This window comes from Talpa europaea (assembly GCF_964194135.1).
Source record: "Talpa europaea genome assembly, chromosome: 6".
Taxonomy (NCBI): domain Eukaryota; kingdom Metazoa; phylum Chordata; class Mammalia; order Eulipotyphla; family Talpidae; genus Talpa; species Talpa europaea.
In genome coordinates, this window is record NC_140072.1 from 61,587,337 (window position 1) to 61,659,425 (window position 72,089).

The 72,089-nt window shown below is 39.5% G+C and overlaps 1 protein-coding gene across 2 annotated transcripts; it reads right to left on the reverse strand.

Moving 5' to 3' along the window:
- Positions 1-8,086: 8,086 nt before the first annotated feature.
- Positions 8,087-43,013, reverse strand: ACTR2 (actin related protein 2; the record flags this gene model as incomplete). Of its 2 annotated transcripts, XM_084235478.1 has the most annotated exons (10): positions 42,888-43,013; positions 35,102-35,212; positions 32,770-32,784; positions 29,372-29,587; positions 26,012-26,084; positions 21,563-21,699; positions 18,282-18,431; positions 15,391-15,536; positions 11,301-11,433; positions 8,087-8,257 (listed from the first exon to the last, which is right to left on the reverse strand). In XM_084235478.1, the coding sequence occupies exons 1-10, from the start codon at positions 42,933-42,935 to the stop codon at positions 8,087-8,089; spliced, it is 1,200 nt and encodes a 399-aa protein (XP_084091604.1). In that variant the 5' UTR covers positions 42,936-43,013. The 2 variants fall into 2 exon arrangements, with proteins under 2 accessions (XP_084091604.1, XP_084091603.1); XM_084235477.1 differs by lacking the exon at positions 32,770-32,784.
- Between the last annotated feature and the right edge of the window lie 29,076 nt (positions 43,014-72,089).

A 72,089-nucleotide genomic window follows, 5' to 3' on the forward strand; every position in this document is an offset into this window, starting at 1 on the left:
TTTATAGCCGTCATTAAAATTAATGTAACTACTGGTCATTATGAACAACTAAACACCTCAAGTCTTCTGAAGTATGACTGTAGGGTAAGGAAAAATGTCAGGCTTTTCTGCCATCAGGATAGATGATGGATCCTTGCGGTCCTGAATGCATGCCTGATGGCGGGCACCTGGAATATAGGGTGGGGCATAGGTAGATGGGATTCACCTGGACTAAGACTGTGCTTTTTAAGGGCAGTGTCACGGGGACACCAGCAGCAGCAGATGCCGAGAGAGAAGCAAGAGAAGCAGAAGCTGAGAGAAGGCCTGAGAGCCCATACAGTGAAGACCTGCTGGGGGTTGGGAGGCTGGCCGGCCTCCCAGCGCCCCAGCACCCCTGCCTGCTGTGTACCTGGTAACCCCAATAAAAGACCTGCAAAAAACCACTGAGGACTGTGACTTCTCCTTTACCTGGTCTGCTGGATCAGAAAACCTGCACTGTGCCCATGTCTGCCTCTACAATGACCATGTGTTTGCAGCTAACCATACTGTCAGAGATAGTGCTTAAAAATTAAAATGCTGGAAAATATTTGTGAAAGAGAAAACTGAAGGTGAAGCTTTCACAGTGTAAACAGTAGGTATGAGATACGCGCAAACACATAGCTAAACCCAACCAAACAGAAAACAAATGCCTCCAGCATCAACTACACAATCTGACTAGCGAGAACTGTAAATCTTACCTGTATGGGCTGCAGAATTCAGTTTAAAAGATAGTCACTTCCTACTAAGAGGATCCATCAAATGCCTAGAATGGGTTCCGGCGCTGAAAACTACCCACATAGCTACCTGCAGTTCCTTAAGTTTCTCATTCATGTACTTATCAACAGCTGGTTCCTTTTATTCCTTCAGTACTTACCTACACCTGGTTACATAATTTTAATATATAGTAGCAGCCTACTGCCCTCCCCTTCCAATCTCTGGATGAAATCATCCTTGCCTAAAAGAGCAAAAGCAGCAGCAAGCTTTTCTTTCTTTAGCTATCAACTACAGTAACTCCACAAAAACTTCCAAATTTTGGAATCAAATAAGTTTATACTTTGAAAAAAAAACACAACAAAACAGAACTTGAATTCTAGATAGGTGGCTGCCAAACTGCATTCAAGTTTGTTTACAAGTCAATTGCATGGAACTTGAAACATATTTCTTCTCCAGAAGTAAAGTTACATGGGGTGGGGGGCAGCTTCCTTGGCCAGAATACTATTCTTTAACCTGAGTGGCTGAGCTGTAGCAGTAGGGGGACTAGCTTTTTATCAGAGAGCTGGGAACCATGCAAGCCAGAAGTGAAAAAGACTCTCTAAAAACAATTTTGAAACACACAGTATTCTTTGATTATTTCTCTTCTAGTACCCAATTCCTATACACATGGGATCCCTAAGATCCCTAGTAACTTTACATTTCCTCCCGAGTCTGCCTGATCGCAACAACTCGTTCCTAACTTACAAACCCGCCCTTCACTTAATCACCTCAGCTGCTAAGCTTTACCACAGGAGGCAGTTTGAGCCACTGGAGTTCCCTTGAATTCACACAATGCATAACACAGACTGATGTTTTAGCCTTCCCAGAGGAATTTGTTTTGAGTAAAGGATATTAACACCCACCTGAATTGAGGATTAGTCTTGGGGTGGGGTGGAGCTCACCACAGTGGCCAACCAACCTCCCAGAGTTGATTTCCAGGATTTGTTTCCATCTCAATTCTGACCCTGTTTGCTAAAAGCTCTTTAAGTTTTTTGAAGAGGCAAGGGCACACAGGTATGCACCTGGGGGACTGGATCATACTTTGGGGTATACTGTTAGCTTGCTATAGCAGGGGTGAGTACTTTGTTGGACTGGTCATAAGGACAGCTGGCAAACAGGTAAATCCCCTGAAGCCCTCGGGAGTTCAATTTAGTAGGTTCACGTGGTGCTCAGTGACCTGCACTTTTAAGTACTTCCAGTGATTCTGGCTTCATACTGAGATAGTGAGGGGCAAATAATTTGTTCAAAATACAGGTGATTATATTCTGGCTACATAATTTCCTATAGTATACTTAATTTTAGGTTCCACCTAAAGCACTAAGTAAAAACTAGTAAGAAAAACAGCTTTAATTGATCATCAAGAGACTTCGAATCATATCTAGTCATCATATTTTTTTAAAGATTTACTTATTTATGCACACAAGAGCTGGAGTACAGGCCAGAGATGTGTGTGTGTGTGGGGGGGGGAGGGTGAGAGGACTCACCAGAGTCAGAGTGGGGAACAGAACAGACACACTGACAAACACACTGCTGAGGGGAGCAGTGAGCGAGACAGGAGAAAGGAGAGGCCTGCTGCGCCATGTGGGTTGCTCTCTGGCCGGCCGGAGATCGAACTCTTGCTGCAGAGGCTGCAGAATGCGTCATAGTGCGGTGCTTAACCCCTTGAGCCACCAGCGAGGCCCCCATCATATTCCTTTTCAACAGTTCTTAAACTAATGGCAGCAGCTTTCAAATAGAGATGTCACATACACAACACACAAAGTAGATTGAAGGTTTCAAATCAATGGGCCAAATGGGTATTAGCCACTTTTTCTGTTCATTGAATTTGTAGCTAGCCTCCATTGTTGTATCTTTAGGGGTTATAGGTTTAAACTTCTACAAATGGATATTCTCACACCATACCCACTACCATCGCCCCAATAATCATTTACCATGTTCCACTGGGTCCCTTCCCATCTTCATTCGTCCACCCTGCCTCTCTGGTTGCCTAAATTTTAGCCTGATGTTGAGAATTTATTCTTAGTTTGAGTTTGACTGACCCTTTATGCTTCTCTATATCCCACGTGTAAATGAGGCCATCAGATATCTTTCCCTTCTGACTTACTTCGCCTAACATTATCCTCTCCAGTTCCATCCATGTTGCTGCAAATGGCAAAAGCTCATCCTCTTTTTTTTTAATTGACTTTAAAAAAAAAAGATTTATTTATCTGTATAAGAACCGGGGTACAGGCCAGATGCGCGGGAGGGTAAGAGGATTCACCAGAGACAGAGTGGGGAACAGAACAGGCAGACTGACAAAATACACTGCTGAGGAGAGCAGCGGGTGCGACAGGAGGTCTGCCGCACCATGTGGGACCCTTGCTGGCCAGCCGGGATAGAACCTGTGCTGCAGAGGCTGCGGACAGCTTCACAGAACTTCACTCAACTGCCTGCGCCACCAGGGGAGGCCCAAAAGCTCATCCTCTTTTATAGTGTAGTCTTCTATTGTATACATATATTCACATTTTTCTAATCCATTCCTGCCTTTGAGCACGCAAGCTGTTTCCATAACTTAGCTATTATAAATATTTATTTTTGACAATTGAACTGCAGTTAAAGTTCAAATATTTTACTCCTAACACTATGTTGGCATGAAATATGAATATGTAACAGTACAAATAATTCTCAAGAAATCAGATGTTTCCTAATTACTTTTCTATGTATAAAATTCTTATTTTTTTAAAAGGTTTATTTATTTACGCATGTAAGAGCTGGGGTGTAGGCCAGAGGTGTGGGGGGTGAGAAGATTCACCAGAGACAGAGTGGCGAGCAGAACAGGCAGACTAAAATACACTGAGGAGAGAAGCTGCATGCTGCAGTGGCTGCTGACGGCTTGACAGTACTGAGACTTAACACTTGTACCACCAGGGAGGCCCTAAAGATTCTTAGTCATTTTCAAACCCCAAGGAAGAACAAAGCAGCTCCCTAGAGGTTTTTTTAACCAATCATTTAAAAAAAAAACAAAAAAAAAACAGCATTCATTAGGCAAAAACTCAAGGTTATTGACATAGGAGACTGTCAGAATCTACCTGGGGCTTAAAAAGCATATTATTCCCAGGGCATACCTGGTGGCGCAAAGGGTTAAGATGCAACCTATGAAGCTATCTGCAGCCACTGTAGCAGGAGTTTGGTCCCCGGTCAGGGATCTACCCTCATGGTGCAGCAAACCTCTCCTGACTTACCCGTCGCTCCCCTCAGCAGTGTACTTCACCCAATCCACCTGTTCTGTTCCCCACTCTCTTGTGAATCCTCTTACCCGCCCCCCCCCCCACATCCTTGGCCTGTACCCCAGTGCTTGTATGCATAAATAAATCTTTGGGGGAAAAAAAAAAAAAAACACAATCTACTTTGGAAAGGTAATTAAAAAAAAAAAAAAAAAAGCATATCATTCCTGAGACTGGTTTCGCACTTTCCAAAACCAAACCTTTCAATTAGTTTGGGCATGCAGTTAAAATATTCTCCAACTTATTTCAAGGAAAATTATTTGCAGAGAGGTTTCTAGTCTTTCCACTGTCCTCTCTAGTGGGTGAGAAAAAGTGAATATAAGAAACAGGACAGGACTCTATTCTGCCAAAGGGAAGAGAGAAATAATTTGGATTCCATCCCCACTCATATAAATCTGCATATAACAGATATTTATAATAGGCACAAGAATCCTTTTTTGTCACTGCCATAGCCTAGATGATTTTAACAAAAGTAACTATAATCTAAAAGTTTCTCCATAACTTCAGACGTTAATCAATGCAGAGCAAGATGCTTTTTAAATTTTCATATGAAAATCACTGGAATTTATATAACTTCTATGCAATCAATGGTCAAAGTCAGTACATTGGCTTTACATTGAGTATTCACACTTGCAAATGTTTTCTCAGTCCTTTCTCTCACTTACCTCTGATGTCTCATTTTTTTCTTTTCAATTTGAATTTTCCTTTGAACTTGAGCTGCAGGAAAAAAAGTGACCCTACAAATATTTCAAGTACTGTCGTGGGTAGTTGGACAATCAGTCTGAGGCTAGATAGCATGTTAAATATTGAGCTAAAATCAACCCTTCAGTTTCTGATTTACTTATGTTGAAGAGCCTCTTTGAAAATTCCTAAATTAGTACAGATAGAGATTCAGTTGTACAGTGGCCTCAGTTTGTGGGTGGAGGGAAAAAATGAAGCTCACAAGATACTCATTCCATCAACATTGACACCAGAAGCAGAGTCCAGCATTTTCTTCCCGTGTAACATATGGAGAGAGCCGTCACATTATTCTTCTAAGACTAGATGACAGTACTGGAGGAAAACCTCAAGTGCTGGGGGGACTCTGGCTGTAAAGGGAGCAGTGAGGTTCAAACATATAAGAGTCGATGAAGGAGGAAAACCAAAAATACTCTTGTCAATTCCTCAGCCCCCCATTCTCAAAGGCTAGTATAAAATCAAGGGCCAGTTTAATAAACTTTATCCTTTAGCTGTTTTATAAAAAATAGTACGCCAAAAAGTCTGCAGGTGAGCCAAAATACTCCTGAAAAGAGGCATGTTACATACAGGTCTATCTAGAATTCCTAATACTCTGAAAGCTACCATCCTAAGTCTTTTGGCAAACAAAACAGTCTGTTCAAGGCAAAAAATCTCTAGCGAATCTGTAATTTGCTCTTATTTCTATTTTTTTTCTTTTGTGTTTAAAGGCATACCAGAAGTACAGGTTTCTTAGTCAAACAATTGAATACTGAACTGAACTTGGCCTACCAACTACCATAAAGTTGTCAATCCATCTTTAGTTGGCTACAATTAAAACATGAATAAAAATAAGAAAGCAAAACTGTTAAGTAAAAGACAAAATCCAAATTTACTTTGAAAATTCTGATTTTATTTTCTGAATCAAAAGAAGTATGTTAAATTTAGAATGTTTAACTTTTCCATTATCTTTCAAAATACTTTCCAGATATTGTTGAGTGCTCAGAACTATGCAAGTTAACATCCAATACCACATTTTAAAGAAAAAAAGGTTTAAATGGAGGACCTTCTCAAGGCATTGGCAATTCTGATTTAAAAAGAAGAGAATCTTAATCATCACTGGAAGTTTAAGTGACAGTTGGTTTTCAAGAGCTAAAAACCAGATCTCATTTAAAACAGAAAAATTTTTAATTTCTCAGGGATTCATATCTGACAACTTCGATTAAGTAATACTTCCCCACCCCAACATTATTAAATGCATTATTTAATCTTGAAATAGGAAAATTATAAAATGGAATTTTAAAGTTATGCTATATATAGATATCTATATATCTCAATACACCATGTTTGCTAGCAGATTATGAGATTAAAAACAAATTCTACATTCATGGGACAAATGACAAATGTTCTTTCATTGTTTTATTTAAAGAGTCTGACTACATTCTTTCTTTGTTTCTTCCCTCATATATTAAAAATCATGACCAAAGACCTGGAGTCAATCCATCTACCTGAAAGGAATAGGTAGTAGGTCCATGTGTGTCCTTTAACAAGTCTAGTGCTCAAATGGTGGGGGGATTTATAAGAACATGATTTAGACACTTTAGAATTCTCAGGTGACTCTGACATCCATGTTCCTAAAGCCTATGAGACGTCTTAATAGGCTATTCATGTGTACTGAAGCATGTCCAGCATGCAGGTAAATTTATTGGTTCAAATTGAGGTGAAACAGACAAAAGAAAAACCCAACTTAATATGAACAGAAGCTGTATAATTAAAATTAACCTTCGGCTGCTGCTTAGATTTTTAAGTTTTCTCACAATTTCTCCAATTTTAGTCACCCTCAAAAGGAAGCTGCTTTTTTCAAAGCCATCAGTAAAGAATATTTTGAAATGAAGAGAAAATATTTTTCCCCAGAATCCGCGTTTTGTACAGAATCTGCAATTGTACTTTCGTACAATTTCATAGTGCTTTATTTTTCAAATTTAGCAAGAACTCACGTCTGAGCACTATTTGATAATTTCTCAGATACCATGCAATACCAGCAGGATTCATAAATATGATCTTCTGACACAGGGAGGAAAGTCTGCTAACATTTACAAAATGCCAACAACTCTTTTTCAAGCATAAGATGGCTGAGATTTAGTAGGTGTTATGATCAATTTTTGGGTACAAATACAAATTTAAATCTTGATTTCTTGCCAACATTTTAAAGTCAAGTTTTACTCCATTTTCAGGTTTCAAAAAAAAACTAACAGAAATTACCTAACTGGCAACAAGTCCCATATTTCAATATTATTTTTAAACCAACAATTATAACCTACTGCCAGTAATTATTCTATGTATTTACTTGTTTTTATTAAATAAGTACTGGCCAGTATATAAAAGAATCATTTGCAAGAATAGTACTTGGCACTGGGTTACCTTAATGCTTCTGATATAAATGGAAGCACTTAGAAAATACCAGCTCTTAAGCATTTTTTTAATCTGTAATTTGAATATCCAAAAGCATTTTGTAAATGTTACTTCTCCATTGATAGAGTCTAGGGAGTCTAGTCCCAGCTAGCCTGGTTGATTTAAAAAAAAACAAATAAAACCCTAAGTCACATGATAATAGAATACTACACTTGCTTTTTATACCATATGGAAAAAGTTCCAGGCAGACCGTAAGTAAAAGAAAATCTGCCAAATCAAAGTACTGTAAATAAAGTTCATCTTATGTACCCCAGAGCTTTTAGAAAAGCTCACAAATGAAAAAAATCAAAACCAAAAGACCACCCCCCTCCCCACACAAAAACCCACCCACAACACTTTAGTTCTGAGCCTAACATTGCCCTAAAATGTTAATATGAGAAGCTTTAAGGTACTTAAAAAGCTGTAGCAGTAACTGCTGAAAATGCCACACTACAGTAAAGGGCTCGCCCACCCATCCCTTATACCCTCACCCCAATAATATGTAAAAGCTTCTGTTAAGGTTTTTTTCCTTATGCTAGTAAAGGCATACCACCTAGTGTGCTAAAGACTAAAACTAGCAGCATTAGAGAAGTAAAGTGAAAATATGAAGCCTACAGGAACGATCTAAATGCCTATTTAGAAGAAACAACGCAGCAGACAGGACCCTTTGCCTTCTCATCCCGTTTGCAGGGAAGTGATTGAATTACCCACTTACCCACGTTAACGAAAATTTAACAAAGCTTCCCTAAGACACCAGAAAAAAACCTGACCTTTCCAGTCAAAGGGCATAAAGAAGTCGCCTCCATGTTCAGGAGTTAAATGAGTTCAAAGATTGGCAATAAAGGAAAAAAAAAAGCACAGAGGTGTGATGAGACAAGCCTGGGAATTTATCGAACAGTCACACCAAGTTTCTCTAGCACACGGACACCCTTTTCTTGGTATTCTTGCCGGGTCATCCAAAAGTTGTCTTTGTCTTTCATGATATCGGCCAGAACTGCACCACCCAGGAATACCATGTGCTTTCTGCGGGGTGGGTCTTCAATGCGGATCTTAAATTTCTAAAGGGAAAAGAGGAGATAATAAAATGTTACAATGTGCAGAGGACTTTCGGGTGCCATGACTTTTTCATATATTCTCTTGTTGAGTTCTCACAAAAGTCCTGTGGTGTAAGCAAGACAGCCACCTTTGGTATCTGAGCTACAAGGACATTTTGTCATTTTGCACAAAGCTCAGAGCTAGAGCACGCATTCATCACAGTGTGATCAGAACAGTTCTGATTCACATCTGTTGCTCCATCATTAACAGCAGCCTCTGTCACTCTCAAAAGTGTCCTGATCTGAATGATAAATTTCCTGATCTCTCTACTGAGCGCCTGAGAACCAGAGGCCTGACAAATAGCAGGTGCTGTCAATCAAGCATTTGGATAAGAAGACTTTTACAATTCTTCAAGGTCTAACACTGCTGTGATTCCGGGTCTGTGCAACGGAGGAAGGTTAAGCTCTTTTCTTAGAAGCAAAACTCACTTCCTTGTTGTCTCATAGTCAAAAGAAATATTCTCAAAATAAGTCCAAATATGGTCAAAATAAATCATGGAGATATTAGAAAGAATGAACACAGTAAGCAAAATAAAATTAGAGAGTCCATAACCACTATTAATTCTCTAATAAGGGTACACCTCAATCTGTACGGTCAGTCAACTGAAAGAGAAACACTATGTGGCATAGTTTTATTTAGTGCCACAAATCCTGGAAAAAAAACTCAGTAACCTTGTCATTCTAAATTATTTGTCTTTATGTCACATAATAAACTATAGGGATCTGACAAAATGACATAGAAACATGCCAATTTTCTTATTACTCAATTCTCAGGTTATTCTACTATTTTAGTTACTCTAGTTACTTTTTTGCTCTTAGGCAAACCAGCAACTTTTGTAAAGGGCCAAACAAAATACTTGAGGATATGTAGGTGTCTCTAGCAACCACTTGATACATGGTGTAACTAGAAGACAGTCCCAGACAACAGGTGACATTATATAAAGAAAAATGGCCTGACTATGTTCTAATAAAACTTTGCAAAAACAGCCAATTTTTGGCACAGGGATGTAGTTTGCCCGGCTCTAAGGGAAGCCTGGCTGGTCCCTGAAGACACTGCTGCTCCTGCAGCTTTCTTAACTGGCTGCCATTTTCCCTCTCTCTAAAAGTACCTTCCTCATCTGGGGGTCTGGAGACAGAAATCTTGTTCCTCACTGCTGCTTTTTTCTCCCTCTTTCCGAAACTCCACAGCACCTCTGAAACTCATGCTATCAGACCATACCACCTAGAACTCCTCCTTGCTCAAGTCAGCTCTGATTTCCAAGTTACTTCATCTCATACAAAAGAGTACTAATGCTCCCTACTATTTCCTGATATTATCCTCAGATACTGTCCGCTCCCTCTCATGCCTCTTGGTAAGACATCAACTCAGATATTATTTTTTTACTTTAACCTCACCCCTCAAGCAACTGAATAAAACACCAGAGAAACTAAACATCCTGCTTTAATATAGCACTTACCTCAACCGAACCCCTTAATGCTGCTCAGCAATCCACACATTTCTCTCTTCCACTCTCCAGGACAAATCATTTGATGCCGTCTCCTCTATTTTAAGCGTCTAGCACCCCCACCCTGTTCTCAGAGCCTCAGGGGTCTTTCTATACCATCTTTGCTTTCCCCCTCCCCCCCATCAAGTTACCACATCCGATGATTCTTTAAAAACAAGTAAGATTCTGTAATTTCTTTGCTCAAAACCCTCTCAAGACCTTACATTTCACTTGGAGCAAAGTCAAACTCATTCCTGTGGCTAAATAAGACCTGTGTCCCTAATACCTCTGCCACCTCACCTCCTGGCTTCCTTTGCTCCAGTCAGCCAGCCACACCTGTATTCTTGTAACTACACAGGTCTGTTGTGTTTGCAGTTTCTGCCTTTCAGAAAATTCTTCCCCAGTTACCTGACTCACTTTCTCCTTCAATCCCTCACTTCTGCTCAAGTTACCTCATTAGAGAGGCTTTATCAGCTCACACTTTCTTTACTTTTCATCATAATGCTTATTACTACTGACATATTATTTATAGACTAAAACAGGGATTTTGTTTTGTTCATCACTGTTGTGTCCCTAGTCCTACAGCACTATCTGATACCCAAGAGTGCCAAAAATATTTGCTGAATAAATAAATGACTAAGCTATATGTGTAATTGAATAAAGTGAGACAAATGAGAGAGGTACTTAAGACAACACTGCTTTTCATTTTCCTAATTTGTTAAATGTATTAGGTCCATTCAATTTAAGTCACATATATAAGCTGTAACATTACTGTCTATAATACATAGAGTCCTCTGTAGTTTGAAAATTCATTATCTAACAGTTGGTCTAAGTCAGAGATACAAAACTGAGATTAACTCAAAAGTAAATGATTCTTGGTTGAGTTCACAGTAAAAAAATCACTGCCAAAGATCTACCAGCTACTCTAACTTTTCTTTATACCCTATACACCCATAACTACCAATGAAAGTCTGTTTAAAGAGCTATGGTAGTTGATGGGGAATGCAAACAACTGGAGACATGATGTTTTACATCTGACTGGGGAGTTAAGATAATTTAAGAAAGAGCCAAAAAACTACTTAAATTTAGAAATATGAGATAGTTCAAGAACTGCCCCAAAGTCTAGTTGGAAAGCCAACAAGCTTAAAATACCCCAAGTGGGCATCTATCTCTGCATGGTATAGAAGGTTCTTCCAGGTACTCAGAGGCACACTGAATTCAGGTTGTTAGAGATGAACCAGACCTGCTGACCCTGGAACTAGCTGCCTCCACCTACTGAATACAGAGCCAACCAGGCATTACAATCATCCTGGGACAGCGCTTACCTTGAACCATTTACTCCTTCCTAGCTCTTCAAGGATGTGTTTTTTTTTTTTTTTTTTTTTTTTTTTTTTTTTTTTTTTTTTTGCTACACTAGGCATTTATTTAGGAAGACTTCTTGCTCCCTCTGGTGGTAGTCAAGATTCATAAACTACCTTGCAGGGTTTTTAAAGTATGGTTACAGTTGAATTATTGTTACTTACAGAAAGTTTTTCCACATCTCCCTTTAAAACTCGTTCTAAATAAAGTTGTTTGAGTTCTCGTTCCAACCTTGATGGCAGACCAGGATACATAGTAGACCCTCCAGAAAGCACAATGTGCTTATAGAATTCAGATCTAAAAAAAACATAATAGGTATTCATGAGGTTTCAGATTAGGAAAAGTGTATCTCAGAGGTACTTAACTATTACTTGTGTCAATCTGACCAGCTGCTGGCAGAAGTAAAGAAAATTCAGTATGTAATCAGAGGACTGAATGTTATTACAATGTTAGATAACAAATCCTCTTTTCATATAAAAGTATTATAATTCAATGAAAGTACTTTTAAAGCACATGACACTTTCTTGCAAATGTAACCGATTGTTTTACCAACAACCAAGTTTTTTTTTTTTAAATAGTGTCACTTTTTTTTTTTTTTTTAAGATTTATTATTTATACAAGCACTGGGTACAGTCAGAAGTGCGGGAGGGTGAGAGAATTCACCAGAGCCAGAGCAGGGAGCAGAGCAGGCAGAAGGACCGAAGTACATGGCTGAGGGTAGCAGCGAGCGGCAGGAAAGGTCTGCGTGCCATGTGGGACCCTCCTCTGGTGACCGGGGAGCAGCCGGGGATCGAACCGGCGCTGCAGAGGCTGTGGGCAGCCTTGCAACCCAGCACTCAACCACTGCACCACCGGGGAGGCCCCAACAACCAAGTTTTTACATAACAAACCTCCAATACTTGTAATGAGTTACCACAGGGCTTCCTGAAAGCTACTGAGATGTGGATGTTTAATCAACCATATTCTACTTTGATTTGAGATCCTGCTTTTAATTTTCCATTTGCCTTTTGTAATTTTCCTCTTGTTCCTTTACCTTGAGCTGCCCACTGTTATTTTTGGTTAGATGTTTGCTCCTTATAGCAGACCTTTCTTTCTTAACATGCTGATAGCTATGATACTCAAATCTAAAATAATTGCGTATGTAGTAAAGTAATGAAATCTAAGTCTGAGGAACTCTTCTCATAGTATAGTTCAGAAGCTGAGTCACATCCATTTTTGGTCTTATTCAAGCTGCCTTCCAGACTTTCACAGACTTCCAGGTTCCAATGGCTCGGGCTACTGTAAATCTTGCTTCCAGAAAAGCAGTATTTCTGTATTTAATTGCAGAAGTTTGCATGAGTATAGCAAAAGCCAAGTAGTTCAAGTATGATTACATAAGCTATGTACCCATGGGCATTTATATATATGCTTTCAATACGCAGGCTACACAAAGCAAAATCTGAACTGTACTATTTTCAATGCCTGCTCTGTAGAGAGGGTACTGAACTTCAGTGCTTTAGGAATGCCAAACCTTTAATAACCACTAAAGGGCATGGACTTTTAAATGCACTTTTGCTATTAATGATTAGTAAACCAAGGGACAAAGCATCTACCTTATCCCTACTGTAAGATTCTACCACAAAGACCAGATTAGATTTTGTCAACTTCCATTAGATTTATAGATTGTGATAAGCCAACTGCTATTTTTAAAAATTTCCATTATTATCTCAGCCATTCCACCAAAATTAGTGGGTGTTTAATTCAGGGTTAAACAAATAAGTAAGCAAACACTGCTTTACAAAAAGCTTCTGAGTGAATTCCTCAATAACCTGTATATAGAGGAGGGCGTTCTAAGATTCAAATTCTAGGGGCAACAAAAGAAAAGATTATGTAGCTTTTTATAGAACTAAATAAAAACAAATTTTTGTAGGGCCAAAAACATGTTAGAGACAAATGACAAAACAGGAGACAATGACTGCACAGATTATCACAGAAAGTTAAAGAATTTTCAGAAACTGCAGGGAAAAAAATGACAAAACTTCTATAGAATGAGGAAAAACCAATAACAGCTCACTAAAAATAAACAAAATGGACTGAAACATAAAAAAATATGATCAACTTAACTCTTAAGGCAAATGCAAATTACAACTATAAGAAGGTATCTTTTTTCACTCTTCATCACACTGGCATGAAATTACAAACAGTGAGATATTCACCTGACTGAGAACAAGCTGTGGGGACACCTAGACTGCTGGTGGAAATGTGGGTACAACTTCCACAGAGGGGAATTTAGCCATAACCAAACTACATGCACTCACCCTTGGGCCCAACAATTTCCCCTTCAGAAGCTTTTTTCAAAATACAGATGGCCAACAATATAAAAATACAGTGTGCATAAGGTTATTAATCACAGCATTTCTTTTCAGCATAAATACTGGAATCTACCTAAATAACCTAACATAAAAGATTTGTTAAATAAACTATGCTATGTACTAACAATGGAGTCCTATGCAACTGTAAAAAAGTACAAAGAAAATCCCCAGGAAATGACCAAAGATTGTTTAGGCTACATAAAATGAAAATAGCAAAGTACAAAGTATTTATACTATGCTGTTTTTTGTGTAAAAGGAAATAAACAAAGCAAGGAGAAACCTGAAACCAAGAGACCATTTACCTATAGGAGGGAAACAAGGAGCAGGGAGAGTATCATCACTGGTAAGTATACTCTCTTGACTAAACTGTTTATACTTACTTGACTGTACTGTTAATGTTTGCCTATTCAGAAAACAAAATGAAAAGTGAGCTTGGATTATTCTCTGCCACAAAACAAAATGTGCTCAGAAAAAGATGGGGATATGTCAGAGAACAAGAGCCAAGAATTGAGTGTCCATTGAAAGGACTCTCAATGGCCAAATCAGGAACAATTCAAGCATCAAAATACATAAATAGAGTAATAAATTATAATCCACTGAATAAAACTGAGTCCATACTAATAATAGACAAGCAAACAAAACAAGGGAGGAGGGAAAGCACTTTCAATGCTAGAATGCTGATTAGTAAGCATAGAAGGAATAACAATTATAAAATCAATTTTTGTGACTATCACAATAAAAATGGATTTAGTCAAGAATCATCAATAGATGGTAAAAGGGGGGAGGCAGTTTGATGATTTACATAGTTTCAGAGTATTTTCCTATAAGTTACTTATAAACTAGGAAAAGTAGAAAAATTACACAGTATAGAAAAGTAAAATGCTCTAAGAGCTTGACACTAAAATCAGCAGTATGACATCACCTCTGGACGTGATACCTGAGGAAACATTACTTAGGGACTAGCCTAGCCGAAAATGCATAACCTGCATCGAATCATTAAAAAAACATTCAGAGCCTCCCTGGTGGTGCAGCAGGTTGAGCATCCCACTGTGAAGCTAGCTGTCTACAGCCGGCCAGGGAGAAACCCACATGGCAGGACAGACCTTTTCTGTCTCACCCACTGCTCTCTTCAGCAGTGTATTTCAGTCAGTCTGCCTGTTCTGTTCTCCACTCTGTCTCTGGTGACTCCTCTCACCCTCCTGTGCCTCTGACCTGTACCCCAGTTCTTGTATAAATAAATAAATCTTAAAAAAAAAAAATTCAAACCCAAATGAAAGACAAGAATTGTAAAAGACAAAAGATGACTAAGAGAGTTATACATTGTATGATCTTTTACTGGGGGTGAGAAAAACTGTATAGAGGACATCTTTGGGAGACTGAGTGGACAAAACTGAAATATGGATGGTAGATTCAAGTATATCAGTAATCAATTTCCTGAACTCAAATAGCTACTCTATGGGTACAGAGTATCTTCATTCTCAGGAAATACAAACTATTAAGGAGTAGAGAGGACTAACGCATTCAACCAATTCTCAAATAATTCAAGGGGGGTTAAAAAAAAAAAAGTATGATAAAGCAAGCAGGCAGAATGTTAAATTGAGAAACTGCATAATGAGTATACAGAAGTGCTCTATTACTCCATAATCTTCCTTTCAGTTTTAAATTATTTTCAAATGAAATTCTGGAAGGGGCTTCTGAGACAGTGATATATGGTGTTCAATATCCAGTGTCACCCTATCAAAAAATTATTTTGGCATGGGTGGTTCAGTGGTAGAATTTTTGCCTGCCAAAATTATTTTGCCTTATCAATTCAAAAACAAGATTAGATAATAAACAACTTGGTCACTCCATTTATACTCCATCTATTTAAGAGAGATAAATTTGAAAACACAATTTCTTCTACCTTGTGTCAATGTCAGCCGCCTGTATTGTGTTAAAAAGCAGCTCAGCCACACCCACTCCCTCCACGTTGATCAAATGAGGCTGAAATAGAGCTTCTGGTGCTTCGAATCTCTCCCCACCAACTTTGATAATGCGGCCATCTGGGAGCTAGAAACCAAGAATAACCAGGTATTAGAAAATTTTTACAATTTGCTAGTGTTCTTTAGGACTTGAGTACTTTTAAACACATCTGTTCTATAACCAAAATCACTATCAGTAATATAGATCTCCTAAAATATACTTAAAAAAAAAAACCCCGTAAAATAAAATACATTTAGATAATTGTTCTTGTTACCTCACACTATTCTGCTTAAAATTGGTATACCAAGACCCTAAATATCAGGAATTTCTAAAAGTCACCAGTGAATGAGAGCGTGATGTTCCACTGGTATGTACAGCAAAACATTAACAAACAACAGTGATCAAACACTGCATTTGGATTTTGGTGGTGTCAATGCTACTCATCTTGGGGCCTCCCTGGTGGCGTAAGGGTTAAGACACAACACTATGAAGCTATCTGCGGCACATGTTTGATCCCCGGCCAAGGAAGTGGCCCACATGGTGCAGCAGTCCTCTCCTGTCTCGCCTGCTGCTCCCCTCAGCAGTGTATTTCAGTCAAGCTGCCTGTCCTGTTCCCCACCCTTTCATCGCCCCCCATACCTCTGGCCTATATCCCAGTTCTTGTATGCATAAATCTTTAAAAAAAGTTGTTCATCTTATCATTTTATGACTATTTTATCACATAGCATATAAACATATTAAATATTTAAATAATTTCTTTCCCCAAATATTTTGTGAAATTTTATTATTTTGCCATCAAAACACTTTATCATCTGTACTATTTCTGTCAAATTAATCCAAAAAATTTTATGACCAGAAAAGCTTAAGGAGGCAATTCTGTTGTAGCCTAATTAGTAGGTCTTACTACATTTTATACAATGGATAAATAGAATTTTAATTAAAGGAAGAATCAAACTGATCATGCATCATTACAACATGATCTTGTGCAGAACACTCTTATGTCACATCATGCTTATATTTAATTAAATGAGAAATGTTAAATAGAAAGTTAAACTGTCTTAAACTACCTCACAATTTCATTGGACTGACCTAAGTAACAAGCACACCTGTATATGCTGGCACATAGATGTTGATATGAGATATCAGAGTTAGTTTTATATTAACGTTTAAAGTTACATAATTAACAATACTTATATTTAGATTCCAATCCTGACTTTCCAATACAACAAAGTGCTACAAAGCAAGTTCTTTGAAATGTTAACTCTGTTTTACTGTAACTGTCTACAGATGTATGTAAAGCAATCACATTTGTTGAAAACGCCAGTTTTTTAAATAAATGGTATCAAATCTCTAACATAAATAAATAAAAGGATACCTATTAAAACAGTTACCCTTAAAAAACAGACAAAAGTCACCAGGTGAGTTTAAAAAACCTCACAAAATCACCTAAAACACAGGAAAAACTTCAAAAGATAGATGGTTATTAGCAAAACCTCTTTAGACCAGTCTCTCTGATGTTGGGGTTTCTCTCATTGCTTTGGCCACTGGCCAGGAGGGGTTCAAGGTTTTTACCAGCCTTGAGGAACTGTTAAGTCTGTATGGCTCCCATTTCTTTTTCTTTTTTGGTTCCGACTTCTTCATACCAAATCTTACTCTATCTTTTGTCTGAACTGGTACCTCTTTACTTACTAATCAGTATACTGTTTTTAATTTATACATATTTTTGTAAGCTACCTCAAGTTCTTTAAAAGGAAATAAATAAAAAATGTCTTACATTTCTAGTTCCCTCACCTTTTGCCTAATGCCATTTTCTACTAAATAAATCAAGTAGACAGAAAACTGAAAATCAAGAGACATTGTAGAGAAGGCTTTGGGAAAGAATCTTCAGGCAAACAAGGAGATCATTAACTTACTAAATAGATCTTATTAACTATTTGGATCAATAACTTCAAAAAATTAGACAAAAGAATTTATAATAATTAGTATTTTTAAATGACCTTTACACATATTTGTGAATATGCAGCGCTTATATGGATCAACTGGTCTAAATATACTTGCTTTTATTGCTGTTTATTTCATTTTAGTAATAACTAGATCAAAGATGAGATATGGAAGTACTTTATATTGAAATGAATATAATAGACTTAAGAAAGCAATACATTAAAATCCAAGTAGAATCATCTCTCCTAGTGTAAGTTATAATTAGATTCTAAGTCTTACTAGCATTAATTGTAAGGTCAAGTTAGCATTTGTTTTGAACATCATATTAAAAAAACATAAAGTCAGGGAAAGACTGCCACCTACTGAATTATTAAAACAATACTCCAGGATACCCCACGTATATTTCCTAGAACATTAGTCCTATCAAATACTGAAGAGTCCCAGTCTTTTAGGTAGAAAAAGAGGTATACAACATTCTCACAGTCAGGTACACTCTGAGAAGTCCTGCAGAAGCAAAACTGAGTCTCTAAGAGTTGTAACCATTATTTTAATTTTTGTGAAGTATCTATTAACATCTCAAAGAAACAACTCTCTATAAAACACATATTGAAAAGCACTATTCTAGATACTAGAATATAAAAATAATGTCTCTTATCTAATTATGTCCTAAAGTAGAGAAGCTACTTTATGATTTTTGCCCTATATTACATGATATGGTCCTAAAATAATTAAATAGAATCTTAATAGAGAAAGACATCAATGGTCACACATACACATATCACAACAACCTAAAAGCAAAATAATGAACTCCAAGAAAATCTCCTTAAGTAGACACCAATCATATTGAGTCTACTTTAAAAGCATATATATTTTATTTCTGGAAATACTTACTGTGTAAGATTCAACTAATACTGTGGTTTCTAAGGCCAGTTTCTGCTCTTGCTCAATATTATAACCAACATAACACAGTTTTTCTTTAATCATGCGAACTGTTTCAAAATCAGCAGAATGGTTGAAGGCGTATCCCCGCAACAGAAGCAGCTAATACCAAGGGGAAAAAAAAAAAAAAACAGTGAGTTCACCGTAACTTTTTTTTTAAGATTTATTTATTTATACAAGAAGCGGGGTACAGTCAGAAGTGCGGGAGGGTGAGAGAATTCAGCAGAGCCAGAGCGGGGAGCAGAACTGGCAAACTGACGAAACACACTGCTGAGGGGAGCAGCGGGTGGCAGGAGAGGTCTGCCTGCCATGTGGACCCTTGCCGGTGGCCGGGGATCGAACCGGTGCTGCAGAGGCTGCGGGCAGCTTCGGAGCCCAGGGCTCACCGTAACTCTTAATGGGTTAAAGTCTGCATAAGTTATTGCTCATTATATGTGTCACATCATAACAAATGCAATGGAAATAAGACCCTAAGTTCTTACTGAATATTTAAGAAATGAGGATATTAGTTACCATAAAAGGATTTATATTTCAGTTTCACAGAAAGTGACAGAATTAAGTTCCTAAATAATAAATGAATAACAAAGCTAAAAAAACCAAAACACACAAAACAAGCTATTTTTAGAAGCACTACCTGAGTATTAATGTCTAGATAGTGTTGATTATCAAAGTCTATTAATAAAGTTCTCATCACAGCAGGAAAAAAGTTACAACTGAGTAATGATACATGTGATCTTTTCATAGTATATACAAATATTACATCATAATGTGGTATATCACAACGTTGTATGTCAATTTTAGGTTTTTAAAAATCTATTAATATTATTTTAGTACTGAATTCCTATAATTGGCAATTTGCTTAATCAATGCCATATTCAGGAAATACCCCTAGGTCTTAGAAAAAGTTTTACCCCTAGCTTCTTTCTTTCTTTTTTTTTTTTAAAGATTTTATTTATTTATTTATACAAGCACTGGGTATAGTCAGAAGCGTGGGAGGGTGAGAGAATTCACCAGAGCTAGAGCAGAGAGCAGAGCAGGCAGAAGGACCGAAGTACACTGCTGAGGGGAGCAGCGGGCGGCAGGAGAGGTCTGCGCGCCATGCGGGACCCTCCTCCGGTGGCCGGGGATCGAACCAGTGCTGCAGAGGCTGCGGGCAGCTTTGCAACCCAGCACTCAACCGCTCGCCACCAGTGAAGCCCTACCCCTAGTTTCTAATATTATGCTGACACATATTAGATGGGAAATACCATTTGTTCGATAAGTCAACCCCTCTGACAGAAACAAAATAAAAATATAATAAATACAATAGGACTTTCATATGAAAACTTAAAAATGAGTCCCCTAAACTTTGTTTATGTGCAAAAGAAGACCTGTGGAAACTCCTTTCCTGGCTATCCTCAGACAGAATTTTGGCTTAGAATGAAAATAAAATTTTCATTAACTTAATCTTACTATTACTCTAAATGAGACTAAAAGAACCCAATGTCAAGGTGAAGACTTAATGCAACCCAATTTATTGCACAGCTGTTACCCTAGAATTGTTTTTCAATAGCTTCACCACTGACATTTTTGACCCTGTAACTTTTTCTTGTGGGAGAGGCCCTGTTCAGTATGGGATGTTCAGTAGCATTCCCACCAAAAAAGTCTCAGACACTGATGTCCTCTGGGGGGCAGCACTGTCTCTGATTGGGAGCCAAAGACCTGGACAGACTACATTAATTACAGGACTCTGGTACAGACAATATTCTAAACATTTTTTGTATTAAAGAAATACACATGACTCCAAGTAGTGGCCTTAAAAGCTTTCTTCAGCAACTTTCTAAAGAAAATTATAACTAATTAAAAATCCAGAAGTAAACTTTAAAATAGTAAATGTTAGGGATAGAAAATTCTCTCACACTCCCCCAGAGAACAGCTGCATTTCTGCACTGACATTGCAGCTGGGACTGTCCTTTGTTTCAAGGACTAGATGAGACCTAGCAGGTATGCAAGGGGTAGTTCCAATCAGTCCATAGCAAAAAGCATGAAAAGGTATGCATAATTGAGAAGGATCCCTTGCCACCCAGAAAGGAAAAAACCCTACTGCTTTGATGGCCTTAGTACAGCTCTCTAGCTTTTCTGAGACTGCCTTCCTGTGCAGTGTACTTTTGCTTCCTAATAAACTCTGTTGTTGGGCCTCCCTGGTGGCGCAGGTGGTTGAGCACAGCACTGTGACGCTGTCAGCAGCCTCTGCAGTTTGGGTTTGATCCTGACCGGCCAGGGAGCTACCCACATGGCACCGCAGACCTCTCCTGTCTTGCACACTGCTTCCCTCAGCAGTGTATTTCAGTCAGTCTGCCTGTTCTGTTCTGCACTCTGTCTCTGGTGAATGCTCTCACCCTCCTGCACATCTGGCCTGTACCCATCTAGAGAGGCACCAAAGACCCTCAGGTGTCTTGGTCCCCAACATAAACACTAAAAATGGATATATTCCATGAAAACTACTAGAAATTAGTTTGGCACTAGGCCCTTTTTTAAATTGATTATCATTAATTCTCTCACTCCATTTTATGCAAAAGGATAAAATAAGGCAATGCAATCAAGAGTATAGCTTTTTTTTTTTTTAAAAAAAAACAGGTTAGTTCTTTCTCTCACCATGTTATTTTTTTTTTTTTTAAGATTTATTTATTTATACAATAACCAGGGTACAGGCCAGATGCACGGGAGGGTGAGAGGATTCACCAGAGACAGAGCAGGGAACAGAACAGGCAGACTGACGAAGTACACTGCTGAGGGGAGCAGAGGGCACGGCAGGAGAGGTCTGCCACACCATGTGGGATTCTCGCTGGCAGGCCAGGATTGAACACACACTGCAGAGGCTGCAGACATCTTCACAGTGCAGTGCTCAACCGCCTGTGCCACCAGGGAGGCCCAAGAATATAGCTTATTAACATATACCTGCTCAAAGAAAAGTTTTATAGCAGAAAAGGCTGCCAAAATTATTCAAGGAAGTTTTAGGGTCTCTTCCATCTTTAAAACATCTCTCTAACCTATTTCTCAGGAATAGCACATATATTTATTTAATGAAATTATGTGTTTTCATTATCTTGGAAATCATGTATGCAAATCTAATTGGTCCATTTCTCTGGTGGTGCAGAAGAAATGACAGAATCCTGAGATGATATATTCAATTTTGTGTTGTCAGTAAACGCCAACTACAAAATCTAATTTCTGTGATATTTTCTTATCCTTACCTTGATGAGATACCTGGTAATATCCCTCCCAGCAATATCCAGTCTCCTGGTAAGGTGAGGGAGAGAAAAGCCTTCATAAACTGGGCAAATATGAGTTACACCATCTCCAGAGTCCACCACTACTCCAGTCAATAAACCTGTATAAGAATCATGAAGTTTTAAATAAAGCAAAATCAGAAAAATCAAAACCAGCAAATTTCAGATATTAGTATAAAAGCCACACTAGAAACTTCAAATGGAATGGTTTATTATTTGCTCGTTCTGCAATTTGTTTCTAATAAACTCAGTCCTCTCACCTATCTCTTGTGAGACTTTGAGGCTAATTATGTGCTACACCCCAGAAGACGGGAAGAAAGAGATGCTGAACCTTAGGACTAAAAAATTAAACATGTTCTTAAAGCTCAATACAATTCATTTTTCTTTCCAATTCAATGTTGACCCCAGAGTTCACCTGACATTAAACTTTCTGTAGCATCATGAACAACTTACAAAACCACTGGAAAAGCATTACACAAGTTAATAAATCAGCTGAAATAATCTAGCTCTTTATTATTTTTGTCATATCATATATTCAAAACTGCTGTTTTGGAGAAATGCCTGATGGTACTAGACAGCTAGAAATCTGAGAACAACTTATTTTGGCCAGCCACAGGATCATTTCAATTATTCACCCAAAACCAGAATGTCAATGTCAGGTAAACTTTATTGTCAAAGAACAGCAAAGAATTTGCCTTATCATATGTGCTATTTAAAAGCATATATGGGGCCTCCCTGGTGGCGCAGCGGTTGAGCGCTGGGTTGCGAAGCTGCCCGCAGCCTCTGCAGCACCGGTTCGATCCCCGGCTGCTCCCCGGCCACCAGAGGAGGGTCCCGCATGGCGCGCAGACCTCTCCTGCCGCCCGCTGCTCCCCTCAGCAGTGTACTTAGGTCCCTCTGCCTGCTCTGCTCCCTGCTCTGGCTCTGGTGAATTCTCTCACCCTCCCGCGCTTCTGACTGTACCCAGTGCCTGTATAAATAATAAATAAATAAATCTTAAAAAAAAATAAATAAATAAAAGTATATATGTATGTTAAAGTATATATGGCTGCAAAAGTTAGATTTCCACCTTTTCCACCAAAGTACATTCAGGGAAACTGAGCAAGCAAACTTTCTAACTCATATTTTCTAATAGAAAAAAAATTTTTTTAACCAAAATACGCAATATCTATACCTTACTTAAAACCCTACTAATCATTTCCCCATCCCTAAACAGGCTTTCTCCCTTTCTTTTAGAACCATTAACTTGCATTCATTCTGGTATCTAATTGTAATGATTTGTCTTCGAATACATTTACTCCTAGTTTCTCCTTCTGAAGCTGGTATGTCTTTCCTTAAGTGATGCTATAAACCACGCAAGACTCATACATACTGGCTTTTAATGTTGCATTTTTTTAAACGAGACCTACTGCCAAAAAAAAAAAAAAAAAAAGAGGACTATATAACCTCATTAATTGAAAAATACTCTTAGTAATATCAAGTAGAGCAGCGATTCACATTTTAATTTCCAAGCTGTACTTCCTAGTCAACCTCCCTTGATTTTCTATCATTCCCACCAGTTTACATATTGGCCTTTCCCTATATATATCTGACCTATCTCCAGTGCCACACCCTTTCATCACCGAACGAGCTATACTTTCACTTCACCCACTACAGATTCTTTTAAGGCCCCATCTAAATCTTACTTTTTCAGTGAAACCTTCTCTGACCATTCTAACCTCAAGCCTAGATTCCTTAATTCCAGTTATTCTTGTCAATCCTGTCTGTAACATGCAGTCAAACATAACTTCCTAAATCTTCCTAAATGGATGCCTTCTCTAATTCAAAAACCTTCCATGTATCTGAAAGCTTCTTCCTTCTTTAAAAAAATGTTTTAAACTAGTAGCACCAATCACCTTATTTATAAGGAGAATTTCACTCCACATTAGAGTTCTTTTTCTTTTAAAAGATTTATTTATGCATACAAGAATTGGGGAACAGGCCAGAGGTGTGGGGGGTGAGAGGATTCACTAGAGACAGAGTAGGGAAAAGAACAGGCAGACTGAAGTACACTGCTGAGAGGAGCAGCGAGCGAGACAGGAGAGGTCTGCTGCGCCATGTGGGTCACCTCTCTGGTTGGCTGGAGATCGAACTCGTGCTGCAGAGGCTGTGGATAGCTTCACAGTGCTGTGCTTAACCCCATGCGCCACCAGGGAGGTCCCAGATTAGAGTTCTTGTGGTTAATATTATTGCACTATCATTTCTCAAACTTAAGAATTCAACAATTAAACAAAAGTAGCTAAATATCGGGAATTAAGAAGGTGTCATTCATCAGACAGAAATTTGTGAATACTGCTAGAAAAATCTCTCTTAAGGTCAATTTTATTCAAATATAATTCAAACAAAAACTCACTTCAACAGAATAGACTCATCTCTAGTACCTAAATGGAACTATTATCCCAAGTTTCAAACTTAGATTGAACTTTTTAATACAGTTTTCCCAAAGTATTTTCTAAAATTATCTCTGAGGTTTCTTTTTCCTTTTTTTTTTAAAGATTTATTTATTTATACAGAGCTGGGGTACAGGTGAGAGGCGCAGGAGGGTGAGAGAATTCACCAGAGACAGAGCAGGGAGCAGAACAGGCAGACGACTGAAAACACTGCTGAGGGGAGCAGTGGGTGAGACAGGAGAGGTCTGCCGTGCCATGTGAGATTCTTGCCGGCCCACTGGGATCAAAGCCACGCTGCAGAGACTGCGGACAGCTTCACAGCACTGCGCTCAACCTGCTGTGCCACTGGGAAGGCCCTCTGAGGTTTATTTTTAATTGAAATAAAATTACCTAGATGCAGACAAGCACTCCTTCTTAAAGGAGTGATTTTTGATTCTTCCCTCAAAGGAAAAATTACTCACAGAGCTGTAATCCCCTTAACAGCAGGGAGACCATGTCTACCTTACTCACTGCTGTATCCTTTGCACTTAAACAGGGTGTGCAATGCACAAGTTATACTTGGTGAGCAAATAAAGCTTCTTTAAAAATTTAATTCCCCCCCAAATTCTAAGTAGTACTAAAGACAGTTAAAAATAACAACTCAACAGATCTTTTTTCAAGGTGATTTTTACTAATTCATATGTGAAATCACATGGATCAAGATAATATGAAAGTTTGTCTTCTAAGTACTATGTCTTTGACCCTGCCTATGTAATAAGTTCTGGGACTAAGCCCACTTGCTACATCCCTCAAAAATCTCTGACACACTGAATCAAAATATGTTTCTCTATCTTGTCCCCATTAGACTTGGAATCCCCTGAGTGCATCTTTACATTTCCAGTGCTTAACAACTCCAAGGCACATATTTAACAGCCCCATAAGTTCTCTCTACCTGTCCAAATTGTATTTCTGATAGAGAGGGAGGCAGTTAATAATAGCAGGACCAAGGAAACTTCCCTGGTGGCGCAGCGGTTGAGCGCTGGGCTGCGAAGCTGCCCGGCCTCTGCAGTACCGGTTCGATCCCCAGCCACCGGCGAGGGTCCCACATGGCACAGCAGACTTCTCCTGCAGCGCCTGCTGCTCCCCTCAGCAGTGTATTTCGTCTGTCTGCCTGCTCTGTTCCCCGCTCTGGCTCTGGTGAATTCTCTCACCCTCCCACGTTTCTGACTGTACCCAGTGCTTGTATAAATAAATAAATAAATCTTAAAAAAAAAAAAAAAATGAAATAATAGCAGGACCAAGAAAACACCTCCAAGTGAGTATGGTACTCACAATAATCTGTCTTTTATGTATTTGACAATGATGTAAATAAGGAAAAATGAACTCTCTCTGTCATGTATGACCATCATGCTTCTTACACCAATCTTTTTTGATCTCTGCATACTTTTTAAAAAAAGATTTATTTATTTATGCATACAAGATCTGGGGTACAGGCCAGAGGTGCGGGAAGGTAAGAGGATTCACCAGAGACAGAGTGGGGAGCAGAACAGGCAGACTGACTGAAAGTCACTGCTGTGGGGAGCTGCAGGTGAGTCAGGAGAAGTCTGCTGCGCCATGTGGGTTGCTCCCTGGCCGACCAGGGATCGAACTTGTGCTGCAGAGGCTTCCAGATAACTTCAGAGTGCTGTGCTTAACGCCTTGCGCCACCAGGGATGCCCTCTGTGTTTTTTTTTTTTTAACTTGAGACAATTCTGAGGAGAAATTCCATTTTCATTCTCAACTGCATAAACAATTTTTACTTAAAAGTAGCCTCAAAGAAGAGACCCTCCAACTTAAAAAGTCTCTTTTTACCTGAAGTTTCCTTCTTTGCTTAAAAAATAAAAATGTATATCATAATTTGACAACTTTCAGCTTTATGACACTGAAAAATCAAATTATTTGGACATAAAATACACTTAGTGAATCTTTTTAAATTTAATGTTTCTAAAAGTTAAGCTTCACCTACCTTGAGCATACAAAGTCAGAACTGCCTGGATGGCTACATAGACGCCAGAAAACTGGTAAGTTTCAAACATTACCTGAGTATACAGAAAGAAAAAAATATATATTGGTATTTATAAAGTTACAAAATATTGACACAGTTTCTTCACAGAGTAGATTATTTGCCTAAAATATAATCAATAGGCCAAACATCTTTCCCGCTCTTCTTGCCCCTACTAAAGTCCTGCTGTCACAAAGCTTCAACTTGGGGGACAGGTTTTTGGATATACACTGTATCCCCCAAGAATTTCAGACAAGCTACAAAGCTTGTAGTATGTATGGGTGTTTTTAGTTAATAATTAAAGTGTGGGGGGGGAAGCTTTCTGCATGTGAACAAGCCTTTCTTAACTGATGTCTTATAAGGGAAATATCTTATTCAAAGACAATTATAGAAACTGCTTAACTACATTAGGTACTGACGCTCTAATCACTCTTCCACCACCTGGGCTCAGACTGTGATTTTACCTTCAACAATTAAAAAAAAAAATTAGTAGAGAGACATTAAAATTAATGTTGGTGATTCCTGATTGTTGGCAGATATGAAAACTGGTTAGCTACTAAGACTGCCTTTTGAATCTAGGTTGTGGATCACTGTGAGATGAGCTATGCACTCTGGAAGGAAGAAGAGTTCCCCTGGCCATAACTGTGCTTCATATTTTATTGCTTGGATTAGTTCTGAACATCCTAAAGCATTTTTTCTGTCATCTATCATGAACACTCCTTGATTGGCTGGACCGACTACCACTCTAAATATCTACATATTTAGAAATTTTACAACAATGAGAACTATATGGAATTAAAATTTACAAATCTGAAATGCATACTCCTCAATTAAGCAACGAGATATTCTAACCAGTATTCTATCCCACCTCATCCATTACTCTCCCTCCACAGGGATGAAAATGGAAGAATGAGGCATTATTTGCAGTATTTGCATTATTTAACCTGAAAGTCTGCTTTTACTAAAAAGACCAGTAAAAAGTATTTGTAGCACTAAAACAACTTTCTGGATTAGCTTCAGGTAGGACACTATCAGTCATAGCCAAATTAACATTCACAGCAAACAAAATCTTAGAGGGCAGAGAGACCAATTTTTGTCATTTCTTGTAGATTAAAAAACACTCATGTCGCAGCCAAATTACTAGTATTTGAAAGAAGCATCCAGGCCTAATGTCATCTCCTTAACACTTTATTAGAAAGAAAACTTGTTTTCATTTTGACATCTTGTTACCTTCCTAAAGAGATTTCCTTGTATAGGAACCTTTTGGTTTAATGCAAAAAATATTTCTGCAGTCTGATTTTATAGTGTGTGGCTAAAAATAAACAGCATTACAAATGACTACTTATCATTAAGTGGTTGTAAATCATTTAGGGAGTGTAACATACAGTAAAATATGAACTAAAACAACAAAGTTCACCTTTGTTTTAGTGGTGAAAGGAGAGAAAAAAGGTATATTAAAATATGAACCAAAAAAGAGTAAGAATTCTGTAACTAAAACCAGGATCTTAAATTTTTAATACTTAATATCAAAACTGAGTCTTAATTCAGATTTTAAAATACTGACTTAATCTCTTCTACACCCCTTCCAAAACGTCCATGAACATCTAAACACAGTGACAGAGTAAAACAAAATAGTAAGTAATAACTGAAAAACTACCAAAACACACACCTTTTTATGTTTCTACCACATATATAACAAAATGAAAGACAATCTTAAAAAACTACTTATTTAAACTGTTAAGAATATAGATTTCTTGCTTTCTGTAACTGTTTATTTCGTCAGCTTTTTCGATCTCCTTTTGTCAACTTCTGCAATATCCCTGGTCCTTGGCCTTACCACTATCTACTCTTACTTCTTTGTGTACCATATTTATTTATTTATTAAATGTAAGACTACCACTTTTTAAATAGAATCATTCCTTTACTGTAAGATTTTTATTTATTTTTGCATAGAAGAACTGGGGGGTAGATCAGATGTATAGGGGGTGGGAGTATTCACCAGAGACAGAGCGGAGAGCAGAACAGGCAGATCTACTGAAATACATTGCTGAGGGGAGCAGCAGGCAAGAGGGGAGAGGTCTGCTGTGCCATATGTGGGTTAGCACCCTGCTTGGGGATCGAACTCAGGACACTCAGACCAATGTGGTGGTCTAGCTGAGACTTTAACCCCTAAGACACTAGGGATGTCCTGTGCCATATTATTTATATCCTGGTGATTCCCAGGTTTTATCTCCAGCCCCAGACTTTTCTCCTGAATTTCACCTAACCTATTCATATACTTGACATTTTTGCCTTAATATCTGATGAGGACCCTAAATCTAACATGTCTAAAAACTGAACTCCCAAATCCTGTCCCAGTCACCACAGTCTTTCCCCACTTCAGTTGACGGAAACCCGATCATCCAGCTGCTCAAATCAAAACCTTTGGCATTATCCCTATCTCCTCCCAAACCCCTATAACCTGTAACTAATGCATCAGGAAATTCTTTGGCCCACTCTTCAAAATAGGCCCACAACCTGGCTACTTCTCATTATTTCCACTGCTATTACCCCAATCTTAACCATCATTATCTTTTGCTTAATTGAGAAAAAGTGTCTAAACTAATCTATTTTTTCTCTTGCCTCTGTAAGATCTACCCTCAACAGAGTTGTCCAGAAAGTCTAAATCTGAGCATGTCTACTCCCCTTTTATTTCACTTATGGTAAAAATCTAATTCCCTTTAAGAGCTTACAAAGACTCTTAGATGATGTGACCATATTATTTTTCTGACCTCATCTCCTGTTGCTCTACCCCTCTTCACTTTTAGCCTCGAGCCACACTGGCCTCCTTGCTGCCTCTCTAACATGCCAAGTTTGTTCCCATCTTAAGATCTTTACACTCTATTCCCTTTGTCTGGGATGGTCATCCTTCATATACCCTGGCTAGCTCTCTTACTGTCTTTACTTAAACATCACATTCTCATGAAGGCCTATCACCACATGTATAAATGCAACCTTCCCTGCTTCCCATCTCCTCTAACCTGTTCTTTTTCGGCCCCTTTAAAATCTATTGTCTTCTAACTATTTAATTCACCTACCTGGAGGGAGAAGAGGGGCAGCTGGTTTCTCTGTTAGAATGTAAGCTCCATGGCAACAAGATTTGTTTCGTTTACTGATAAATCTACTTAGAAATAATAACTAGCATATAGTTAGGGAATCATAAATAGGATCTGGGAGGAAAATAACTATTTTAGTCCCTTTATCCTTAACAACCAAGGTATAGTGAGACTGTTTGCTTTGTTACATGACAGAAACACCAATATAAATATCTCTCCAAAATCTTACCTCTACAATCTTCTCTCTGTTTTTAGTTGGATTCATAGGAGGTTCTGTGAGTAAGATTTTACAATTTCTGGTATCTATGTTTAGTTTCTCTGGTCCAAATGTATAGTCCCACAGGTGTTTCATATCATCCCAATTTCGTACAATGCCATTTTCCATAGGGTAGTTAACTTCTAACATCGAGCGTAATTCACTTGCCTCATCACCAACCATAAGATCCTAGAAAATTATAATATCAAAGCTTTAGACCAGTCAATTTTTTGCTTAAAATATCTCCAGAAAATTACATTCCCATGATATTTTGGAAAACTTGGGAATAATTAATTTTAACCTTTTTGGCACTTTCAAATAAAGTTCTTCATTTCACGTTTTAAAACTCTTCTTTCAAGAACAGTCATTTGCAACGTTGTACCATGAATAATAAAGTTTTATGTATGTGGTTTAAATCAATAAATGGACCTTACCTTTAATACATGTTTCCAAAAGAAGAGCATTAGCACAAATAAACCCCACATTTTCATATTTTGGAGGGATTTGTATGAGATTTCATCTGTTTCTTTTGCTCAAATGTTCAAAAAATAAGGCCTGTGATATGTGAAATAGCACATCAGGGGGAAAAAACTTGAAGAAAAATGCTTAACACATACAGCACATTTCTTTGTACTAAATCAAAATAGGTGTAAATACTATAAAGCATAATGAAAGAAACAAAAAATGAAATGATCCCTTATAACACTGTAATAACACATTTGTGCACCACTTGTAAATTTCACAAACTTCTATTTACATATGCCTGAATTAGAACTGAAATTAAGTTTCTATATATCTCACACCAGAAGACTGAGAATTTGCAGATATAAAAAACTTATGACTCAAGAAAATAACTTTTTTTAAAAGTATCTCATGAGCATTATGTTCAATCTTAAAGTGTGATAATGAAAAACTATACTATCACACATGAAAAGAATACTCACAAGTGTTATCTCCAATGAAAGCATACTTAGCACAACCCACATTTGAGAAGGCTAATAATGTCCTAGAACTTGAAATTTTTATTTTAGAAATCAGCTAGCCAAGGTATTAACTGATCTTCATTTCTACATGTACTGATGAAATCAATTAAAAAAATAACTAGTATCAGAAATAAGTATTTACTATACAACCTGAAGTTTAAATTATGGGAAAATAAAGGAAACAGCAAAATTAACATATGACACCTTATATACACACATACATACATACAAATAAAACTTCAAAAAATAACAATCAAATTCCTGGGAAATCCACTGAAAGCAAAACAAAAAGGGAAAACAAAGTTAAAGCAGATGCTAAAATGTTCACTAAAACTTCTGTACAAAGAATTTCTTATAAATCTACTTCAGTATAACATATTACTCAAACTTATTATTGTTCTGAATTATTTAACAGAAAAAGGCAAAACAAAAATCTGTAATTATGAATTCCAGTTAATGACATGCATATGGTGAATTATTTAGGGAACAGTATACTAGATATTTTGAATGTATCAAAAAAGAAGATGGATGGGTAGGATATGCGGTAAGTCAGTATAGTACATATTAATATCAGAATCTAGGTGATGGATGCATGGTTTGCACTATAAAATTCTTTCAACTTTGCTATTCCAAACACTTCTTAATAAAATATTAGGAGGAGAAAATCATTATCTGCAAGTTTATGTATTACTTTTGGCAATGCACAAATTCAATTTAGAAAATAATTTTATTACTTCCCTCTAGACTATACCTTTCATTGTGTTGTACAAAGTGATAGTTCATATAATTAATATATGTTCACAGCCATATTTCAATGAACTTAAGAGTCTGATCTGATTTCATTAAATATTTTCTTTTTAGTCCATGTAAGAACAGGGGCTTATGTGTGTCTGATCCAATTTCAACTCAAAATAAAAGTCTCATGTATTGGAGGTACACAGTATAAAGAATTAACTGAAAGAAAAAGTCTGGCATGGAGTATACTAGCTATTCCTCTGAACAAATTTAATTAAAAAATCCTAAAACACGTTCCCTAGCACATTTCAGTTTCCCAAAACCAAAATGCCAAGAACATTATGTAACTTGCCCTCACACCTCAGAAACAAGTTATAAGCAATCAGACCAAGCCTTAAATTTTTACCACCTCCCTCACTGGAACTTAAACCCAAATCTATTAACTGAAAGAATGAAAAATTATAGTAAATGTTTGAGATGCTTTTCAAAGGTGTTCCAAGGGCATTTATATTTAATGAAAAGCAGGTATATAGATTCTATTTGCCAAGAAGTACTTTGAATAAAGTCACCTCAAACTAAAAAAAATAGAGCAAACACAAATTTTAAAACCTAGGTAAATTCCTAGAAGGAAATTACATAAGAAACATTTATTGAATCAAACCTATAATGTTCTCTACACTCTTAATCTCCTTACGATTTTAAGGGAAATGTATGATTCTTTTATTTATGATAAATATAGGAACTTCTTTTTATTAATTTTTATTCAAAAGCTTTTATTTATTCAAATGAAAACCCTACAAAGTTACCGTTACTACTTAAAATATACCTTTAGAAATGCCTGATACTCAACCTTGTCAAAGCAGCTTACAAATAATATTAAAAGCAAAACTGAAAATATCTATATGGTGCTCAGATTATCACAGAAATACATAATGAATGAGTCAGTAGTTTGGGATGTGCCCAGGAAGCTTCTAATGAAAAAGAAATAGACTCCATGCAATGATATTTATTTACGGAGAAAACCTGTTATTATGGAAAAGTTTTATAAGATTGTCATCTTTTTACCCTCTGAAAACGCTATAAAATACGCTAATCAATAAGGATCGTTTAGAAAGCTAGTCATTCTCTTTTCCTACCATTTTAATACCTACAGCTTATGTGCATATTACATTTTCAATCAGTTTATTAACTACACATAAGATACAATACTAGATGCAAATATACAGAGGCTGTGTAAGGCAATGTTCAATTTAACACTGGTCAACAAGTGAGTATATCGGAATTTAACAACCTCACTGCAATCTTCTAGATCACACATAGTTTACATAAAACCAAGTACTTGGCTTCTATTATTATGCACACCACACTCCATTTTAATTATGACATTCATCTAAAAGAAACACATGGAAACAATTCAAAACTATGTTAGTTATTAGTTCTGGTTTGGTCCATTTATGCAATCAGGAAAGTATAGGACTTAATTAGTTGCTACCAAATTGAAGCAATGAAAAAGGTTAAAAATCAAAGTACTTAAAATTAAAATATGGAATTACCCCCCTCCCCAACACTAAAGGGACACAAAACAACAACAACTACTGTCCCATCAAGCAAAAGTGGAAAACAAACAGAGAGCATGTGTGTAACCTCACTTACCATCTTTTTGTTATTCTACTTCAACAGGTCAAGAAAGGTGAAGAGAGAGAAGGTAGAAGTAAGAGTCAGAAAAGGCCTACATAAAATACTCACTGAAAGTTTTAAACATACAAGCAATAAGAGACAAATTAGGTCGAGGTCAGATGCAGTACTACTATATTTTATGGAGTTAATAAATCAGGGCCAAATTAACATGGACAGTTATTACTCCTAAATGAAAGTTAACTTGTTAAACAATTTAAATATTCAGTTTTTTTAAAGTCTACCACCACATTTGAGCTAACAACACACAAAAATTATGTCAATCCACTAGGCATAGGAATTCCAAAAAAGCTGAGTTTCTTTAATTCATTACTGAATTTAAAAGCCTTAGTTAAGGAAAATAAATGATAACAGAAAAGGTCTGAACAGGTACAGGGTAAATTTAGAGTTGTTTTTTCAAGCTCTATTTAATCAAGTTAAATTTGACAAGACTTTCTTACTATTTGCTACTGGAAGAACAGATTAACTTGAAAGACTTAAAAGATTGAGCAGATTGAACAGAACTGACCCAACAGAACACAGAATAACAAACCATACAAGCAAATGCTATTGGGGAATTCCTTAGCAAAAATAGCTTAACAGAATATTGACTAGTTTCATTTTTATCGCTTGGTCTTTTTTGGGTAACAATTTATTTATTTATAAATACAAGAACTGAGGTCTGGGTGATTAGGCCAGAGGTGCAGGGGGTGAGAGGATTCACCAGAGACAGAGTGGGGAACAGAATAGGCAGAGTGACTGAAAATACACTGCTGAGGAGAGCAGCAAGCAAGACAGGAGAGGTCTGCTGCGCCATGTGGGTAGCTCCCTGGCCGGCTGGGGATTGAACTCGTGCTGCAGTGGCTGCGGATTGCTTCAAAGTGCTGTGTTTAACCCTTTGCACCACCAGGGAGGCCCTCTATCACTTGGTCTTAAAAAGCAAGAAAGTGGGAGTGAAAAGAGATAATTTTCTGTGTCTATGCTGAAGAATGAAAGTGGCTCTATGTGATGTATCTTTTTTAAATCCTCAAGTATTACTGCCCATAAAGTACATAAAAAAGCCAATTTTCTTTGAAAGCCTGAGACTGAATAAAAAGTATGACTTTCAACTTCATTAAAAAAGCTTATTCTTAACAATATTAGCTAAACTTTAAATTCATTTATGATTGAATTCAATGAGAATGAAAGGAGTTCACAAAAAGAGAATAAAGAAACCCTGAAATTTTTCCAAAGAAAAGACCCTAAAAATAGCACCCTCATATTGAGAGTCCCATCTGATTGTAAAGTAACAGGCCAGATGATTCATTATCTTAAGTCTTCAAAAAAACTAACAAAGAACCTAAATTTTAGTTTGTATTTTTATTGTGTAACTCAATTCTCTAGTCTCAACAGCAGAGAGCTACCAAGTAGCAAATCTCTACCACCTATTGTCACCTATCTAGATATCTCAACCAAATGTCCCAAAGAGGTACACCCTATCTCATATTTCGAATGACTCATAAACCTAACAGTCTTGCCTAAGACTGTACAGACCAACAATGCTAGTTTGTTCACAAATAATTCAGTAGAGAGCCCCTAAATTCAACGAGGCCACGTGAAGAATTTAAGTCAACTGCTAACCACTGTCTTTTTTGATTGTTTTATGCTTTTTCCCCTGAAGTATCATAAGTCCCAGATGATTTCCAATCCCTTTAATGTAGGGAAAAATGTATTCTCCTTAATGTTGAGTCTCTTATGGTAAGTACAGTGAACAGAAATGACAACCTGCCCTCTTCTCTCCTTGTGGTCAGATAAACAATGCAAGGTCAAATAAAAACTTGCATGGCTTTCTCCTGCACATTATGGAAATCAACTATTTTATTAGTGAAAAGAGGAACCAATCAGATTTGCATCTGTGTTTTCCTGACTAGTTATATTAAAAAGTAGAGGAACCAGGCCATGAGAACATCGAAAAGTCAGTTTCCAACTAACATAAAATGACAAATATATGGAATTGAAGGACATAAAATTCCTTTTAAAGATTATATCATGAACAGGACTCTATCACTAATACAGTTATCATACCAATATAAAAATCTTAGTATTTTACCTCATTCAGAGAACAGTGGCATCAAGCCATACTTAAAAAAAAAAAAAAAAGATGAAATTAACTTTAGTTTTTTTTTTTTTTTTGTGCCTTTGGATGTTGATGCAAGTTAAAATAAATTTTGCCCTTCCCTCTTGCTTGTCATGGCAATAATATTTTAAGCCTACTTAAATCAAAGAACACCTCACAGTTTCGACCCTCATTTATCAGTAAATAAAATATTACCTTGATTTCAATGTTTCCCACTTTGGTGGTTGATCTGATAATAGGTCTTCCAACCAAAGCTGGGAAGATGTGTTCTGGGAAGTTAGAGCCTGCATATCCACACTTCACAAACTGGAAGAGAATAGTAAAAGTGGGTTAGTGTCAAGATATTACACATACCCATTTTAAAACATATGAAAAATACCGCTTTGCATTTATACAATATTTTAAACTTCTGGTGCTTTCAAACCACCTGATGTAGTAACCCAATGTTTTCTATTTTGTCTTTTTATTTCCTTTATGGCACTGACTGTTAAAGAGTTCTTATTTACTTCTGGTTAACTACTTATTTAAGTCTCCCCACTTAGGGAAAGCCTCAGAAGAGCAGGGAGTTAAGTTGAGCAGCTCGCCCTGGAGCTAATGGCTAGAAGAGGCTCTGGAGCACACAGTGGTCACACAGGAAGTATTTGAGACTGGACAAATTCACTCAACAAATGCTAACAATTTTTAAGAGAAATGTTAGAAAATGAACACAACTAAATTAAATTCTTTTTTTTAAAAAAGATTTATTTTTATTTATTTATACAAGCACTGGGTACAGTCAGAAGCGCGGGAGGGTGAGAGAATTCACCAGAGCCAGAGCGGGGAGCAGAGCAGGCAGAAGGACCTAAGTACACTGCTGAGGGGAGCAAAGGGCGGCAGGAGAGGTCTGTGCACCATGTGGTACCCTCCTCTGGTGGCCAGGAAGCAGCCGGGGATTGAACCGGCGCTGCAGAGACTGAGAGCAGCTTCGCAACCTAGGGCTCAACCGCTGTGCCACCAGGGAGGCCCGAACTAAATTAAATTCTAAAGGAGGCTTTCATTCATGGCACACAATTCATTTAAGCAATTTCATTTTTCAAAATGAGAAAACCAAAAGGCATTGGAGCTAGCATCTTATTAAAATAAACATTTATTAGGTATTTTTGATATTTAGACTTTTACATGTCGATAAATGTATTTAGTAACACTAAGGAACATAATTTCATATTCAGATAGTGTACTTCTCCAAAGAGGGCATATCACTGATTCTGATTATACTTCCATTTTATGCATAACAAATTGATAGAAGATTAACAACTATAGTAACACTAAAAATAGACCAAGGGTTTTTAATTCTTATATGAATAACAGTCTGTTTAGTCTTATTTTGTAAAAGTGGACATGGCAAGGAAAAGGCTATTAAAAACCTGAGGGTAGGAAAGGAAGCAATATAAAAAGGAAATGTAATCAGGGTCTCTACCCTCCTTCTTAACAAATCTTTATTCAATTTAAGCCACACTGTGCAATGGTTTCTGTGTCAACTGATGAATCCCACTCCCAGAAGAGCATCTGGCACTTAGTAAGTACATATTAAATAACTGATCAATAAACATTAAAAGTTTTGCTGTGGGGCCTCCCCGGTGGTGCAGTGGTTGAGCGCTGGGTTGCGAAGCTGCCCGCAGCCTCTGCAGCGCCGGTTTGATCCCCGGCTGCTTCCCGGCCACTGGAGGAGGGTCCCGCATGGCGCGCAGACCTCTCCTGCCGCCTGCTGCTCTCCTCAGCAGTGTACTTCGGTCCTTCTGCCTGCTCTGCTCCCAGCTCTGGCTCTGGTGGATTCTCTCACCCTCCCGCGCTTCTGACTGTACCCAGTGCTTGTATAAACAAAACAAACAAATAAATAAAACATGCCTCTATAAAAAAAAAAAGTTCATTTTAAAAAAAAAAAGTTTTGCTGTGGATTTGAGAGTATGATACTACAATTACTTTAACATAGAGAAATTTAATATTGAGTAAATGTCGATTGTTCCATTGTTCTGAACACCATACCTTCTTTTAGAATTAATGAGAAAAGTACTATCTGTGACATGACAATACTAACACAAAGGTGGATGGAAACTATTAACCTACTGGTTGATAGGACTCCACTATGTACAACAAACTGGTATGCTGATAAAATTGAATAGTAATCTTAAACTTAGTGAATTTTTTTTAAATGTTTTTTATTTAAGTTGCTATTAAGTGTTTTTTTTTTTTTTTAAAGATTTATTTATTTATTTATACAAGCACTGGGTACAGTCAGAAGCGCGGGAGGGTAAGAGAATTCACCAGAGCCAGAGCGGGGAGCTGAGCAGGCAGAAGGACCGAAGTACACTGCTGAGGGGAGCAGCAGGCGGCAGGAGAGGTCTGCGCGCCATGTGGGACCCTCCTCCGGTGGCCGGGGAGCAGCCGGGGATTGAACCGGCGCCGCAGAGGCTGCAAGCAGCTTCGCAACCCAGCGCTCAACTGCTGCGCCACCAGGGAGGCCCTTAGTGATTTTTTAAAAAGATTTATTTACACAAGAACCGGGGTACAGGCCAGATGTGCGGGAGGGTGAGAGGATTCACCAGAGACAGAGCGGGGAACAGACCAGGCAGACTGACGAGAAACACACTGCTGAGGGGAGCAGCGGCCGAGACAGGAGAGGTCTGCGGCGCCATGTGGGACCCTTGCCAGCCGGCCGGGATCGAACCAGCGCTGCGCTCAAGCTCAACTGCCTGCTCCACCAGGGGAGGCCCAAACTTAATGATTTTTGACTAACCCACCACAATAGAAAAATTTTATATTTCAAAGATATCTATAAGTTTGTTGGAAATGATGTTGATGAAGTACAGCACATTCAGTTATAAATAGAGTAGAACATTTTGCCATCCAGAATTTCAAGTCTCTTATAAATAGAATTTTAAAAATATGTTAAAGTCATGACTTAAGCAGATTAGGCCATTTGAATGAAAAATCCGTTTGAAATTAGGAAGCTGCATATTTGGAATATCATATCTTCTCTGGTCATATGTACATTTTAGAATCTATGTAAAACATATTATTCAGGTATGTTTTATCCCAAACTCACAAAGTCCTGTTCAGTTACCAATGAGCTACTAAGGTTTGAGCATTTTGCAGGTACAGCTACTAACCATTTTTAATGCTACATTATAATTTTTATTGGTTCAAGGCTGTTGTTAGTGTGATATGATGCATAGGCTACAGATAACTACTTCCCCATTTGAATAGTGCCTGACAGGTAAGAACCAGAATATACTTTTCACCCTAAAAGAGTGTTAAACAGAGTTCAGACATACAAACTCATTTTCCACAGTCTTTTCAAATTATTTATCAATGTGACACAGAAGAAGTTAAGGGACAATGACCACAGAGGAAAAGAGTATTACCTACTAGTAATATTACTACTATTCTTTTCTAAATCCTAAACTTTCTTTTGTCCTTAAATCAAAATACAGCTTACTAGATAAGAACTAGAATGTATGGTAAAGGGAACCTCCCCTCAGTACTGCATACCCAGATAGCTATATAAATAAAAATTTACATGATCACCAGCCTAATATCATCATTAGTCATAATTTACATAGCTATTCCAAATATAGACAGTAAATACTATATGGATATTACATTCTTATGTTTTATCTCAAAATAATGAACAAATATGGACACTTGGCAGGAGGGAAATGTCCATTAGGCAGGCTGAAAGTCTCACTTACATGGGTGTAAACATTAAAAAAAAAAAAAAAAAAAAAAAAAAAGCACAGAATGGGGGCCTCCCTGATGGTGCAAGGGGTTAAGCACCGCGCTATGAAGCAATATGCAGCCTCTGCAGCACGAGTTCGATTCCCGGCTGGCCAGGGAGCAACCCACATGGTGCAGCAGACTAAGACTCTTCTGTATTGCCCGTTGCTCCCCTCAGCAGTGTATTTCAGCCAGTCTGCCTGTTCTGTTCCCCACTCTGTCTCTGGTAAATCCTCTCACCCCCCACACCTCTGGCCTGTACCCCAGCTCTTGTATGCATAAATAAATAAATCTTTAAAAAAAAGAAAAAAAAGCACTAAATGAATGATTGCAAAAAAGAAACAAGTTTGTAAGGCTCATTTACAGCATATTAAATATAAACAAATGATTTAATTAAGTGAAAAATCGTAACAGAGTTTGAGGTAGGAGGACAAGCCTGGGATGGGGCATAAATCAAGCCCTGGTGCAGAGAAGAAGCTGCTACCCTTGACATGGGGCATAAATCAAGCCCTGGTGCCAGGAAGAAACTGCTACCCTTGACATGTTTCCCCTCATTGTGAGACACACATGTGTATGCAGACGTACGGTACCAAATCTGTACATAATCACATCACTCAATGTTTTCTGGTTATAATTGTTCAGTTGGGTAATTTGTATCTCAAAATTCTTGTTTGAATATATTTTAAGAGGCAAAATATTTGCCAAATACCCAAGGCTGAGAGACTCCCTGAAACGATAAAACAATTGCAAATCTATTTCTGTGCTTCATAAAAAAGGGGAAATTTGGAAATTCAAATTAAAGGTATCAATAGCTTATTAATGAAATTATTTATTCTGCTTAATCAGTAACTTATTGGAAGCAGATGCTACCTCCTAATGTAGAGATAGCATTTCTACAGGGTATTAGATATTCAATCAAAGTGGAAATAACCATACCATTTCACATTATTTCAAATATGAATGTATTAAGAATTAAAATAGGAATTAAAATAATGTAATTTTCAAAAACATGAAATAGACAAATGGCATTTCTTTTCTTAAAAGGTCAGTATTTAAAAAGGTCTAAACCATATGATATGATAAAATACAAAAAAAAAACCTACCTCTTTTCTGAACTACTTATTTGGCATCATATTAATCCTCAAAATTCCTCCTCCTTCCCCCAATAATTTTAAGCATGGTAACTTAGCTCTCACTGTGTGCAATAAGGCTGTGTTTAAGAAATAGATTTTACCATATATAGTTCCTCTGCATAGCACTGTGGTTTAAACTGGTTTCCTTACTTCCCACTGAGTCATCAAATGGTAAGAACATGAACAGTAAATGTTCTTTCAAGAAAAAAATGAAGAAGTCCATCCACATTTGCTCCAAAATTACCTTTCTCCCCTCAAATAAACAACTGGATTTACAAAGCCTTGTTTAATCAGTATTTTTCCTTTGTTAATTTTTATCTGAAGGCACTGATGGATGATTTGTTGAGGATTATTATCCTCCTAAACCACCAAAGTACTGTTTATTCCAAAGCATTATGCAGGGTGAAACCAAATTTGTTTTTGGTTTATTTCTATTTTAAACACTCCTAAATTCAACATATAAATTAGCACAAGTCTGATGAAGCAGGTCACAATCAATCATAAATGTAAATTATAAATTAAAGTATAATTATTCTAGCACTATGAGGTTTTTTTTTAGCAGACTATAAAAACTATTTGAACAGTTATGAATGTGTGTGCATAAATTATTGGAATCAAACCGTTTTCCTCCTCTAGATCACCCTCATAAGTCACTAATCCAGATGGGGACTGGTGGGGAAGAGGGACCAACATCTGGCATGTTATAAGAACTACAGTATTCTAATATTTAGGGCCTGTCAGAGGGGCTAGGAAAAAACAATTCTTCAAATAACGTAGTATTTTAAAACCTAAGACATGGAAGAGGCAAGGTACTTTAGTGTGACAACTATTCCCGCAAGTCTTTAGAAACTAAATTTCAGTATTTTCTTTAATACTTAATTGCAGAGGAATCGTTATACCACAGGTATCTAAATAAAATCAAGATTACTATGGCACAATAAGAAATAGAATATAGAACCTGAATAGTCCTAATTCTCTAATTTTAGAAATATAACAATATTCCTTATCATATTGTTGTATGAGATCTGTTTCCTCATTTACAATCAATCCTATCTGTAGAAGTCTGGGATAAAACTTAAAAAATGGAAAAGAAACACCAAATACATTTTTATTTCAATTTATTACAGTTCTCTTATTTGTCATAGTAACTTTTCTTTTGTCTTAATAAACAAGATTCTTAAATTATGCCATAGATATAAGATTAATCAGTAATCAAACAACTTTCTAATAATGCTAAACTAATGAAATAGAAATATAAAAATGACCTTATAGTTAATAATCTCATTCTAATTATCAAAAAAACCCTCATATATACCTCAAATATGGGATTCATTGCCCTTCAAAGAGGAAGAATCCACTAAAATATAATACAGTGCAATTTCTAAAGCAACTACTTGACATATTCACCAAATATTTTAAATTCAATTTTTAAAGCTTTAAATTTATCTAGAGATCATTGTGAGACTACAGTGGGAATCAAGCTAATATTTTTTAAAGTAGCTTTTATCGAGCTTTCATTGTAAAATACATATTTATATTTAATTTAGTTGAAAGATCATTTAACAATGTTTTGCTTAAAAATTTTTTCCCCAGTAACTCAGAAGAGTGAGAAAGACGTTTCCACCTCCTACTTTTATCTCTTGATCATTTATCCCTATGATCATTCTTATGTATCCCTCCAACACTTTCATACATAGATACCTTTGTGGACATGTAAGTACCTCTATTAAAGAAACACATAAATGGGTTCATTCTAAACATTTTTTTAACTTAATAAATCTCTGACATGCCTCCATACTGATGGATATGCTGCCTTTAAAAAAAAAGTATTCCATTTTGTATGGCTGTTCCACTATACGATAACAATCTTCTTACTCTTGTCTGTTTTCAATTAAGTTCAAATAAAAGGAGTGTAATTATTGCTTGTAAAAATCTGTAACGAATTCAATCAAGAGCAATATTACAGCAGTGAATATGCACCCTTTTTTTCCCTCAACAATCTAGTTTCCAAATTGTACTAAAGATCGAATAAAACCTATTTTAATTCATATGTCACATGGAAGGAAGAGGAGAAAAATCACAAAATACTGCAACTCCAAAACGGTTAGACATCTTTGTCATGGATGGGGAAAAGACCAGTACAGAACTCATCCAGATAAGTAACATTTCTGTCTCCTTATTTGCTGGCTTTGTAATTCAAGATATTTTTCCAAAAAATAGTGAGGAAGGGGAACATTTGAAAGTAACAACTTCCAAACAATTTCTCAATCAGTGTTTCAGTCAAATTTTTACAATTATTTGCACTAGACTTTTAAAGATTAACATTATCTGTATTCTACACCTAAAGAAAAAAAAAAAGAAGCGGGGGGGGGGGGGAGAAACCAAAACTAATTAACTTCCCCTTAAAGTCAGTGAAATTAACACTTGGGCCTAAGGGGCCCTACACCTCCCAAGATCATCCCATGAACACCCTGGTCTCTGCGGGGCTGCATCAGGGCCAAATTCCCAGCATGCAGAATAAAAAGGGATGAACTGCTGGTCTGGACTCCCCTTCTCTAAAGAAAAGGAAAAAGAACCTGAAACACCGAGAAAGGGGTGAGGCTCATTACATGACAGCACTTCCCTTTTTTTTTTTTTTTTTTTCTTTAAGCCCGCTTCCTGCCTCCGATTCGGATCTCCAGCCACACAGGAAGAGGAAGGCCTCGCTGGTTTCTCCTTTCTCACACAGCGCGGCCCGGGGCGCGGAGCCCTCCTCGAGCGCACACCCCGGGCTTCAAGCCCTCCGGGCACTTCAGCCAAATCGTCCCCGCCCGGGCGCGCAGCCGGCCCGAGCCGAGCAGCAGGTGGGATTCCCGTCCACACGGCCTCGCCCGCGGCCCAGACCCCCGAGGCCCGCGGGGGGAAGGCTCGGGACACTCGGGCCGGGTCAGCGCGCTCCCCGCGCCCCCCGCGCTCCCCGCGCCCCCAGCGCCCGCCGCCCCGACGGCCCAGGGGCCCCGAGGCGCCGCGCCGAGGGCCGGTACCGCGGGCCCGCGCTCCCCCGGCACATCCCGGCCGGGCCCCGAGGCCGCCGCGGCCCCCCTCCGGCCGCTTACCCCGGTGCCGTTGTCACACACCACCACCTTCCTGCCCTGGCTGTCCATCGTCCGCGCGGAAAGGAGTCGCCGCCGCCACCGAGCAACCTAGAGCCGCCGCCGCCGCCCGGCCCCGTCCTGTTCCGCCTCCTCCCTCTGCGCGGCCCCGCCCACGGCCCAACTTTCAGCCCCGACCGGAAGTCCCCCCACGCCGCCCTTCATTTAACTGACAGCCTGTGCGGAAAGGGTGGGGACTAGCGGGAGGAAGCCGTGACTGGCAGCGGTAAGCTCCAATAAGAAGCGGAGAAGCCCCAAGGCCCCGCCCGCAGGCCGATTCGCTTCGTGGTCACGGTCGCTCCCACCCGGGTTCTTCCTCTCTGTGTCTCGTTCCTGTGGCTTCTCGAGCGTTAGTGGCAGCCCACCTGGCTTGTGCTGAGGCCTTTTCCCCGAGGTGTGGAAGGACTGCGGGAGTGGAAGGCTCGGGAAGACACGGGCCAGGTCAGCCCACGTCCGCGGAGGCGGAAAGCGCTGCCCCGCGCCCCCCGCCCCGACGGCCCAGGGGCTCAGAGGCGCCGGCAGGGGGTGACACCCGCTGCGGCGAGGCGGCTGTGCAAAGTGGCGGCGAAGTCAGCCGGGAGGGCGGGGCGCAGAGCCGGCCGTCCCTGCTGACCCCACCATTGAACATAGCAGACGTAGAATTGTGCTCAACACACACACGCAAGATTTGAAAACATGCGTTTATGCTGATTGCTCTCGAGGCAGCCTGACACTCTCCCTCTTAGCCCCGGGGGCCCTCGGTCAAGCGAGTGAGCGTTCGGGTGCCTGCATGTCCACGCTCGTCGGTCACCCCATCTGTAGCAGCAACCCCTGGACCTATCTGAACCCAGTCGCAGATTGAAACCAGGCAACCCCAGTTTCAAATCTGGTTCTGCTACTCAAGTGTTTTGTGATTTGGACATGCCCTTGTATGTGCATGGAGCTAACCTGTACTTTTGTGGGTTGTGAGAATATGGAATTCTGTGCACAGAGTAAGCATTCCATAATAGCAACTATTAATTCCATATTTTAAAAAGTGCGGTTCTACCTATAATGCCCTTACCTGTTTTCTTTTTTTTAATTAATTAATTTATTTATACAAGCACTGGGTACAGTCAGAAACACGGGAGGATGAGAGAATTCACCAGAGCCAGAGTGGGGAACAGGACAGGCAGAAGGACCGAAGTACACTGCTGAGGGCAGCAGCAGGCATCAGGAGAGGTCTGCGCGCCATGTGGGACCCTCCTCCGGTGACCGGGGAGCAGCCGGGGATGGAACTAGCGGTACAGAGGCTGCGGGCAGCTTCACAACCCAGCACTCAACAGCTGCGCCACCGGGGAGGCCCACCTGTTTTCTTTTTAATCATTTGGGAGACTTCTATTAGATCTCTAAGACCCATCTTGACACATCTATGCTGATAAATTTCAACATACGCTTTACTCTTTTTGCTAGTAACTTTAGTATGGGTATATGAATACATTATTTTGTTTTGGGCCTAAGGGGTCCTACACCTTCCAAGATCATCCAATGGAACATCCTGGAATGCTATTAACAGTCAATAAATATTGGGTAAATTTAAAATTCATTAAAATTCATCTAGGAAAAAAGCCATCATTTTTGAGAACTGAGAACTATAATTGTACCTTTTCCATGGCTGTACATTTACAATGACTTGAATGAAACTTGGATCCACTCCAGCTAATATTGGTTGAGAATTGTACACAAAAAAAAAGTTATAGTAGGAAAAGGTGGAAACCATTCAAATGTCTATCAGTTTGTGAATGAGTAATCTAAACTATATGGTGTATCTATGTAATGGAATAGTATTTGGCAATAAAAAAGTAAAAACATGCCAGAAAATGGATGAACCTAAAAAAATAATATACAAGGTGCAACGGACTACATAATGCATGATACCATTTATATGAAATTCTAGATAATTAAAATATTTAGATATCGAAAGGAGATCAGCGATTGCAGGGGCTGGGAACCAGGTTTGGCTGCAAGTAGGCAAGAGAGAACTTCATGGGGTGATGGAAATCTAAAACTAGATTTTACTGATCATTGCACAATTGTATAAATTTACTAAAAATAAACTGTACATTTGAGATACATAATTACACCTTGTAATGTCAACAAAGTTTAAAAAAATTAAGTTACCTACCCTAACACACCTAACTATGATGTGTCAGAACTGAGATAAATCATAAGTGTGTCTGACTCCAAAGCCTGAGTTTCTACCCTAAGGATCTGTTATAAAAACTGGAAGCATGAGTTAGCATTGCACATGACTTTCCTGAGGGATTCTGCATTTCATTTGAACCTGATATAACTTCTGTTCTTGAATGGAAATAGGTGAGTATGTTTTTATGGTTACAGATTAATACAATGGCTGTTAAAATGGACCCATACACATAGGTATGTACTGTACTTGAGAAGGAAAACTGTCTACTGGTAATTGAAAACAAAAAAGAACTCATCTCTGAATTTAAAGCTAAGAATGATCTCAGATTCTCCTTAAAATATGTAGCTATTTATAACTGCAGTTTAAGTTATTAAGTATAAATTCTGCTGCACCATATGTGCGAGTTAGCTCCCTGGCCAGGATTGAACTCAAGTTGCTGTGGCTGGTGATAGCTTGGCAGTGCTGAGACTTTAACCCCTGTGCCAACAGGGAGGCCCTAAAGGAATAATTCTTAAAAAAAAAAAAAAAAAGTTATCAAGTAAAGAGATGTGTACTTAACACAGAGAAGTATCCATTTAAGCTCTTCTAAGTTATTTTCATTTATGCTGCTAAGATTCATGCTTATATTAATAGTGTTAAATCAAGTTGGTTGGAAGCAAATAATTCAGTTGGGAAGTTTTTCAGATGCAGTGTCATTTAACTACTAATTTCTTCAGCAGGCCCATCCTAGGGCAATTGCTTACAAAACCATGATATGTAGTCATATATTAAAATATTAGTAATGATTCAGTGTCATCTAACTCTCAGTTCATATTCGTACTTCACCAGTTGTCCTTAAAGCATTTATAACTGTTCACAAGGGACTATGGTGGTGGGAATTTTTTAGGGACTACACCTGAGAGGAGAAAGCATACATTGTACAAAATTACCAATGATGTAAAATATATATAAATTAATTAACTAAAATTAAAAGAAAAAAGTGTTTATAGCTGTTTTTCCCCAAATTGACATTCAACCAGGAGTCATATAGTGGCTTTGTTGCTGTGTCTTTAATCTCTTTATCTAGATGTCTTTCAACTAATTGTGACATTGCCTTTTTAATATATACTCCCCAAAATGCGTCCTCTAAAATGTTAAGCATTGACTTTTTGAAGAGGTCAGGTCATTTTGGCTTCTTGAAATGTGCCATGTTCTGGACTTCTCTGATTGTTTTCTCATGGTTAATTAAATTTTTGTGACATTTGTAAGTAACATTATTGTCACATATTAGAGTGCTACAGACAGGGTGTGCTATCTGGATATTATTTGCTAAAATTAACCTTGTATTCTCATCAAATCAATTGAAGATCTTGTAATTCTGCAAACATTGCTTTTGTCCTGATTTGATCTGGCCAAAAAAAGTACAATTGTTCTGCCAAAAATAAATAAAAGTAAGGATCTGCGATTTGGGATCTCTGCTTGAGAAAGGGAGTAAATATAATGAAAATTAATGAATTTACTATCCAATTTCCTGGCTTTGTTTAGTCTCTTGCTTCCTTTTAGATTCTCTGATGTAGAAGTACATCTTAGCAATGGAAGAAAATAATTCTAAAGAATTTTTGTGTGTTTCAAAATTTAATAGCTTTAAATTATGTTTTAATGTATTAATCAGTAGTAATCTACTTGATTACTATTTTTCATTTTTATTGGGAAAATTTTCAAACACACCAGTATAGTAAATGAACCCAAGAGCCGTCTTGCATCATGCCACTAACTTCAGTAGCCACCCTTTTTTTTTGCTGTTCTTATTTCATCTATTTCCCTCTACAATTTTGTTGTTGACCTTGTTTGCTGGAGCATTTGAAGGCAAATCTCGAGGGAGCATCATGCACTTTCTCCTTTAAATAACTGAGAATGTTTCTCACATAAAAACTTCAAAAACATAATTGTAATGCCATTACAGTTAATGAAATTAATAAATTCTTATCTTCTAATACTCTGTCCATGTTCAATTTTCCTTTTAGAGTTGATTTTTCAAATCAGGATCTAAGCAAATTCCACACATTGCATTTGGTTGACATGTCTCTTAAGATTATTTTAGTCTATCACTCTTCTCTCTCTTTTTTTTTTTATAGAGGCATGTTTTATTTATTTATTTGTTTGTTTGTTTTGTTTATACATGCACTGGGTATAGTCAGAAGCGCGGGAGGGTGAGAGAATTCAGCAGAGCCAGAGCGGGGAGCAGAGCAGGTAGAAGGACCGAAGTACACTGCTGAGGGGAGCAGCGGGCGGCAGGAGAGGTCTGCGCGCCATGTGGGACCCTCCTCTGGTGGCCGGGGAGCAGCCGGGGATCGAATCAGCGCCGCAGAGGCCGCGGGCAGCTTCGCAACCCAGCGCTCAACCGCTGTGCCACCGGGGAGGCCCTCTCTCTCCTTATTACATTTTTTTTAGTGAAGAAACTTTCATTTAACTTCTAGAATGTCCCACATTCCAGATTTGACCGATTTTATCACTGCAGTATTGTATTGTTTTTTTGTTCTTCTAGTTTCTGCATTATCTGGAAACTACTAGTTAAAGCTAGAAATCTGATTAGACTTAGGTTTTAAATTTGCCAAAATTATTTTTGTATCACAGTTGAAGGAACCTAACATCTGGGTGTCTCATATTTAAAAATATTAAGATTATTCATTGAATTTTTGGTGTAACTGGACAATCTACAGAGTTCCCCAGAGTTCATTTAACAGTTTTAGCAGCCATCAATGATTGTTGCTGATTCGACCAGAGAACAATCAAGTACAGCTTGTCTGACCTAGAATTTGTTTCTAAATCAGGTTTTGACCTAATTACTGTAATTGCTTTCAACTAGAAAAATTATAGTTTTGAAACTAGGTTAGTTAAATTATTTTTAAAGTAGAAAAATAAATCCCATAGGTACTTAATGTATATAAGCTATGGTTTTAGTTGTACTATTCCTCAAACGGTTAATCTCTCTTCCCCACTTTACCATATACAAAAATTAACTTGAAATGGATCAAAGATGTAAATTTAAGAGGTAAAAACTATAAATGATTTGGAATAATAGGTCCCTTAATGAAATGTCATCTAATAGTCAAATTCTGAGAGCAATAGCAGCCTCAGGCAACAACATCAGTGAATGAATCTCACAAATGTAATATTGAGCAAAAGAAATGAATGCCAAAATATACATTGTAATGATTGCATTTATATAAATTCAAAAATAGGCAAAATTTATTTCTGTTGTTAGAAGCTAGGTAATATTTTCCTTTGGTTGGAGAGGTAGGGTTGAGGTAGGTAGTTCTTAGAAGAAAACATAGGGACTAAATCTTCATATCCTTGGATTAGGCAATGGTTTCTTAGAAATAATGCAAAAAGAAACATCATTTGAACTTCATCAAAATTAAAAACATTTGTGCTACAAAAGACACCATTAAGTGAGTGAAGACAATTTTTATATTAGGAAAAAATATCTTCCAATTTCATATCTGATACAAGACATGTAATCTATAAAGAACTCTTCTAAAAATTAATATACGGGGCCTCCCCTGGTGGCGCAGCGAGGTTGCCCACAGCCTCTGCAGCGCCGGTTCGTTCCCAGGCCGCTGGTGAGGGTCCCACCAAAATAAATAAATAAATAAAAATTAATATACGGCATTCCTGATGGCGCAAAGGGTTAAATCTTAGCACTGTGAAGCTATCTGCAGCCACTGCAGCAGGTAGCTTCCTCGCCAGGGAGCTACCCACATGGTGCAGCAGACCTCTCCTAACACTGCTCTCCTCAGCAGTGTTTTCCAGTCAATCTTCCTGTTCTGTTCCCCACTCTGTCTCAGGTGAATCTTCTCACCCGTCTGCCCCCTGCCCCCTGCACCTCTGGCCTGTACCCCAGTTCTTCTATGTAAGAATAACTAAAATCTTAAAAAAAAAATGGCTATTAGCAAAAAGACAGATAATCAGTGCTATATGGATGTGGAGAAATTGCTGGAATGTTGAAATGATGCAATTGCTTTAAAAAGCTATCTGGAAATCTTCAAAAGGTTAATCTTCAAAAGTTACCATATGACTCAGCTATTCCACTCTTGGTTAAATATCAGAGAAACTAAAACAAGTCCATATAAAAAGTTAAACATAAGTGTTCATAGCTGTATTATTCCTAACAGCCCAAATGTGGAAACAACAGAAACAACTGATGAGTTGATAAACAAAATGTGGAATATACAGTCAATGGGTTATTGTTTATCCATAAAAAGAAATGTAGCACTGCTACAAGGTTCTATAAGGAAGAAAAATGTTATGCTTAGTGAAAGAAAACAATCACAAAAGGCCACATAAAGTATGATTCCTTTTATATGAATTATCTAGAACAGGAAAATCTACAGAGACCGAAGACAGCGTTGTGGTTGTCTATGACTGGTTTGGCGGGATGTGGAGGAGGAGCAGAGAAATGGAGCATGATTGCTAATGGGTATGGAGCTTCTCTTTGGGGGTAATGAAATGTTCTAAATTAATTGATGATTGTAGCAAAATTCTACTTTCATTTGTATGCTGTAAATAACCAAATTATGTGGCATGTGTATTATATCTCAACACTATTTGTTTTAGCTTTCACAATAAAACTTATTAAAGCAGTTCTCTCAGAGACAAATTCTATACTGTTAATGGTGGACTAGAACTGGAATTCACTGATTGTACCTGTGGTGGCAGGATGGGCACAGGGCAGGTTCTCTAATCCAAGCAGACCAGGTAAAGGAGAGTCCTGGAGCCCTCGGTGGCTTTCTCAGGCTTTTATTGAGCTTTTACATGTAGTGCAGCAACCAGGTACACGGCACACAGGGGTGGGGAGGGAGGCAGGAGGCCTCCAAGCCCCCTGGCCAGTCTTTACTCTGGGTTTCTCCCTCTCTCTCTTCTGGCATCTTTCTCCCCTTAGCTCTCCTGCTTCTGCTTCTCTTGGTGACTGTCTCAATACTGAGCCCACAGAAGTAAACACCATAACTTGTAATAATGTAACGAATGTAGGTACCCACCAGGCAGGATAATCCTAATGGCAGGAGGGCAGAAAAGTCTGCAAATGATTTAAGCTACAATCCACCCCCTCAGGGTTTTCTGCTATGCAGTCTACATATACCTTATATACAATTTTCCCTTAAACGTAAACACTGCAGCCATGGCCCACAAAAGAAAATACAACTGAATAATACAACAGAACACAAGTCCAGGCAGGGCACCAACCTAGTGGCAAAAGACAATTACTGGCACCAGCAGATGATCCATCACTTCTGCTGCTGAAGGCACTGCTCATGCGAGGGAGGGGAACCACTCAGGTCTGCTGTCACACACCAGGAGCTGTCAGGCTTCCTGGCCTTCTCTGGCTGTGGTCTCAGACACAAGCCACACACTGCATCCACCCCCAGGATGCACTCACTCTTGGATTGGTGATTTTGTACCTTGGAGGTAATCGCCCAATCCTCAGGGTTCTGTCTGCAGTCGCTCCAACACTCGGCTTTCATAGCCACCAATGCAACACGCAGGCCCCTGCACTCAGGCAAACCCATTGCACAGGCACATGGGTCAGGGATCAGTGGATACAAGCTCCACATGCGGCCTCTCTTGGGTCCTCTCTTTGGCTGTGGGCTCCACCACAAGCCACGTTCTCCACCCGTCCCCCAAGGACAGGTTCTTAAGCTCCTCACCCTAACTCGACAATGAATAGGACATCACCCACTGGTGATTTTAAGAGACTCACTGGCCTTCTTCAGCATACTTAGGCTGCTTAACAGCTGCTCAGGGCTTCCCAATCTCAGCACCGGCTTTTGCCTTATCTATGTTGGCTTTTTCTTCTGCCTGGCTGCAGAGAACTTGGTAAGGGCTTCCTCCCTCAGCCTCTTGGACTCTTCTCATACCTGCCCCTTCCTCTACTCTGGCCATTGCCTCTCTGGGCTGTGGTCCTAGGATTGCTGGGCAGGACACAGGCTGCTTTTAAACACTGTGGCCCACTGGCCACCTCCAGATTCCCATCTCCTGGGATGTACAAACAATGCCATCCTCCCCTAGGGTTCCCAAAACAGAACATTACCCTGCCAAATTTCCTCCACCTGCTGGCGGGGTTGTCAGTCCAACTCCATCCGTTGTTCCTTGTGTCAGCACTGGCGAGCTCCGAATCGTGGTCCTTTCTTTTCCAACGATTCTGCTGCCTCAGGGGTTGTGGGCTGGTCCTCACAGGCCATATCCTCCTCCACTTGAGGTCTCTCTCGTCCCCCAGCTTCCAGTTCCTTATCCACCTCCTGTGCTCCTGCAGCATCTTTAGCTCTTCCTGCAGCTCCTAGACCTTGGTCATCTCCTGTGCTGCCATGGCACATCCAGCACCGTCAGGGGCAAACAAAGTCTGCTACTCCTCAATCCCTCCTGATGTCTTCAGAGGGCTCCATACCTGTCTGCTCCGAATTATCTTGCCAACTTATGCCAATTGTGGGGGCAGGATAGGCACACAGCAGGTTTTCTCCGATCCGGCAGACAGGTAAAGGAGAGTCCTGGAGCCCTCGGTGGCTTTCTCAGGCTTTTATTGAGCTTTTACATGTAGTGCAGCAACCAGGTACATGGCACACAGGGGTACCCGGGGGGCCAGGAGGCACTGGTCTCCAAGCCCCTGGCAAGTCTTCACTCTGGGCTTCTCTCTCTCTTCTGGCATTCTTTCTCCCCTTGTCTTCTGTTCTCTCTCCTGCCTTTGCTTCTCTTGGGGAATATCTCAATACTGAGCCATGGCCCACAGACGTAAACAACACAGCTTACAACTGTGTAACAACTGCAGGGCAATCCTAACCAAAGAAGGGCAGAAAAGCCCGAACAATCATTTACCCTACAGTACCCATACTTCCTAATAACCCAAAAGTTATTCTTCCTACCAAATGCGCTAATTATATAACTAAACAAACTCCAGGTCTTAAATGCTGAGTCTCTTTTAACCAAATAAAGCTGAGATTTATAGCATGCCGGCATACATACATACATACATACATACATACATGCATATACACACACACATACACATTAGCATTCTTTCTAAATTAGTTGCAGAGATGTTCTAAAAAATAAGGAACATAAGACTGACAAGGACAGTCACAGGGGCCTCTTTAGTGGTGGCATAGAATAGAGGTGAAGGACTAGGAATCCAACATCATATAGACATGAATTTAAAATCTGCTTTTCCTACTTCTAGGCCTTCTCCTCCAGTAAATCGCTTAATCCCCTGAGAGCATTATCTCATTTGGTCCTCAAATCAGTCCAATTAAGTTTTTACAAATGAGGAAACAAACCTCAGCAGATCTAAGTAACATTGCATTTACAAGTTCACATTTCTATGTGGTAAAACTGCTGTTCAAATTTTTGTCTGCCCATGTTCTGCTATAAATTACAAGGCCAGTTGATTAATTTATAACAGGAGACATAACCTTTCTATTGTCCTAGAGGTTTGAGTCATCTCTTTCGAGGCCTTACTTTCTTGCTTCGAACACTTGGAAAATTGACTTAGTAGTCAGAAATCTGATGAATGAGTGTGGAGTTTGAGCGGAGAGAATTAAAAAACTGTTCCACGCTGGGAGAATCTAGAGCCTTTTGCCTGCTTTCCTAATACTAGCAGGACTCTGGCTTGACTGACCAGGAATCATTATTTGGTCAACAAATATGTTTAAAACACCTCGTCTATGCCAGCTCCCATTCTAGGACCTGGATGTGTTCTCAATCTTCACGTAGCTTACGTTCTAGCTGGGAGAGAAAAATACTAAACCAAGATGGAACTTAAAAGTATGGTAAATCCAGGTAACCTAAAGTGTTATAAGGATGTTATAAGAAGTGATGAAATAGGGGATACTACTCTGGGGATACTAACCTGAACCTTTTTTTTCCATTAGGATTAGATTTGGCTGTAAGTGACAGAAATCTTAAAATAGAAGTGACTTTAAAAAAAATAAGTGTTTATTTCTCCACCGCGTAAATGGAGTGTGTAGGTGAGCATTCTAGGACTGAATGACTCAGCAGCATCATGGATCTAGCCTTCATCTTGTTGCCCTCTCCACCCCCATCCTGGCTCCCAGTATCTGAAGGTTTTTCTCCAGGTGTCATTTCCGCAGGCCAGCCAGTAGGAAGAAGGGAGGGGAGGGAATGAAGAAGGGCAAGCAGTTTACTTTTTTTTTTTTAAAGATTTATTTATTTATTATTTATACAAGCACTGGGTACAGTCAGAAGCGCGGGAGGGTGAGAGAATTCACCAGAGCCAGAGCGGGGAGCAGAGCAGGCAGAAGGACCGAAGTACACTGCTGAGGGGAGCAGCAGGCGGCAGGAGAGGTCTGCCTGCCATGTGGGACCCTCCTGTGGTGGCCGGGGAGCAGCCGGGAATCGAACAGGCGCTGCAGGGGCTGCGGGCAGCCTCACAACCCAGCGCTCAACCGCTGCGCCACCGGGGAGGCAAGCAGCTTACTTTTAATGACCCTTCCTGAAACTTACACATGCGATACCCAGATACTCACTGGCTAGCACTAATCTAGCCTTATCAGCTGTTAGAGAGTCTAGAAAATATCTTGGATGGCCATATGCCAAGTTAAAAACTGGGGATTCTATTTCTGAGTAAGAAAACAGAATGGCTGCTGGAGAATGTTGATGTTTGCCTTATTTAAGGCATTTGATCAGAAGGATCCAGCTGTGTGATTGTGTGTGGGGGTGGGGGAGCTGGATACTTATGGGTGAAGGGAACTGCAAGAACAGAGATTCTGAGGAAAAAAGGAAGGAAGAAAGGAAAGAAGGAAGGCAGGGAGAGAGGGAGGGAGGGGAAGGGAAAGAGGCAGAGAGGCAGGGAGGGAGGGGGGAAAACAGTGAGGTTGGTGTGTTAATTCAAGACACAGAAGGCAGCCAGTGTGGTTGGAGCATATTGAAAAAGGGAAGAGTGGTACATATAGGGCTTCATAGCCCACACAAAAGATGAGATTTTATTCCAGTCACTTGGCACATCTTTGGAAGGTTTTAAAATTGAACTTGGAGAATGGTAAGGGCAAGTTAAGCATGACACGCTCTCCACTCTCCCTAAATCCACTAAAATGACAAAGCATGAAAGCCACAAGACAAAGAAATGTGAAAAAAGAGAGAAGAGAAGAAATATCAATAACTATTTATAAACTGGAGAGAAAACGGAGAAATGATTGTTACTAACCTTAGAAAGTAAATGCCCAGGGTTGGGATGGGGAGCAAAGAAGTAAGCCTATTGCTGAGACAGAATCCTGAAAAGGAATTGATTGAAAATAGGCAAAAATCAATGCACTCCTAAATATCCTCCTACAGTCTTCGTAACCAGATAGCAACCTGCCCTACCTCTCACCCCTGCTGCTTGTCATGACATCATGAAATAGAGTGACTTTACTTTAGATTAAGGTTAAAGAGACTCCACTCTGTTCTTAGGGACAGGCACAGCTCTGGACAGGGGACCTTACTGAAAACGGGGGTGGGGAAGTCTATATCAAAGTGGGTGAAACAAAGGATTTTCTTCCTACTGCCAATAGCTGGTAACCAGTTTTCTACTTCCATTCCACTCCCTGCCCATCCCGCTCCTCCGTCCTCTCTTGGGAAAATAAATAAAAACCTGTCTAGTGAAATAAATAAAAACCTGCAGAGACAAATAGGTGGGAGTCACCTATAAAAATAGACAAATCCCTGCAAGTTATCATTGTAATAAAACTCAATAGTCAACACAAATCAGCACTCAAAACAGCTTCTCGCCATTTTTTTTTTTTGTGTGTGTGTTTCGCTTTCAAAAATATTGGTATAGGGTAAAAGGTTTGGTAAATGGTTTTCAGACTTTTCTGCCCTCCCACCATTAGGATAGCCCTGCCAGATAGGGCACCTGCAGCTGTTACATTGTTGCAAGCTGTCTTACTTACTTCTGTGGGCCATGGGAAGAGTATTGAGACAGTCACCTAGAGGAGAGAAGCAGGAGAGAGAAGGGAAGAAAGAACCCCAGAGAAGCTCAGAGTGAAGACTTGCTGGGGGTTTGGAGGCCTCCTGGCCTCCTGCCCCCAGCACCCCTGCAGGCTGTGTACCTGGTTGCTGCTCTGCATGTAACAGCTCAATAAAAGCCTGAGAAACCCACCAAGGACTCCAGGACTCGTCCTTTTCCCAGTCTGCTCAGATCATAGAGAACCTGCTCAGTGGCTTTCCTGCCACTACAACTGGCGTAATTCGGCAAGATAATGCGAAGCAGATGGGTATGGAGCCCTCTGAAGACCTCAGGAGGGACTGAGGAGGAGCAGACCGTGTTTGCCTGTGACAACGCTGGACATGCCATGGCAGCACAGGTAGTGACCAAAGTCCAGGAGCTGTGGGAAGGGCAAAAGAAGCTGCAGGAGCAAAAGACAAGGTCTGGGAGCTGCGGGACAAGACCTCGACTGGAGGAAGAGATGGCTGGCAAGGACTAGCCCACGACCCCTGCGGCAGCAGAATTTTGAGGGAAGAAAGGACCACGATTTGGAGCTCACCAGTGCTGATGCAGGAAAAGACTGATGGACTTGGACTTATAATCCTGCCAGAAGGCGGAGGAACTTTGGCAGGGTAATGTTCTGTTTTGGGGACACTGGGGGAGGATGGTATTGTTTGCACTCCCTGATCTGGGGGTGGCCAGTGGGCCTTGATGGCCAAAAGCAACCTGTGTACTGAACAGCAGCTAGGCAGAGGAAAAGGCAAAAGCTGGTGCTGAGATTGGGAAGTCCTGAGCGGCTGCTAAGCAGCCTAAGTATGTTGAAGAAGGTCAGTGAGTCTTTTAAAATCACCTGTGGGTGATGCCCTGCTCATGGTTGAGTGAGGTGAGTTGTTGAGGAGCCAGTCCTTGGGGGACGGGTGGAGAACGTGGCTTGTGGTGGAGCCCACAGCCAAAGAGGGGACCCGAGAGAGGCCACATGTGGAACTTGTATCCACTGATCCCTGACCCATGTGCCTGTGCAATGGGTTGGCCTGAGTGCAGGGGCCTGCATGTTGCATTGGTGGCTATGAAAGCCAAGTGTTGGAGCAACTGCAGACAGAACCCTGAGGATTGGGCGATTACCTCCAAAGTACAAAATCACCAATCCAAGAGTGATTGCGTCCTGGGGGTGGATGCAGTGTGGCTTGTGGCTGAGACCACAGACAGAGAAGGCCAGGAAACCTGACGCATCCTGGTGTGTGAGGGCAGATGCCCGCATGGTTCCCTCCCTCATATGAGCAGTGCCTTCTGCAGCAAAAATGGTGGATCATCTGCTGGTGCCAATAATTGTCTTTTGCCACTAGGTCGGTGCCCTGCCTGGACTCACTTGTGTTCTGTTGTATAGTTTATTTTCTTTTGTGGGCTGCATTGTTTATATTTGTTAAGGGGAAATTGTATATATATAAACTGTCTAGCAGAGAACCCTGAGGGAGTAGATTGTAGGGTAAATGGTTTGGTAAATAGTTTTCAGGCTTTTTGCCCTCCCACCATTAGGATTGCCTTGCTTGATGGAGTATCTGTAGTTGTTATATTGTTGCAAGCTGTCCTATTTACTTCTGTGGGCTATGGGAGGAGTATTGAGATAGTCACCAAGAGGAGGGAAGCAGGAGAGAGAAGGGAAGCAGGAGAGAGAAGGGAAGCAGGAGAGAGAAGGGAAGCAGGAGAGAGAAGGGAAGCAGGAGAGAGAAGGGAAGAAAGAAGCCAGAGAAGCCCAGAGTGGAGACTTGCTGGGGGCTTGGAGGCCTGCTGTAACATGCAAAATAAAGAAACATTCACAATGTAGAGAACAGTAGAAAACAAAAAAAGTAGCTTATTATAATTAATGTCTTCAGATCTTTGGAGGGATAAGAAAAAATTAAATATAATTGAATAAAATATTCAATACCCAAGCTAGAATTTAAAGTTCAAGAAGTTATCCAGAAAGTAGAGAAAAAAGACAACAAAATGGAAAAAAGAACAGATTTTAAAATGAACGTATCTGGCCAGGAAAGTCAATTAAAAAATCACTTTAATTTCCAGAACAGGAAGCTAAAGGAAATAAATTGTTTGAGAAAGAGCATAAGGTTATTTTCAGAAAGTAAGAAACAATTTTCTAGACTTTCCCCTGAAGTTATTGAAGGGTGCACTCCTAGAAAACAAGGGAGTTCTTCAAGATACGTGAAATCACAGGAGTATAGGGATTCGCCAGAGAAGAGAGAGGAAAAAAATTCTTAAGAATGATGGTGGAACAAAACTCTCAAGAATATCAGCTAGGGATCAATTTAGAAGCAGGACAGAATGCTTCAAGAGGGAAGTCATTCTCTCTCCTCCTCACCCCCCCCCACACATACTCAACACATAGACAAACTATAGATTTTCTGATGTGGGTCAAGATTTTGAAAGATAGATACTTTTAGCAGAGAGTTTGGTGAGTATTGATAACTTAGTAAATAAAGGAAAAGTGATGCATCGATTAAATTCAGGAAAAAATAATTGCAATATGAAAGGTCATCCTGTTTATCATGTGGCTCAGCATAGATGTAAATATAGGTAATTGTCAAATCAAATATGAAATGTTGCTGTTAGGAGAATGAGTGCAAAGGAATTATGTGTGTGGAGAAGAGTTGTAAGGCAGTTAAATGATCTTGTATAGTCAATGGTTAATAGATGATACCTAATCTGAAAAAAAAATCAAGAAATAGCTGAATAAGCATGTTCAGAAATATAGAATTAAATATCAGAAGACAACAAATGTTGGCAAGGATGTGGTGGAAAAGGAACTCGCCTACATTGCTGGTGGGAGTGCAAACTGGTCCAACCACTATGGAAAGGTGTCTGGAAGTTCCTCAGTCTACTAAAAATGGAGCTACCATATGACCTGGCAATTCCACTCCTAGGGATCTACCCAAAGGACACAACCTAATGCCCCAAAGTAGATGACTGGATCAAGAAGATGTGGTATATATACACAATGGAATATTATTCAGCAATCAAAAAAAGATAAACTCATGCCATTCGCAGCAACGTGGATGGAGCTAGTGAAATAAGCCAGTGAAATAAGCTAGTGAAATAAGCCAGAAGGAAAAAAGAAAAATATCGGATGGTTTCACTTATAGCAGGAATATAGGGGAACCAAATAAGACATCAGTGTAAAAAAATAATACTACCAAACACAACAAAGCAAAAACAGACAATTATAAACCAGGGAACTCCTGCAGGGGAGGGGGTGGGAGAGGGATCAGAGGGAGGGAGGGAGGAGCACAGGGGACTGAGGTGATGGTGCCCGGGTGCATTGGTGAAGGAAACTGGGGACTACAAGTGAGGGGGTGTAGTCATTTGTTTAAAAATGAACAATGATGTAAAAAATAAAAAATTTAAAAAAATAAATACAAAGGAGTTGAAGGTAGTTGCCTTGGGGAACTAAATTGAGAGAGAAAAGGGCAGGGATCTGATGTTCACAAATAGACATTTTGTTAAAGCACTTGATTTTTTTTCACCTGTGTGTGTGTGTGTGTGTCTATGTGCGTGTGTTTGTACAGTGTATATGGAATGTTCAGTACTAAATTAAGCTTTTTGACTTCCTTTTTATCAAGGCTCCATTATTCTACACAGTAGAAATTACCAAATACTCAAATTCAAGAGTATCCTGCTTGAATTTAATCCTGGATTTGGGAGCAACCATAAACTTCTCCATAATGGAAAACACTCTAACATAATCTCATCAGCAGCACTTTTACAACTTTGTTCTATATGTTGCTACTTAAACTCAACCACTTACTTTTGACCATTATAGGCTGCCATTTCCAAATTAAATTTTCTGTCTTTGAGGATTGCTGACTCATAGGTACAAAATGATTCTTTTATTGTGTGTTTTACTGTCGGTTGTATGATAGAGGTACACGAAGATAAAATGTCTATCACATAAAATATATAAGTAAATATATATCCAATAGAACATATATGATAAAATGTCCATAGGACCTATTACATAAAGCTTTATAATGTTAGTGAAGATGGTCAGAGGTTTCTTTTTGAAAGATTTTATTGACACCCTGTGTTACTGAAAGGGGTAAAGCAAAGTCCATCAATCTATACAGTTTTAAAAAGAGCAGAGCTCTTAAAATACACATAAAATGATACTTTATATTTTTCTATATGTCCTTACTTGGGTATGTAAATGCACATTTATGTATACATAAAAAGGATAAACTAATACCCTCTTGGGGGAATACACATTTGAAAGTGATTAAAAAGAACTTACTTTAAAAAATTCCTGTTTTTTAAAATACAGGGAATGTTTTCCTGTATGTCCCATGCAATTAAAAATTAACATTTAAAAAATAAAGAAAATGTATAATATATTCTGTTGTGTATAATACATATGTAGAAAAGTACACAAATCATACTTTTATGGCTCAAGACATTATCAGGAGGTGATCACAGCTGTGTAACCACACCCAGGTCAAGGATTAGAATGTTACTAACACCCTAGAGGATGCATTCGCACCCCCTCTCTATCACTATCCCAACACATTATGTAATTTAGTGTTTTCTACTCCAAATGTAAACATTCAGCTTCAAAGAACATAAATTAACTTTGCTTATTTCTGAATTTATATAGATGCAATCATTATAATATATATTTTTTGTTTCATTTCTTTTCCCCAACATTTTATTTGTGAGATTCATTCACTCATGTTATTGCCTGAGGCTGCCATTGCTCTCAGAATTTGACTATTAGATGACTTTTCAATTGGGGTCCTATGTCTTTTTTTTTTAAGATTTATTTATTTATGCACACAAGAGCTGGGTGTAGGCCAGAGGTGTGGGGGTGTGCGTGTGTGAGAGAGAGGATTCACCAGAGACAGTGAGGAACAGAACAGGCAGATCTACTGAAATACACTGCTGAGGGGAGCAGCAGGCAAGTCAGGAGAGGTCTGCTGCACTAAGTGGGTAGCTCCCTGGGCTGGGATTGAACTCATGCTACAGTGGCTGCGAAATAGCTTCATAGTGCTGAGACTTAACCCCTTGCACCACCAGGGAGGCCCCTGAATCATTTTTTTAAGACAACTAAGTAGATTTGAGCTTCTCTTTTCCCAAGTTTTAAGGGGAAACACTGTGCCTGACAATACCATCCAACATCAAAAGGTAAGCATCTGACCATCAGGTCAGGTCTGTAATCACCAAAGGATAAATAAAGGGTCAGAACAGAAGGAGATTTCAATTTAATCATTGGAGTTATCTAGATAAAATACATGAAATTTGATCAAATTCAGGAGACACACCAATCTTCCACCTAAATAAGAGATTCTGTTGCAGCAACCTTGTGATTAAAATCTGATGTTAATAACTTGCTAGTGAAAAGAGAAGATGCACACGGCTTGTGGGGGCCATGATAAATTTAAATTTCCAATAAAAGATTAAAAAGGATATGTTCCATGGCCAGATCCCCCAACAGCAGCGTGTGGAACAGCATGAGCTTTTGTCACAAGCTGTTTCAGACCTTGAAGCTTAACAAACAAGTCTAAAATAAAAATATGCAAATAGAACCTAATAAGACTAAGTATAGGCCCTGCTGCTTTTATTGGCCTGGAGGCCTAAGGTCTGTTTCTTCTACCTTCCCGGGATTACTCTTTATCTGGATTATGGTCTTTATGAGCTCAGAGATTTCACCTACAACTCCCAGATGAAGCCATGAACTCTCTTCAAACTCTGACTCATCTTCTAATCTTTAACTTTCAGGTAAGGTGTAGGCAGCACAACATTTAGCAGGGAGTTAACTCTCTACTTCTGCTTAAGCAACACAGCAATATAGTCTGGTGGTTTTCAATCTTTTCAGCAAGAGGATCCTATGAAGTATACTTTCCTGTTTAATTTTGGCTCTTGCTCTGAACTGTTGCCAAGCAGAGCACATACTGTGTTCAGCTTGTGCTGGGGACTGTTATGTGCCCCAATAACCACTGTGGCACACACCCTAATTAATTAGTCTCACTGATTCTTTGTTCTGTTTTGTTTTTTTTGGTAGGACACTGAAATAGCTCTCAGATACACCTATGTTCAGATTTATTTTAACACCCTTATTTTATTGTTTTTGTAACATCCTTAATTTAAAGATGAGTAGAATGAGGTGCAGAAAAGTTAAATGGTGGAAAAATGAGTATGTTTTTTATGATGGAATAACGAACCTAGCAGAAAGCATACTAAATCATGGATTAGAAGACCTGGGTTCTAATTTTCACTTTGAGAAGACTTAGCTCCTTCCTTTTGACTGGAATTGCCGTTTTCCAGGGAATGGCCAAAAGGACCCACCCAGGGAGAGGAGAAAGGAGGAAAAGCGCCCCCTATGTGTTCTCTGTAAAAATAGCAGGAATTTAGAAAACCTAAATAAGGGACCAGGAAAAAGACTAATTATAATAAAGTAAAAATCAAAATCAACAAGCAACTATAAACCAGAGACACACTACGGGGAGGTGGGAGAGGGATTAGGGTCAAAATAAGGGAGGGCGGGAATTGTATGAATGAAACCAAGATGAAAATGCATACATTGTGCAAAAATGAAAAGTGATGTAAAAATATATATATAAAAAAAAAAACACGAACCTGTTGGTTTGGCTATATGCATGTGAATGTACAAGGTGATACTGGGCACATCAAGGGGATGGGCACTGTTCAAAATGGAATAAAGAGAATATTTCAATGAGAAAAAATTATGAACATTATTGAAGTCTCTGTTAGCCACATTCCTTTCTTTTGAGATTTGCTTTAGACAGTTTTTCAGAAATGTTCACACAGAAATGCAACCTGACTTCTCGTCTCTAAAATACTCTAGCATTCTTAGGAACTGGCAGCTCTCACAGTAGCTCACATATGTGAGGGAAGTTGAAGCTTAAGTTTCAGCAGCTTCATGGTAGTGCTCTCTCTGCCAACAATGCTTTATGGAATAGAGCTCTCAAAGCTACAAAGACAGAGCGAACCCAAGATCAAGATGGACTTCTAAGTCATACTGTAACAAGGATATAATAAGTCATTAAAGCTACATATTTAGAAATGAAAGTGAAGTTCTGAATGAGGGGAGGTCAGAAATGGAGCAAATACCAAAGGTCATAAAGCCTGGGAAGAGGCAGAGGGATTACTAGAGACTAGATGGGGTGGGGTGGGGGGATCTGAGCCATGAGGGCAAGCCACAGAGGTCAGGAAAAGAATATGTACCTGATGCATCCCATACCCTTGAACTTCAAGGTGTAACTGAGTGTGTGGTTCTCAACTTGGCATCTTAAGCTGTTCCAGTGACTTGATGGCTTGGAGTAAGGCAGAAGACACAGATGTACAGAAGAGGACTTGTATGAGTTTTCCTTTATGATTTAATATAGTTTTTGCATGACTCACAAATAAGAAAATGTTCTCCTTTGCCATGAAAAGGGTTATAGACACTTTCACATCCATTCTAGAAAAGTGACAGAGTTCTAGAATGCCCCTCATTGTCCTTCACTTACTACTTATGTGTGCCTACTGTAGAATAGACACAGGTATAGATCTTGTTTCTCAAGAAAAAGGAATATCCCACTAATGTTTCCATGGCAAAACTGGGAGCATCTATGCTTCCCGGCAGGCATTTTGGTAAACAGATGAGTAAAGGGCAAGATTCTTACCAAGATAATTAATGTTTGTGTTGAGCATATTAAGCACTGGAAGAGCTGAGATAGCTTTTGAAATGTGGAAAGAAAAAAAAAAAAAAAAAAGACCAGAGGGAAAAGAAAGAGAAAGGGACTTGGATTTAACTTAAGTATCAGTCTGCTCCACCTGGAGCAGGACACTTTATGAGAACCAGTGGAAAGGAGCCTGAGCTGCTGGGGCCATTCCCTGTGAATTCATGGCATAATAGGTGAGGAAAAAATAAACCACTGAGGCACGGAACTCAGAGACCAGATTGGTCTGGAGAACACAGGACAGTCTCCTATTCCATAGGAAATTCCAGAATCAAGGCCCCTGGGGAGCCACTCCTCACCTCTGCCCTTCTGGAGGCTCCTGAAAGGCTCTGCAGTTGCAGCAGCCTAATCTGCTGTGGTCCAGCAGTGCAGATCCTGGTCCAGGGACAGGACAAGTCTCATGGGGCCACCATAGATTTGGGGTGTGCAGCGAGGGAGGGTTGGAGTGGAGGTGTTGGAACCGGGGAGGGGGACATAGAGGACTGGGGTGGTGGCGGGAGGGTGGCCGGGACTGCACTTACGGGGAACACTTATTGTACAAAGGTGACAGATGATGTAAGGCAAAAAATTAAAAAGCTAATAATAAAAAATAAGCCCTGGACTATAAAAAAGGAAAAAGAAAAAAAAGATTTAGCTTTGTGATCCTGACCAGAGTTTTTGAACTTTCTCATGTTATATAATTCTATTTTTCATTTGCCCCCAATAAGTGTTACTACTCTTTTAATTTAAAAAGTTATTATTAGTTTATAAATTACAGTTATAATATTGAAATTTCTGTTTTTTTCCTTTTTATTTTTTCATCGGTGATATTCTGGTTAAGGGGAGCATTATGACTATCAGAATGTTCCTCATTTCCGGGCCTCCCCGGTGGCGCAGCGATTGAGCGCTGGGTTGCGAAGCGCAATCCCTGGCTGCTCCCGGCCACCGCTGGAGGGTCCCACGTGGCGCGCAGACCCCTCCTGTCGCCTGCTGCTCCCCTCAGCAGTGTACCTCGGGCCCTCTGCCTGCTCTGCTCCCCGCCCTGGCCCTGGTGAATTCACTCACCCTCCCGCGCCTCTGTACCCAGCATTTGTATAAATAATTCTTAAAAAAAAAGAGAGAAAAGCCCTTTAAAGAAGAAGAAGAAAAAAGAATGTTCCTTATTTCCTTCCCTTGTGTTCTTTTTCTCCTTAATTTTCAGAATAAGATTCATCATGTTTAATCTGTGACCTGTACTGACATTCCTAGAACTGTGATTACATCTTTATATTTCTCCAGGTAGACACAGGTAACTGATACATTGCCCTTGAACTGAAATTCCCACTGTAAATTATAGATGTCCTGTATAGGTGCCTGAATCAATGTTGTCATTGATGATAGACTAGTTATCCCCAGTGACGAAGAAACCTAGGTATGCTATGGTAGACAAACTTTGCACACCTGTCACATAATTATGGTAACACACACCCTTATATGTCCCACAGTACAGAGAGCTTGAGTTTCCTTTTGAATATTTGGATGAGATTTTATCTTGGAATGTGAGGTTGCCACAGAAAAACAAGTAGACTTGTTCAAACCAGTCTGGATATACGTAAGGCTAAATGATTGCTGTTTACTGTTTGGTAAGATTGTGGAACTGAAATACTTTCCATTGTTGCTTTGACCTAACAATCACATTGGTGTAGAAAAAAACTTTGTTAAGCATTACAGATGTCTTCATAAATTTGCAGGACCTCAAGGAAGAGTTTACTAGGGACTTGCTAGTGTCGAGTTAATACAACTTGGAAGTGCTATTACTCATCCAGAAAGCATGAAATGAGATCACTAACCATGCTACAGCACATATTAGGTTAAGAAGAGTCAATGATCTAAATAAATTTAGCAGCAAAGAAGATAACAAAATCTCATTATTAGCAATAGTAGCTACAATTTATTGTGCAGCTCATTTGCACCACACTCTATCCTCACCACCCCTCCCTTTTTTTTTTTTTAAGATTTATTTATTTATGCATACAAGAGCTGGGGTATAGTCTAGAGATGGGAGGGGGAGCGAAAGGATTTACCAGACACAGAACAGGCAAATTGACTGAAATACACTGTTCAGGAGAGCAGCAGATGAGACAGGAGAGGTCTACTGGGACATGTGGGTTACCTCCCTGGAGTGGGATTGAACTCTTGCTGCAGCAGCTGCTGATTGCTTCACAGTGCTGATGCTTAAACCCTTGTGCCACCAGGGAGGCCCTATCTTCACCCTTTTAATATATTATCTCATTTAAATAGATTCTCACAAGAATCCTATGAAGTTGGTACTATTATTACTATTTTGCAGGTAAGACAAGTGAGACTGAGAAGTTAAAGTCACCTATCCAAAGTGTTACACCTGATAAGAACGTACGAATTCAAACCCAAGCCTGCCTGGTTTGAAGTCTGAGTTCCTTCCATGATAAAACACTACTTCAGCTCTGTATTCTGTGTTTCTTAAAATTTTAGTTAGTGATTAATTATATAAACAATATATGAATCATTTGTCTTTAAGAATATATTACAGTTGTGGGGCCTCCCCGGTGGCACAGCAATTGAGCACTGGGTTGCGAGGCTGCCTGCAGCCTCTACAGCGCCGGTTCGATCCCCGGCCACTGGGCGAGGGTCCCACATGGCACGCAGACCTCTCCTGCTGCCCGCTGCTCCCCTCAGCAGTGTACTTCGTCACTCTACCTGTTCTGCTCTCCGCTCTGGCTCTGTTGAATTCTCTCACCCTCCCGCGCTTCTGACTGTACCCAGTGCTTGTCTAAATAAATAAATAAATAAATAAATAAATAAATAAATAAATAAACTGTTTTATGTCTTGGTGGATCCTTGGAGGTGATTTTAAAAAATATTCATTAGAGGGCCTTCCCCTGGTGGTGCAGTGGTTGAGCACTGGGCTGTGAGGCTGCCCGCAGCCTCTGCAGCGCCAGTTCGATCCCCGGCCACCGGCGAGGGTCCCACATGGTGCACAGACCTCTCCTGTTGCGCCCACTGCTCCCTTCAGCAGTGTATTTCATCACTCTGCCTGTTCTGTTCCCCGCTCTGGCTCTGGTGAATCCTCTCACCCTCCTGCGCTTCTGACTGTACCCAGTGCTTGTATAAATAAATAAAATATCCATTAGACACAAAGGAAAAGATATTCAACATTACTAGCCATTATGGAAATGCAATTAAAACTACAATAAGTTGCCATTACATATATTCTAGACTACTTGAATGACTGAAAAAAAAAATAGCAATGATACCAAATGATGGTAATGCAACAGGGTGGTCCCCAGGAAAGGGGGAGGTTCCCTGCCCCACCCAAGGGAGGGTGGAGCTGAGCAGGAAGAGGAGAAGCGGCAGAAGAGACGGAGGAAGGAAGCAGGATGGAGCCAGAAGGAGACCTGGAGGAGGCGCATGGAGCCTAGAGACACGTGAAGAAACTGCACTTGTCTTTTGGTCGTGGACTGGGTGACACAGATGTGGGTGAGACCCATGGGGAGGTGACAATGGCAGCTTTTATCTTGATGTTGATTTTGCTCTTTTCCTTCCGGGCTTGTCTGCTTGTTTCTGACCCTTTGCTGTGGGTCCCCACTGGAAGATGCTTTAGACTTGTGGCAGGCTTTGGGGCCTTGCTCTGGGCCAATCCCATATGGATGGACTTTTACCCACGAGGGGACGGGTAACTTTGGGTGCTTGATTTAGAAACGAGATTATTTGCCTTTCCTGTATTGTTTCCTAGTTTTATTAAAGTTCCTTCCCCTTAAAGTCTCCTATGTTTTCTGTTGATGCGGCGGATGGCAGAACCCATTTAGAATAGGCAGGTTTGCGGGGTTTGGGCTGCCCCTCTCCCTGTCCTATAACAGTAAGGCTATAGAAACTGAAACTACCAGACATTGTTGGTCAGAATGTAAACTGACATACTCAGTCTGGAAAATAGTCCATCAATTTCTTATAAGACTATACATATATTTATTATACAACCCATAAATTGCATACTTGAAATTTCACCCCAGAGAAATAAAAACATTCAGTAAGAAAATCATTTGCAAGAACTCATATACAAGAACAGTCATAACAGTTTTATTGTAATAGCCAAAAACCAGAGACAATCCAACTATCTTTCAATGAGTGAATGGTAAAACAAAGTGTGGTACGTCCATGCTACCATGAATTCCATACAGCCATAAAAAGAAACAAACTGTCAATGCACACCACAGCTTGAGTAGATCTTTTTTTTTTTTTTTAAAGATTTGTTTAATTATGCATACAAGAGCTGGGGTGTAGGCCTGAGGTACAGGGGGATGGTGAGAGGATTCACCAGAGTGGGGAGCAGAAATACACTGCTGAGGGGAGCAGTGGGCAAGACAGGAAAGGTCTCCTGGGGCCATGTGTGGGTCAGCTCCCTGGCTGGGGATAGAACTCATACTACAGTAGCTGCAGATATTTTCATCGTGCTGGGACTTAACCCCTTGAGCCACCAGGGAGGTCCTTGAATAGATCTTAAGAGAATTATGCTGAGTGAAAAAAAGTTTGAAATGTTGCATACTATTTAGTTTCATTTACATAACTTTCTAGAAATGACTAAATATGGTGCTGGAGTACAGACCCATTGTTACCAGGCATTAGGAATAGGTTCAGAGGAGCAGGACAGATATGACTGTAAAGGGTATCCTGGCATGTGAAGGAGCACATCTGTATCAGGATTGTGGCACTGGTTACACAAATCTACATAGGTGATAAAATTGCATAGAAGTGCACAAACACACACAACTGAATAAGAAAGTGGTGAAATCTTGGGCCTCCCCTGGTTGCGCAGGTGGTTGAGCACCGCACTGTGAAGCTGTCCGCAGCCTCGATCCTGGCCCGCCGGCGAGGGTCCCACATGGCGCAGCAGACCTCTCCTGTCATGCCCGCTGCTCCCTTCAGCAGTGTATTTCATCAATCTACCTGTTCTGTTCCCCGCTCTGCCTCTGGTGAATCCTCTCACCCTCCTGGGCATCTGGCCGGTACCCCAGTTCTTGTATGTATGTATAAATAAACAAACAAACAAACAAACAAATAAATAAATCTTAAAAAAAAAGAAACTGGTGAAATCTAAAGTTTGTGAGATGTGACAACATCTCACTTCCCTGGTTTTGATATTGAACTATACTTACGTAATGTGTTTTCATTGGGGAAAACTAGATAAAGGCACAGGCATAGGACAACACTGTACTATTTTCTGCAACTTCCTATGAATTTATAATTATTTAAAAATTTAAAACTCAAAGCCCAAAAAAAATCAATTATATACAAATTCGTTCCTATTCAAAGTTTCAGTGTTGATCTTGTGTGTATGTATTTTTTCCATAAATAGCATCATATCGAAGGTGTCATTTGGCTAACTAACTTAAAGGTGTCATTTGGTGTCTCTTAGCATTCTGTTTTTGGGATCCATCCAAGTTAATACATAGACACCTAGTCCTAAGGTTTAAGATTATATTACACGAAAATCTTTCATTTTATCTCTCTCTTCACCAACTTCTGAATATTTAGAATTTTTCCTATTGTAAAACTTGCTGTGATGATTATCCTTGTATGTGACTTGTGTGCATCTGTGCAAGAATTTTTCTAGTGTCATATTTTCCATCCTTTCCATACTTAATAAAAATGCCAGCTGTCAATATTTATTGAGCACTGGCTATACTATTATGTATGATTGTGAAATCAACAGGTGTTGATTTAGAATGAAGCACACCTGAAACTTATATAATGTTATGAAACAATGTTACTCCAATAAAAATATTAAAATAAGGTGAAATTAAAAAATACATATTACAATCTGAGGCCTCCCTGTGAAGCAAGGGTTAAACCTCAGCACTAGGAAGCTATCTGCAGCATGAGTTTGATTCCAGGCCAGTTTGATTCCACGTGGTACAGCAGACCTCTCCTGTCTCACCTGCTGCTCCTCTCAGCAAGTGTATTTTCAGTAGATCTGCCTATTCTGTTCCCCACTCTGTCTCTGGTGAATCCTCTTACTCTCCCGCCCCTGAACCTCTGGCCTGCACCCTGGCTCTTCTTTGTATAAATAATCTTTAAAAAAAAAAAAAAAGGCAAGAAAAGCCCACACCATATAAAAAAAATTAAAAAAAAAATTACAATTGGTGAGGAAATGGAGACGGCAACTAACACACCAAAAGTCCCAGAGCCGGTAGGTGACAGAGTCAAGGATCAAGGCCATCCTGTCCAACTTCAACCTGAGATGGTAACCACTGCTGTGCACTGCTGCCTCCTGCAGAGCTCAGTTAGAATCTCCTGGTGGTCTGCCCTGAATGTTTATGCAGGTGTCTCCCATCTGTACTTTGCAATTTATCTTTCAACTTAAAATGGTGTTTTTTAAAATTTATTCTGGTTAATTTAATTTTGTTGATTTGAGACAATAATTCTAGCGTGTCGAGATAAATACTTATTTCAGCACAAGTGTTTTTGGAACATTATCTGTAAAATATTCCTGCCCAAAATGTTGAACTTGAATTAATCAGGCTTCTAGAGTTAACTTAAATTTAGAGGAAATGAAAATATAGAAAATAAATGATACCACAGGGAAGCATGGTGATGCATCCATATTGCAGAATATTTTACAGGATAATTAACACAGGTTTTGCAATACATCAATATCATGAAAAAATGTGTTTGCATGTGTGTGCACACATACATAATGGGAATGGAAGGGGAACTTATCTAAATTAAGAGAAACTTAAGTTAGTTGAAAAGAAGTCTTCCCATAACTCGCCACGATGAAGAAGATTTGGTCAAATGACCTCCCTGAACCAGTCACAGAAATTCCTAGTCACACCTTCAATCCTTGATTGAGGAGAGACACCCACTTCCAGCACATGGACTAAGTAAGGGAAGAAACGCTAAAAGGAAGTCAGAGTGCTCTTAAAAAGGGAAAAAGAATGCACTCCAGACAACCAAAGGCCTCAGGAGACCACTATAATGCAATAAATAATTACATGTACAATCAGGACTTTTTCTGACACAACTAAAGCAATCTAACTCGAATTGTCTTTTTAAAATAAGAAAGACATTTATTAGCTCCTGTTATTTATTAGCCCCTGTTCTAAAATACATCCAGGATTTGGGTTTACATTATGTATGGTAATTTATGTGGAAATGATTGTGATTCAGGAAGACATTTATACTCAGAGAGCTCCGGAAACCGGAGGCATGTGAGCCATGTGTTCATGGGGACAGGACAGGGTTGGTCAGGAGGCACAGGAGGGCCATGAAAGGAGAGGCTGCCCAGAGTCTTTACTGGGGTTTCCATGGGAAGGAATGGACAAAACAGGGTAGGTAGGCTGATTAAATTTAGGATAAGAAAGTTGAATTAATTTCAGTAGGCTCCACGTTACAAGGGCAGTCTCTAGTTGTCTGGTCTTTGGCCCTGGGATGATTTAGGGCAGGGGAATTTTGGTTTGGTGCATGAGATTTTGATAAAGGAGTGATGGCTGATGTGGCCTCTGGATGGGTTGGTTTATATATCAAAAGCACATGCTGGGTGTGTGTGGTATGGTGGTGCTGACGGTGTAGGGTGTGTAATTTGCTATGGCATTAGCTAGCTCTGGGAGAAGCATTTTCCCCAGCATCAAGGTTCCAGGTGCCAGAACATTGAGAATACAGAAAATAAGAAGCTATACTCAACTCAGCTTCCATAACTGAAAAATCCAAGGAAATAAAATTCCAGGTCTAGCTAGATACCGAGTAAAATGTCAACTCTGTTATGCTCAAGCTCCACCTAGTGGCGCCATTCAATTAGACTCCAGCACTCTCCTCCTGCCCAGCCATAATGCCTAAATGACAGCAGCAACACTTTTCTACAACCTTTCTGCTTCAAGACCAGAAGGAAAGGAAAGCTGCTTTCCTCAAACTGCCATGCAAAATCCTGGTCCTCGCTCTTATTGACCAGATTTACACGATAACTGTGGCCAAGGGGATGTAAATTGCTTCTTGATGTAGGGAGTGCCCCTTTTGCTCCAGCCACAGGAACTGAGAACAGGAGAGGTGGCTGTGTGTGCTTTTCTCAGAAGAATGGGGAATGGACATAGGGAAACAAAAGCAACAGCTGTCCACTACACTATGAATGCTTTATAGACACTATCAGACATTTTTATTCTGGGATAACTATTACATGGTCATTGTTGCTGACTTATTTTGAGTCTCTCAAACTAGGCATGTATGCCATCGAGAATTGTATTTATCACACTCAATGGTGAAAAACTGAAAGCCTTTCTTCTAAGATCAGGAGCAAGACAAAGATGCCCCCTTGTCACTATTATTCAACAAAGTATTGCAAGCCCTAGCAGGGGCAGTTGTAGAATTCCCAGCCCTCCTTATTCTCAGTTGTCTTGGTGCCCAGAGTTCCTGCTTGTTATCTAGGTGTAGGGTCATGCAGGGCGCCTTTCACCAAGGGCAAAAGTCTTTCACCCAGGCAATAACCCCTGGTCACTCCATCCTAGTTTACATCCCTAACCCCATCACCCACATGTTTACAGTCCCTATGTACTTCCCCCACTTTTGTACTCAATGCGAATAAATATGAGACTGCCTTTGGATGGGGCTGCACGTTATTTCCAGTGTAGCCCCTCTAGGCTTCTCATTGCTTCAGATGGACTCTGAGTAATCTTTTCTTCATACTGTGCCACTTCCAACACTGCCACCCTGCAAGGCGATAGTCAGTTAGTCAAGAAAAAGAAATAAAAGGCATCCAAATTGGAATGGAGAAAGTATCAATAAAACTGTTCTCATTATGGATGACATATTAGGTATAGAAAACCCTAAAGACTCCACAAAAGAGCTATTAGAAATAATAATAAATAAATACACCAAAGGTGCAGGGTACAAAATATACAAAAACCATTGCATGTCTATATATAAACAATGAATTAACAGAAAGAGAAACAAAGAAAACAATCCCATAGCCCTCCTTCAGGCAGTGCAGACTTTTTCGTTTGGGCCTGGTGGTCACGGTTAAGGAGCTCAAACCTAGGCCAGTGGTGTGCATTCCTTGTATCCTCTGCAAATAATTCCTGGGACCATACATCTACCCTCTGATCTTTATTTGTTAGTTGTACGTGGTCTTCAAAAGCTCTACAAGAGGGCCTTCCCTGGTGGCGCAGGTGGTTGAGCGCCTCACTGTGAAGCTGTCCACAGCCTCTGCAGTACCTGTTGGATCACGGCTGGCCGGAGAGGGTCCCATATGGTGCGGCAGACTTCTCCTGTCGTGCCCGCTGCTCCCCTCAGCAGTGTATTTCGTCAGTCTGTCTATTCTGTTCCCTGCTCTGTCTCTGGTGAATCCT